This window comes from Notechis scutatus, chromosome 1, assembly GCF_049901735.1.
Source record: "Notechis scutatus isolate UNSWTSFEM ecotype Mainland chromosome 1, rNotScu1.2, whole genome shotgun sequence".
Lineage (NCBI taxonomy): Eukaryota > Metazoa > Chordata > Lepidosauria > Squamata > Elapidae > Notechis > Notechis scutatus.
The window spans coordinates 40584955-40657043 of NC_142009.1; the positions used below are offsets into that span (position 1 = coordinate 40584955).

The window sequence follows — 72089 nt, forward strand, 5'->3', positions numbered from 1 at the left end:
AACACATTAGACATTGCAGGGATTGTTAGAACTGCAGCATGAAAGGATCAACTCACCTCTGCTGCTAGAGTCATAGTGACAATAAATAACTATAGAGAAAAACATCAACTGATATCAACCAAGGCCTTTCTCTTACTAATAGCAGGGACAATGAATTGAAATAGCAGGAAAGAAAGGAAGGATTCCTGCCCTCCCTAGCTACTGCGGTCCTGATTTTTAAAGATGCATTTGATTATTTTGTCTAAAACTGAAATGGTTCACAGTAACGCTTGCAATAGAGCAAACGTTGTAGACACAGCATAATAGCCCATTGTGGAAGTGAAAAGTTACAGATATATATTCTTATATTTTATTCATACATAATTTAACAGAGCACTTAAATTATGGCATTAAGAAAGTTGGTCTACTGGCCAGTCTAGTTGATAGAATGTGTTTTTATAAGCACAGAATATATGTGAAAAGTCAAAATATTTTTGTTGTTGCTGTTTCTTTTTGGCATGTTCCATATATAAAAATAGACATTTGTACATATCCATATGGATATGAATTAAGTTAATATGCTGATAATTGGTTCATCTTTTCCTTGGCTGCATTAAAGGAAGAAATAAACCAGCTGTGTCCCTTGCCATTGGTTTGGTTCATATCATCTGTTATTGCACTCCTTGCTACTTCATTGTGATATATTTCCATTAATTGTGCAATCTTGTTTATTTTTATCTTTTCATTGTCTGCTGACTTTTCATTCCATAACTCAGATTAAAGCATTTCTGTAATTGAAGACTGTGTAATCTTATGATGTCAGCATTTGGGAAATACCCAGAATGGCTTGGATATTAAAAACTAGCTTTTGAGTTATATTTGCAGCAAAGCTGATAGGCAAAAATGTGACTCTCCTGCAGTTTGAAGCAGACATTATAATATGTATAATTTATTCAATTTTTGCTAAACTCCCCATTACATCTGATACAATTGAAACTGTTGACTGATGCAGTGAACAGTCCCAATTGTACTCAATTGGTAAATTATATGGATTCCCACTGAATCCAAAAAAACCTTCAAATAAAGAGGTTTAGATGGAAGCAAGCTATAAAACTGCCTTTGCTTGACTTTTAAACAATGTTGAGCATTGATGAAATTCCCCAGGGTAATAAAAAGACTAATGTTCTATTAATTATTCAAAGGAAGTAAATAGGATGACTAAGACAGTGGTTAAGATAAATCAAATACCGAACTGGAAAAGAATGTATGTTCTTGAAAAACAAGCTAATAGAGTCTAGTGATACCTGCAGAATATCATTTTGGTTTGATTCCAGATACAGTCTGGAAACAATTTACAGCTATGTACAAAGAATAAGGTCCTAAAATCAAATAGAACAAAGGATTTCGTTGTATTAAAAAGTTAATTAGCATATACAATGTGACCTAGTCTGGTACAGTATTCTCAATACTGTTACATGACCAGGTACATCTTGTTTTCTGAAAAAGATCATCACAAGGCTGTTTGTGCTTGACAAGTAAAAATTTAAAGAGAAATTCTAGCTTAACTATTCTATGTCGTTCTGTGCTACCTTTGTATTTACATCCACCTGAAATACATAAAACTTCATTCAGTCTGGATTTTGGATTTTTGTAAAAAGGATCACCTTGTAAGAGATATTTAGGATTATTTTTCAGATTATAGAGATTTTGGGTCTAGAATTTCATTGCACCATTTTAATGGAAGTCCTTGTCTATATGAAATACATCTATTCCTAAAACAACATTTGCTAAATGCAGTTTGACAATACAGTGAGGGCATAATTAAGCTCAAAAGAAATTTGATATCTCTGGAAAAATTCAGCTGCAAATTAGATAAGGAAGAAATTTAATATCTAAAGTTATTATTAAAGCTCCATTTTTAAAAATCTTAGTAAATTGACTTGATTTAATCCTGGACATTCCAGCAATTGGTGTAATAACTATGTGTTAATGCTGTCTTCTGTTACTTAACAGAAAATGAAGATTGGATTATTTCACTCTGCCTATATTGTCACATGAGCAAAATTTTCAGGCCAGGGTTCTCATTTGGTTTTGATATAAAAGATCTATGTTTCCCAAACCAAATTTATTTTAATGTGTGTGTGTGTGAGTGAGTGAGTGAGTGATGCCCCTGGTGGAGACTGACTGAGGGAGAGGAGGACCAGCCAACAGGGAGTGGAAGTGTGGCTCCGGAGGTGGTAAAGGAGGCTGGGGAAGGGCAGAGGCCGGCTGAGCAGTCAGAGGAGGACCTGGCCCATCCCCTATCCATCCTAGGGCACGCAGTGAGGAGAGAGAGGATAAGGGAGAGACATGGTCTACTTGGGAGGAATGGGCCTTGATCCTTTTCATGGGCTGCAACAGAACTGCATAAGAGTTTGGACCTGCGTTCTGGCAAATGTGCTGGAGACAAAGCATGTTTTATTTTGGTTTGAGGTTATCTTGGTTGGCGTCCTTTCAACAGACTGTACCTTGTTATCTCCTTGTATTTGGTAAATACTTATGTTCCGTTGTGGAAATTTCATCATTGTACTTTGATTTTTATTTTCACCTCTGCTCATTAAATTCAGACTGTATTGCTTTCTTTTGAAGACTATTTTTGAGTACGTTTTATCTCCAACTGAGAATTATTGAACAATGGGGCCAAGTTTGGAGGCATTAAAGAACATTTATTTATGTTTTGGATTTTGTTACATTCTGGGTCATCACAGTGTGAAGGCTTGGAGCGGAATGCAAGGCATTGGGGCCTCAGATTTTTCACATGCTAGAAGCCTATGAAATTGAAGGAAGGAAGTTCAAATGACCTTACATTTTAATAATTATGGCTAAGACTGCCCTTCCCTCATGGATGCTAGAGAGTAGATATAAAAAAAACTTGTCAGAATGATTGTCATTGTGGGGTTGGGAAGATACAAACAAATGAGAAGGCAATACTAGTTTGCCAAAATTAACAGCTATCTATATAGCACATATTTTAATATCCTTGTTGGTAGATTTTCCAGGTACTCCAGGCATATCAGAAACCACATCTATTGTCCTAAACAATAACAATGTAGCAACATTTTAAGGGGCAGTATGTAAAAGCTGGTGCCTGTAACAAGTTAACAATATATATCTTTTCTCATTTTTTATTTCATTTATGTTTAGTTTACTTTATTGTCATTGCACCTCATACAATGAAATCAAACACCACCTTCAGTACACATCATAACCATGAAAATAAACACAAACACACATCCTTCACATTCCACACATTGAATTGAAAACCTCGATACCACACCAACAATGCACTATACAATAGAATTCAAAAGAGCTACTGCCCTGGGATAGAAGCTGTTTTTCAGTCTGTTTGTCCTTGTTTTTATTATTCTGTACCATCTGCCAGATGGTAATAGTTCAAAAAAAGGGTGCCCAGGATGAGATGGATCTTTAAGAATGTTTTGAACTTTCTTAAGGCAGCAGGAGCTATAAAGCTCTTCCAAAGAGGGGAGAGGGCAACCCATGATCTTCTGGGCAATGACATTAACCCTCTGGAGTGCTTTTCTATCTGCCACTGTGCAATTGGCAAACCATGCAGAGGTGCAGTAAGTTAAGAATGTGTTTGCTTCCTTCTGCCTTCAGCAACTGCTTCTATACCTATTTGTTTTGTATATACTTTAATCTTAATTTGATTTATTCCCCATATAGAATCATTTCTTGCCTTTCATATTATAGTTTTATATTTTTATACCTTTTACAATATATATAGTATTGTTTTATGCTGGTTTTTGGCCATAGTAATTTTGTTTATCTGACCTGCCTGACTTAAAAATTCACCATAGCACATGTCCACTTCATTCCAATGCAGTTTTGGTTTCCATGTCCATTGGCTCCTTTAAGAAAGTTAGAAGTTGGAGGAAATGGACAGGAATCTATTCTTGATACATCAACTAACCTTTGTAGCTCCTGGTAAGGAAGATTGCTAAATTTATTTCTGAAATGCTTATTGCTGTGACAATAGAACTTTTTGTAAAAGCAGTTTTTTTCCTATTTTCATCTATATAATGGTCAGAACAAGGAGGTACACTCTCCCAAATCCTGGAAACGGCTAATTATTTTAATTCACTAATATTCTGAATGTATTATTTGCCAGTTGCACAAAATGCCCAGGACAGCTTGGGAAAAGTTTCCTTAGGGCAGATGGCATCCCAACCCTCTGTTTATTCAATTGTATTGCCTCCCCCCTTCTACAGACAAGTCTACACCCTTTCCATCAGACTGGTATTTGCTCCTGAAGCAGGGGTGATGCAGAGCAAAAATAAATGGTTCCTGATTCTAGTAAAACCAAATAAGTCTGCAGCTATTCCTCTGAATTTGGGGACAGGTAGTTTCCTACTGGTACCAGGATATCCGTGGAATATGAGCAAGTTTGGGAAGTTGTTGATACAGTATACAGATACCTCAGATTTGGGAGCTTGTAGATGCTTTATTGATTAACTTGTTTGGGTGTCACTCAAAATCATACATTGAGTAAGTGATCTATAAATTGAATTAATAAAGCAAACATTTCCAAACATCTGTCAGATAACTAAACTTCAGTTGATCACATATCACATGAGGCTAACAATTTGGCATGAACCACATCCACTTTAAATGGTACTCCATATGCTGACGCCTTAAAAACCACAAGTAATCTGTCATATGAGAGAGCATCAGACCGCTTGACAGATGAACTTTGTATTCTGTTAGCTCCAGTCATTTCTTTCAGCGGATTTAATGCAACTGGTAACTGAAGATGATGTGACATCAAGTCGTTTATGATTCCTAAGAACTACCGGGATAGATCTCTTCCTCACTTGTTTTTTCAGGTCTCCCAGCTGGGCATTCATAGCCTCTGTAACCGAATCCGTATAAGTCTCATAAGCGATAACTTTTTTGGCTACTTGTCTCAAAGGTGTTTTTTGTTTTTTTTTTTTTTTTTCAAGAGGCAACTGGACTTTCTGATTTTTCTTTGAATACGTTTCGCTTCTCATCCAAGAAGCTTCTTCAACTCTGACTGAAAATTAGATATTGAGCTACTTATTTTCCGTTCCCGCACAGAGCTTAACGTTCCCCTTCAGCCGGTTTAAGGCTAAGTGTCCTAAGGCAAGACATACATACACAGGACCAAATCCCTCGGAGTTCAGGCACCCATCGATCTCCAGCCCCGTTGCCGTAATCGGGGCGCTTAGCGCTGGTCTTCAGAGTGCGCATGTGCAGACGCTGCATCGCTCTTTGAGCTGCGCTTTGCAAAGGCGGGAGGGCCCGCTGCACGTTCGGTTGGGCGCCCGAGGGATGCCTTTCATCTGCGGGTGATCCGCTTCGCGCTTCCGCTCACCCGCTTCTGTCCGCTGCTGCTCTGCGCCTCTCGCCAGCATCGCGGGAAAATATCCCGGGACGATCCAGCGCAGAGAAGAAAAGGAGCAAAGAGAGGGAAGCGACACAAGCGCCACCGCCGCCGGCTGGTCTTGTTTTGAAAGTTGCTCCGGCTGCCTAGTCCCCACAGCGCAGGCGCTGCCGCAGCGAGGCCGGGCCAAGCTTTGCCAGAGCCGCCAGCAGGAGGAGAGGATCGAGGCTGCAGCTCTTTGCTCTCATCCCACCCCTCACCTCCGATGAACCTCGCATCCAGCTAACCGCCCAAGCGACTGCAGCCGGAGGAAGAGAGGGAGAGCAATCTATCCGAAACAGCCGCTCGCTCCGACGCCTGGGCCGTTCCAGACAGACGACCTTCCTGGGGCCGCCGCTTAAGTAGCCGGGATGGCCGTTCCGCTTAGCGACAGCGAAAAAAGGAAACAGATCAGCGTGCGGGGCATCGCCGGCCTGGGCGATGTGGCGGAGATTAGGAAGAGCTTCAATCGGCATCTCCACTTCACCCTGGTGAAAGACCGGAATGTGGCCACCCCGCGGGATTATTTTTTCGCCTTGGCGCACACTGTGCGCGATCACTTGGTGGGACGGTGGATCCGCACCCAGCAATATTATTACGAGAAGGACCCCAAGGTAAAAGATGCGGACCTGGCACTCCGAGCGTGCATGCATCTCTCCCCCCACCCTTCCCCAAGGATTCCCAGATTCACATAGGCACAGGAGGCCTTGCAGGTACAGAATGTGGAAATTTCCCCTCTGCCGGAGAACGTGTGTGGGTGTCTTTGCAGCGAAATTGTGCACCAGAGAGCAATTAGATCATGGCTAGGAAGAATCTTCTCAGCAGGCAACAAATTGGGAGGGTTTTGTCAAAGACAAGGAGAAGCTGCATTCATATTGAAATCAGCCTTCCTTAGATAGATCCCTTCTGGACTAGTTCCCATCAGCTGTTTTGAAGATGGGCTTGAGGTCCAGCACATCTAGAGGGTACCAGGCTTGGAAAGGTTTACTTATGCCAAGATAAGTATATTAGGCTTTAATGAACCGGTCAACTTGAATGGTTGCTGCAAAAGATTTTTAAAAGACTTCTCTGTTTTACCCCTGTATGCAGTGATCTCTCTGCAGCCATAAATCTTTTTCCACTTTTTCCACAACCATGGTAGGAATATTCCCTGATAACAGCTTTTTCTGCTTTTCCCCACGACACTCCCTTCCTCTTTTGCACAGTCTGCAATGAGACAAGGTCATTAGTTCCTTACAGCATCTTCTAGAGTCATCCAGCCATTGTTCTGCTAAAATCACACTAACACAGGCCAAGTTTAATATCATTTCAATCATTACAGAATGATGCTCTATATGTTAAAACAGCTTAGGTCATCCTTAAACAGTGGTGTTAAAGTAGCATTTTTTCCCTTTACCACAATACCCTCTTAGTCATGTAGCCAAAATGGATGCAAGATTGGGGTTGGCAACAGAGACAGCAAATTTCATATCAAGGCGTCAAAAACAGTTGGTACATAGCAATAACAACATTCTGTCAGTTTAAGAAAAGATGGAAAGCAATTCAGCCCAACAGTAACCAATTTGGATTTGTTGTAGTTTTTATAAGGAGGGTTTATTAGAAGATCTCTGCACTAAAATTAGAATAAAATCCAAGAAGTTGATTTGGAGAGATGGTTGCCTCAGGCTCACCACCAAATAGCTATAATTCAATGTTTTTAAGAAATGTAAGATTATTTCAGCGCCTGAACAGGAAAAATCCCAAAACTATTTCTCCCCTCCAAAAAATTATAATCATAATACAACTATAATTAATTTAATAGTCACCACTAGAGAGGCTTTGTTGTTAAAATATCATAGGCCTGATTCAGAAGGAAGAGTCTTTGAGAGAGAAAGATCAACTGCCTTGGAAGAATGAAGAAGCTATCTTCAAATATTGTAAACTACCTTTTTAAAATCTGTTTTTTTAGAAATCTGTTGATCTAATGACATGGTGGTTGTATAAGTTATGCTGTTTTGGGAATTCGGAGTGACCATTGGAACTTTGTTTTGTGTGGGTCTGGTTGACCAAGAAATACTTAATTCATAAAATGCAATTTTTTAAAATGAATACATGTCTAAACAATCAGTACCTTGAAGTTTCTGAAAGCATTTGAGAGGAATATAAAAGAAAAGCCAGAGCCTAAAATTATTTAATTACCCAATGGTTCAAAGTGTCAGCTGAAAAAAATTCGTTTGAAGAGCATGGAAGCTGTTTAGTGCAACCAGAACCCTTGAACAGCCACAAGGAAATTATATCGCTCCCCACATTAAGTATTCTGAGTTAATGATATTTACTGACTTAGAGCATAAACAAATTGCTAGCCACTGATTTACTTTTTCAGATATCATCTCATCTTCATTTATTTCAAACCATCTGTTTCAACAGCTACTATCACAATTGTGGGTAATCAAGGAATTATTTATGTTAAACTTGCTAGGCCAGGAGCTTAATTAGATAATACTAAATTCCAAATATTTGAAAGAATAATTTCTCACAATTCACTTTTTCCTCATATCATAGCGTTCTCTATTCTTTGTCAGTGCTGCTTAAATGTATAAATAAGTAGTGAAATTACAATTCACACACTGTGCTGGAGTAGCTTTCAAATTTTATTGCATTCGTGGAATGCAATGACAATAAAGGTATTCTATTTATTTTATTTATTTATATGACCACTCACAATAGTGATTTTGGACAGTGTACAAGCTAAAACCACAGTGGCTGCTTGATAGGATTGCAATGAATTCTACCATCTACAAGAACCACACAAGGGGTAATGGGATAGAATGTAAAACTTTAACTTTCAGTTAGGTATATTTCTGGCAATGTTGGGCAATCTATTAAAGTGGCAAATGTCTCATAGGAAACTGACAAAGGTGATATTTATATTTCCATAGTTTGTAATTGAATCTATATTAATTTAGATTCAATTCAATTCTAGTCTACCTGTTTATAGTACAAATTCTATTTCTTAATCCTTAATTTTTCAGTTAGCAGTTTTTGTATCCTTGAACTTCGAATGTTTACAAGGATTTCTTTTGTTTTTGTCTTCATATATTGTCTCTTGATTAAATCTGTTTATAATATCATTGTTAACTTGTTTATATATATAGATTTCTAACAACAACAACAACGATAGGAGACATATTTTTAGGTTTCATGGCATTGAAAATAACATTTTTGCAACATATAGAATGAAGCTATTACATTAGTAGATATAATAGCTTAGCCAATATGAATGTTTCCAGAAGTTTTGGGTTATGGTTCCATCACACCTTTGACGTTAGCCCTGCTGGATGTAGTAAATATATTATGAAAGCAAAAAAAATAAGTCTGTATTAGTCATTCAAATTAGAATGAATGATGTCCATGATATGTTAGCGACACAAATTTGGGCTGCAGATTTTATAGTGTACAAATGTAACAAAGGGAAGAGAAAAGTAGCAAGGGAAGTATAAATATGGATACAGTTCAATACGTGTTCCTTAATTAATATGACTTTCCTGATTGGGAATTAAAAATACTAAACTGCAGATTCATTAAAATGGTGGATTTCAAGGAGGAGTAATTCATTTCTGACTCAGGGACAATTCCAGCAGTGGTCAGAGTTGGAAAGATCTTGAAAAGGCACTGTAATAATAAAGCAGAAATAATCTCCAGCGAAATCCCCAGAGAAGACGAAGAAAGAGTGAAGGATGAATGCTGAAATGGACAAAGAAATTTGAGATAAATTGAAACTCTGGACTTTAGAGTTGAGAAGGAGGAGGAGTTTAAATAATACTACAGTATTATTTAAATACTGTCAGTATTCTGACCTCAATGAAGTGGCCAGTTGTATGATATTTGGAGGCCTGCCCCAATTCCTTTCCCTATAGCATTTCTGAGTTGATGGAACCACAATTTTTCAGGTTTCTGATCAATTACTAATTCCCTGTAGTCAACTTAGCTAGAGTGTAAAGGTCAGCAGAAACATTGGCTTTGCTCAGTGACTCAGTCCCTGTCAATTAAGATATAGGCAAAGGACTTCAGTTCTTCCTCTTTTCCTCCCTCCCCTCGTATGCAAAGCAGGAAAAGCTTTGGCAGTGTCCTCTAAACTCCTCAGCCAGAGGCAGCCAATCCCTACTTTTGTGTATGTGAGTGTCATTAGGGCAGCGGCCCTATTAAAGCCTCTCTTTGCTATTCACATTGCAAAATGTGAATAGGCCTTTGCCCCCTTTGCTTGCAATTCAGGTGAGAATATATAGATGCAATGCATCATTGGGTATACTTCAAGTGTGTGGACCAAGGATTAGAGGTTATGCTGTGGAGTTTAATTATAGATAGCCAGACCTTCTGTTGCTTAATCTAATGTAGGTCAAGTTGGCATATGCTTTCATTTATAATGCAGATGTCACCTGATTGAATGGGAGAGTATACCAGGTAGAAAAGATCTTATTTTTAAGTCTTTTTGCTCTAGGCCAAATATGCTCAGATAATAATTAGAATGACAGAAACTTGTCAGTATATTTCATTGGGAGAGAAATTATGCTTGATTTGATCCAGAATTGCATTGAAGAAAGCTTAGCGTGATCAGCGGAAAGGAAGAAAATAAAGATATCAGGGTTAGCCTGCAAGTGATGATTTGTAAAGTGTTGATTTCAAAGTAAGTGTCACAATTTTCCATTGGATTTGGTCCCAGTGAGTGTGAGTCCCAGTGAGAATTTAACTGAATCTTTATATAATTTGATACCATTCACATATCTAAAATCTACCTGTTGTGTATTTGCATACAAATGGAGGACTTCTTATTTGCCATGACCAGATTTCTTAGTAGGTGTGTGTTCTGTAGGTAACTTCTGGACATGCTTTGATGTGTATAATTAGCTCATCTTGGGCCACAGTCTTGCCCATTCTCAGCAAGTAGCATCCCTTGAACCCACAATGCCCCAAAGCAACATCTAGCATGAGAATTCAAGGTGCTTTCCACCTCTATTCTGATTCTAATTCTAATTTCCTGGTTATCAGGTAGACTCTTTCCTTGTCTATCAAAAATAATCTGGTTCACCTAAAAGGTCAAATTGTAAAGTACTTTGAGTTTAGATTAATGTATGTGAACCTACCCATTAAAACTTATATTTGAAACGAGTCACTATAGCTTAAAAACCTTACCTCTTCCTACATACAGAATTAGCCGAGTTAGAGTTAGAGAAAAGGAAGCTGCTACCGATTGAAGTAAGGGGCATTAAGGGATCCAGTGATGAGCCGCTCCTCAGATTTGTCCATACTGATAGCTCTGGTAGAGAATTGCCTCAAAAGTATTTGCAGTATACAAGAGTTCCTAGATTGGAAAAGGAATTGTGTTGAAAGGATGGCATTTTCTGTATTAAATCATTCCATTAAAAAGCTGTAAAATGGAACAAAATTCACTTAACAAATGTCTTACTTAGCAACAGAATTTTTGGGTTCAATTTTGGTCGTAAGTCAAGGACTACCTGTTATGCTTATGCTTACTTGTGTGTTTTTCTGATTGTTACTCTGGGGTTATATATATCAAAGGAAGGGGAACAAGAGAAGACATGTCAATAAGCAGAAACATTTGAGAGCTTTACTACTTTTCCTTGGAGTGAGGCATTGCTCTATTTAGAAGGACGTCTTCTCCTCTGCAGATGTTAGACATGACATTTATCTCAAACATACAGAAAATGCTAAGCTGGGGTTTTGGCAAAAGCTTAAGTGATTTCCAACTGTTTGTTTAAGCAGACCACTGCCTTATCACCACATTCTTCTGAGGAGCATCATATGGTATATGGCACAGTGGAACACGTAACCATTATCCAAATGTATTTGGATCCCCCAAATTGAGTAAGACACTGTATTAAAAAGCTGGCCCTGCATCATTTTCCTTATAAATATCCAGTTAATTACATTTTATCTTCTTTGAGATTCTGTTGTCTAGCTGCGTTTTTAGTCACTACTGGCTTAGATGTGACTTCCATCTTGGCCACATTTCTGCTGTTTAAAAAGGCAACCAGATACTGTCAGGAGCGCCAGAAGTATTCATTCTCTTAAGTGAATACCAGTTGTATATTCTGGGCAACTTGGAAACATTAAAACTAGTACACAATAAAATAATAACAACAATAAATACCATTAAAATGTGGGGGAGGGGAACACAAAGAGCACAGGGAAAAGTGGGGTATTTATACTGCCTTTATTACTTTATAAGTAATTAAAGGCAGTGAATGCACCTAATACTCCCTTCTCTTTCATTTTCCCCACAACAAAAACCCTGAGATTGGCTGGGCCGAGAGTGACTGGAGCAAGGTCACAGCCAGCCTTCAAGCTGAGTTGAACTAAAACTCACAGTCTCTTTGGTTTCTAGACCAGTACCTTAGTCACTATACCAAATTGGTTTTTGTGCATTTTCAAGGAAAAAAGCAAATATATGACAATTTCCCAGATTAATTCAACCAATATATAAAAATATAGGAGTTCTGAAAACTTTCCAGCAATATCCTAAAGCCATATATGTTACTATCATTTGTATAATCAAAACTAGCAAAGAGCTGGTGTGTATTGAATCAGAGTAATAGTCATTTCCTAGCCAAGTGGATCTTGTGTAAAAATAGCTCTCTAAAATCTTGGAATAGATTTCCTTTTCAGTTCTGCTACATAAGTTCCTTTAGCTAAATAATAGGGAATCTGCCATTTCTAGCTGAACAAGCCATAACTTTTATCTCTTCAGTGAACAACAGGGGAAATTGGAGTTTTAGTCCAGTAACACCTGGATTTGACATATTCTCCATCTGTTCTCTAACTAAAAACACTGGTTATCAATCTCAAGACCTCCTACTTCAGAAGTGAACAAGCATCAGACTTCATGTGATTTCCACATTTTCATTTTGCACCTTGAGATCAGGCTACCAAAAGTCAGTTGTACATTTTTCATGTTTTCAGGGGGGGGGGGAACAGTTGAAAATGGGTGTGCTAAACCTCTAAGAGACAAAACATATAAATTTCCACTGTGTACACCTCTCTACCAAAGGACCTGAATATTTCACCTGATAAACTCACACTGCTACTTGAATCCCCCCCACTGAAAAAGATGCCATTTGTTTGGCCTCTCTATAGATTTCAATCTATAGTACATTTACCTAGTCATTCATTTTTATATTTGTGTGTGTTTTGTGTATGTACAATCCAAGATTATGAGGACCCAGGATAGCTGATTGAAGTTTGTATAAATCCACTTCCTAGTATTTAGGAACAATTTTGAAATTATCACTGTGAAGAGATAGATGAGATTTATATCCCATTTGTTCTTATAAAACCCTTGCTCAGCAGTGGAGCTTTCTAGATGATCTTGGGAACTTAGTAGTCTCTTTCATCCAAATGTTGGGTGATTGAAAAATGCAAGAGGATGCACTCACTACTCTGATCTGCAATGGATTAATTGACTTTTTTGGGTTTGCATGAGGCTTTTTTCAGAGGAGTGCCCTTAGGCTTGGAAGAGGAATTAAACATTGGGCCTGCCCCAGTTTTGATCACAAATATTCAAGCAGGAATATTTGGAGCTTCAGCATTTAAAATGTCACCCTTTCTATACATGAAGATTTTGGGCTCTGGTTAGATTCACCGCCTCATAGATTTATGTGATCTGAAGAGTATCAGAGTATCCAATCACACTTGGCCAATAAAGAATTCTATTCTATTTATATTACAGGGATACGACACTTTTTTTTTAGTCAGACCTGAAATCCGAATGCCAATTATCACGACTATGCCAGTTTTTGGAAGAAAACAATTCATACAGCCATCATTTGGACAGAACTTACCAAATGTGCATTGTGCAAAAAAGAACTTGCTTAAGAAATTCTGCAATTAAGATGAACAACTTTTTAAAAACCAAAAACTGGACCTGCTCTTATACAACAGCCTAACAGGCACTTAGCATGAAAAATTAATGAAATGGTTCACTAAGCTCAAGCTACTATTAAAGGCAGAGGAGCTGGATCATCAAGAACTTAGTGTTCCTATTTGTCATTCCATCTCTTAATGTGAAATGATGCCTTTTAGACATGCAAATAAAATTACTTGAGCCTAGAGCTTTTGCTAGCCATTTAATACACACACACATGCACACAGACGTACAATGTAAAAGACTCAGTCAGAGGTTGGAACATCATGGAGCTGTTTCTGTGTACCAGGCGATGTGATGGAGGTGTTTTCCAAAATGCAGTTGGCTTTGTAGGAACATAACAAACTGTAGAACTGACTTGTTTTAGATTGAGAATGTGAACAGTAAGTGCTCACCTCATAATTGCAGAAGCAGTAAGTGGTATGGGATGGCCACTTGTTTGTGATGGTCCTGAATGCTGCAATGATATTTAGTCACTGTCATATATAATTAGCTTTTTTCATTCAACTTTTGGTATGCAAATACCCATAGCTTCCAGTCATCATTCATCTACTGTAAGCTTTGCACTGTTTGTAGTTTTTTTTTTTAAAGTACCAGTCTTTTCCTATCCACTCTTATGAGAAGCAAAAATCCTTCTTTCCTACCTTTTCTTTATCTTTCTTAACCTTGGCCACTTTAAAAATGTATGGATTTCAGCTCCCAGAATTCTGAGTTGAAATCCCCTCATCTTAAAAGTTGCTCGGATTGAGAAACACTGCCTTAAAACGTCCTAATTTCTTTCTGGGAAACTTAGAAAAATTTCAACACTTTCCAAGAGCATCTAAGAATTTTCCCATTGATTTAAATAGGCTTTTAGATTTCAGCGCTGAGGGTTATCAGCATGACCTTTGCTGGTGATTAATGTTTTTGACAGGAATAATAGACCAATGTAATAATTAATACCCTTCTGCAAAAATAAATAAATGTGGTTCATTTGGACAACCATTTAAATGAACCACAAAGCTGTGTTCAAAATCATTGAACTGAATAAGCCTTTCATTCCTTCTGTTCCTCAAACCTGCTGTAGTAATTAGAATTATCCTTTTATTTGTAGCTATCTATAGCCATTGCTCTTATCTTAGGCACTGAAATTTGCCACCATCCCATTTGGCCATTATTTCAGTGTTCACTGATCTATTGCCTTTCACATGTACTAAACCTTAGTTCCCATTTAAATAATCATCATCACATCAGATAGTTGATATATCCCCACTGAAGCATAGGATAAGTCTAGACTAGCCATTGTCTTTCAATCCCACTGACCTCAAAAGTGGATGTGAGGATGAAATAGGAGAGATGCAGATATCACAGATGGTATATATAATATAAATGGACTTGTCGCATACAGCATGGCTCAGGGTGCAAAACATATTAGACTATATAAACTCTATCTCTTTTCTCTGCTTTCCTAGCGTATTTATTACCTGTCTCTGGAATTCTACATGGGCCGAACGCTTCAGAACACAATGGTGAACCTGGGTCTGCAGAATGCCTGCGATGAAGCTATTTATCAGGTGTGTTCCACCTTTGAGGTTGGACTGGTGCTTTTCAGTTTGTGTACATAAGGAAGCAGGAGGTGCTTATAATATTTTTAAGGACAGTTCATAAATGATGTTAAAATTCAGAAAGTCTCAATTTTGTATTTTTTTAGAAAAGAGTCTTTCCTTCCTAGTTTTTCAGGAAAATATAAAATATAAAAATGTGTTTTCTTTTATAATGTTGCACGTATAATCTTGTGCCATGAGCCTTTAACATAGTGGGGCATGGAAAGCAGCAAACTGACAAAACAGCCTGGGTGAGCATTACATAGATAGTATTTAATTCTACAATATCACCCTTGAAGATTATATCTAGTTAATAATGTAATGCTATTTTTATGGAAAATAATTTCAATAATTTCACAACGAAAGGATGGTCTGTATATAGGAGCCAACATATTAGGTGAATATGAGTTCCTAAAAAGCTTTCTTCCTCTGGTTCGGGGGGGTAACAGAATAGAAATTAAATTCAGAATCTAAGTTACAGAATGAAACAAAGGAAATTAGCAAATCATTAGTAATCACATTTCTTTAAATTTGTACATAAAATCAAAGCTACAAACTTCTACACTGTGCACACAGCCCAGCTAACATTGCAGATATTTTACTGACATTACTGGGACCTGTTCAATATTTGCTCCTAATGTACTGATTCATAAATTGAAAAAAAAATGATAGATTTGAACATAATGCCAAGATATTTTTGTATTTTAAACTTCAGATCACATTTCCCTCCCCTTCCCCAAACTCACCAGGTAAACTTTATTTTGTTCAATTTCTTGTTATTCCATCCTTGAAAATCTTGAAGGATTAATCCATAGCCTTTGAGAGTAGAGCATTCTTCCGTACAAACCCTAACTTTTATGTGTTCAAAAGGAATGCCAAGCCATAGCTTATACAATAGTTTATGAGCTGTATGTACCTCAAAATGCAAATGCACCATTTCTCTTTCTCTCTCTTTTTTTTCACTCTCATCACAATAGTCTTTATCCGTTTGATATCTAGATACAAACTATATTAATAAAGAGCCTGATCATTTTTAGAGCCTTGTAAAGTTTCAGTGTAATCCGCCCACAGTACTTCTTTAAATGTTTCCTTCTGAACGACTCATGGATTCCAGGCCTTTTGGCAGAGCTGCTAATGTGATTTAGCCTGGACAGTTAGTTACCTTGCTATCAAATTCACGAAGATCCAGTTTTTCTTTCTGGGCAAAGAGAAGTTGTTTTGTTTGGAAAGAAATCAAGCTGAGAATGTTCACCATAGAAAATGAAAAAGCAAGGTACTATCAGCACCCCAAACTATAGACCAGGTCTGTCAAACTGGATTTCTTTGAGGGCCGAATCAGCATTGATTGCAGGCCGGGGATGGGGGTGGGGAGTGAGGTAGGGGAGATGGAACAGACGCCTCCTGCAGCAATTTGCCAACCAAAATGGGACGTGAGGGGGCACATGGGGCCCCTTCCATGCCTCATTTTTGGCCTTCCTGGCCTCCAGCAGTACTCTGCTGGCCAAAAATGGGCTGCACAGAGGCCCCGTGAGACCCCCATGTGGCCCGTTTTCGGCCTCCCCAGCCTTCAGCAACACTCTGCTGGCCAAAAACAGGTGGCCCGTTTTGACCAGCAGAAGGACTATTTTAAATAGTTCCAATAAAAATAATGCTAAAAAACCTATTTAGCTTTGGGGGGTGTATTTTTCCAGGAAATGTGTTAGAGGTTGAAAGACTGTGTCCTCTTTTTAAGAATCCTATCAGAAAAGGGTCAGAAACTGGAAGTGAGGTGATTATAAGGTATTTCACATAAACAGATATTCCATTCATGCAGTGATGTTAAATTTTTCAATGTTCATAAAAAGCATAGAGATCCAACCTAAATTATAGAATGTATAAATTAACTTTACTCCAAGATCAGAAAGAATCAGAATTGTTCTTCCTTTAACAGAAGGCTAAAATGAAAGAAATTGCAAATTCCAAGTATAAAACTATATACTTGATGGTATTTCCTGTCTTTTGCTTACTCCTCACATTAGCTTGGCCTTGACTTAGAAGAGTTGGAAGAGATTGAGGAAGATGCTGGCCTTGGCAATGGAGGACTGGGGCGTCTGGCAGGTGAGCAGTGACTGTTGATTAGAAGATGCCAGTACATTTCTAAGGAGGAAGACCATTTGTATTGCAATCAGGAATATAAGAGGATTCAGAGAAAATGAGGAGGTGGAGTGTAGCACTGATAAAATAGGATGCAGAGTTGAAAAGGCTCTCAGTCAACCAACTGCCTTGTTAAGCATCTTGCTGGGTGGGTGTGAGAAGCTGAATTATGCATTGTCAGACTTAGCATGGCTGCACTTAGATTGTTCTACATGTAACATGCTATGATGAAATGGAGAACTGTTTGCAATACTGATACAAAGACCTTTTTATGTAATTTATATTATATTATTATATTAAAAACTGTTGGTTTTTTTACCTAGTAATAATCTTTACATAACAACTCTGAGACCTGGTACTATAATCTTATTGCCTGAATAACATGGGGATTGGGGCTGAGAAAAGGTGCCTTTACTAAGGCCATTTTGTGAGATCATGGAAGAGCTGAAATAAAAGACCTTTATGTCTTTAGCTCAATCTCTTAGCCACTATTCCACTCTCATTTGTGGGAGGGGGGAACGACGTGGTGTGCAGTCTTCTAAACACAAACACACTGAGTTGCATCAGTAACAGCTGCTTGACTGGGTGTTTATTTCTGTTGGGCAGTAATGTGTGTTGGTTCTTTTCCATGACAGCTTGCTTTCTGGACTCTATGGCAACACTGGGGCTTGCAGCCTATGGCTATGGGATTCGCTATGAATTTGGCATTTTTAATCAAAAGATTGTCAATGGCTGGCAGGTGAGGGAAAGATCATTCCTTACTTCTATCTGTCTTGTCAGGTACTCTTAGTGATAATCAAGCTTGAGAGAGGACTGTGATGGTAGCTAAAGCTTGTCCAAAGCCTTAGGGAAAAACAGCAGGAAAGAATGTCAGTTGCATAAGTCTACTATTTGAGAATCTTTTAATCATAGATACCCAAAATTGAAGCCAAGTCTTATCTGTAGACAAAGGCTATACAGGTAATCCTTGTTTAACAACCACTGACAGTTCAAACTTGTGATGGTGCTGAACAAATGGTACTTGTGACTGATCTTTGTACTTGCAATGGTCACAGCATCCTGACCGTCACGTCATTGGGATCCAGGCGGTTGGTAATCAGTTTGCAATTATGCGCTGCCTTTTCCCCCAGTTGTGCAATTGCCTTTTGCAATCTTTGTTACCAGCTTCTAACAAACAACGTCAGTGTGAGGAAGCTGGCAGGGGCTCACAAACAGTGACCATGTGAGATCATGTTTAATGAGGGCACAGGATTTGCTTAATGACGGCAACTGGAAGTGCCAGAACTGCCATTGCCAAGCAGTGTAGTCACACAATGTCATGTTTTGTGACCACATCATTTAGCAACAGAAATCCTGATCCCAATTACTGTTACTAAGAAAGGACAGTCTATATTTTATTGTCAAGGAGGGGTCCTACCTCAGAAAAAAATGCAGTGCCAAATGAAGCCAGTGGAGACTTTTCAAGTGGTTCCTCATTGTGGAGCTGTTTTGGACCACTTCTTTTAATTAAAAAAGCTGAGGTTGCATTAATATATACCCATCACATTACCTCTAAGGATGGAGTAAGTAACTTGTGGGCATCCACTTGTTAGGCTGCAGCGCCTGTGAAGTGGCCATGCTGACTAAAAGTCATAAAATCATTGACTTTGGACAGAGTCACTTAGCTAGTCAAGTCCAGCCTTCAGCTCAGTGCAGGGTTATAGATTCAGCTTGAACACATCCAGTGAAGGTTGACCCATTACTCTGGAAAGTGGGTCTGCTGCCAAACTAATATAAACTGAAATTAACCTGTAGAGGCAGCTGTATGTTGACTCATCCTTACATAGGCCCACAAAACATATTTTACAACTAGCTCTTTAAGTAATTAGCATTGCCAGTTATAAGCACTAGATGCAGCAGCTGATGGCAGCTTGGTAAACACCAGTATCTTAGGTTAGGTATTGTCCATAAGGGCAACTTTGAGAAATCTTGTGGAAAAGCCTGGTGTGCCGCATATTTAACAGATTATCCTAATTGATTACTAGCATCATAAAATGCTACTGTCATGATGCCAGACTTTGAAGCTATATAGGTGAACTAAGGAACCATAATATAATAAAACTAATGCTGGCAGCATCTTCTAAGATTTTAGCCATAAAAAATTAAAATTGTCATAGTTCGTGCGCTGATAAATGTATAAGATACTTTCATTATAAGTGAGTTTGTTGGAGATGATGTTATGTGCAGCCATTTGATTTTTTCCCCCCATATTCATTCCTTACAACATGACTCATTTCTACCCACTACATTGCTACCAACATGTGCAGTTACTAAAATTTCTCCATTCATTTTTTTTCATCTTTTGTAAACTTCTACCAAGAAACATAAATATTCTTGTTTATATTTTGCCATTTATGCATAACTGGCAATTGTTCATTTCAATTTCCCTGTCAGACATATCTGCTGGAGTCAGATGCGCTGATTTTCAGGTGCATTCTGCTCATCGCATCTTAAAATCATCTCTAATGTTTGCTACAAATTATTCAGGTTCTCTGTCAACAACATGGCATACAAAGGTACACACACACATGTTCCCAACTGATCTACCTCTAACAACACCAGAAGCTTTCCTTTATACTGTACATTTATTCCAAGACATCACCTATCCTTGTCTTAATCCATGTGCAATGTTGAACCATTTGTTAAACCTTCTCATACATGCTTTATTTCTTATCACATGCTACTCTTACTGCACTTAGGAAACAACTTTCAACTCTGTATTTGTGCAAAGAATTCCTGCCGTGGTGGTGCAGTGGTTAGAATGTAGTTTTGCAGGCTAATTCTGCAGACTGCCAGTGGTTCGATCCTCACCGGCTCAAGGTTGACTTAGCCTTCCATCCTTCCGAGGTCGGTAAAATGAGGACCCAGATTGTTGGGGGCAATATTGTAAACTGTACACTGCTTACAGTGGGATGTAAAGCACTGTGAAGCAGTATATAAGTCTAAGTGCTATTGCTTTTGCTATTATAAGCAATTCAGTTAGGTTTATTATACATTCTTAAAATCAAGAAATGCATGATAAACTTTCTGTTTCATAATCATATATATCCCAATGCATTGATTATGACAATTAAAACAAAGATATATATTTAAAATTAAAGGCTGGAAAAATGAAAAGATCATTATTTGGACCAGAGTGACTGCAGTGCTGTATCAAGTGAACATATTTGGGGAGGGTACCCCCACTTTCATTCAGCTGTTAAAAAAGCTCTTGCTCATTAATCACAATTCATTGGCAAAGAAGACAATTTGTAAGTCATTTCTCCTTGTTTTAGGTGGAAGAAGCCGATGATTGGCTGCGCTATGGCAATCCTTGGGAAAAAGCCCGCCCGGAATACATGCTTCCTGTACATTTCTATGGTCGAGTAGTTCATACTCCTAATGAGGTTAAATGGGTTGATACTCAGGTACACCTTTTAAAGCTACATATGGAAAACCATTAATTACAAGAACAAAATAGCCAAAACAGATATATTATATGGCAATAGTTTTAGGTTTGGAGACTTTGACAATAGAAATGAGTACTTGTCTACCTATCCTCAATGTTACCAGGATAAAATCAATCAGTAGAATTTCCCCAGTTTGCTGGATTACAATTCACATAGAAGGGTTGGGTGAGAACAGCCATTTAGTAGGGTAATGATCAGAGGAAGCATCAAAGAAAGCAGAGGTAAGAGCAATAAATGCTGCCTGAATAGCTTTGACAACAAACAGACACTAGGAATGTGTCAATAATGCAGTTTGAATTATTCTAGTTTTTATGTTGATTTCATTCTAAATTATTTGGAAATCAGACAGTCAGTTTTGAGTAAAATTTAATTGTAGTTGTATATGAATGCTTCCACAAACATTGTATGAATTGATCCAAATCAGATCAATTTCCATGCAATTGATGCAAAGATTTTATTTTATTTGCTCCCATAATCTGGTACCTTCCAGATATGTTGAGAATACCATCTCCATAATCCCTAAGGAGTATAGGCAGCATATAAGAACAAATTAATAAAGCCGCACACCTGGGTCTTTAGCTTAAAAAAGAAAAAATTGAGAAAAACCATGTTATGTAGGTAGAAGAACAATGGTCTCAGTCTACTATAAACACAATGGCACAGTAAGGAATGGGAATTGGTTCTAGATTACAAGTCTTTAATTATCCAAATGTTTGGGTAATTCTTCAGTTCTCAAAAGAACAGATTCTGTCATATTTCTGAATGCTGTGTCAGTTCTAAAGGCAAATATCTTATAGCACTTTAGAAACAAATGGATTTATTGCAGCATGAGCTTTTGCAAACATTAAAAACCTTCAGAGCAATTTAAAACATAGGCTTCTGTGCTTGCAAACCTTATTTGGACCTGTTATGGCTTGAGCCTCTCTATGTTTTCTACATAGACCCTGGGCCACAGTGTTCCACATTTGTTGTTGAGCAGCATATAATTGGTTTAAACAGCAGCTCTCCTTGGACAGATTGACTAAACGAATGACTAGAGAGACATGCAAAACTGAAATTTGATATCATTTTTCAACTGTTTAGGAATACATGATTTTCCATGGATAGTTGTAATTACTCAATGTTTCATTTTTCACTTGTTAGGAGATACTTGACTAGCTCATAAACTTCCCATGGGTGTTTGGTTTTTTTTTAAATCAAGTCAATTTGGTGCTTGCTGATAGCCTATGCTATCATGAGGTAGATCAGAATTGGACAAAGCAGCTTGCCAAGCTTGTGACTAGATCCCAATTTAAATAGTCTTCCACAATTATTTACTTGTGTATTGCGAATAGATTTATGTCACTTGAGTCTAGCAAATCTACCGTCTGTGGCTTAAGTGCATATGAAGAGCCTGGTTGGATCAAGCCAGCAAACTACCATTCTGTATCACATAGATACCCTTTGATTAAAACATAAGCCTGTTTAAATCAAAACAATATCCTGGAATCATGCCATATTAAAATATAGTTTATTTTATTCTGGCTTAATGTGCTTTGTGATTTTAAACATTTAAGGTTGATTCAATAAACTAATAAAGCAATATATGGAATAATACCCAATGTTTGGTAACTACAAAGCTGCATTGGGCTTATGACGTATTTTGAAAGTCGTACTCTTAAAAGAGGCTGAGGGCACAAATTTATTTTTTTAATTGCATCTTATACTAGTTTTTGTTTTTATTTATTTTTTGTTTCTTTATTTTGAATTTATTTATTCTTTATTTTTTATATTTGATGTTATTCCTTTATATTCTAATATTTGTTCTTAAATTATATGACTAATTTTAGAAGAAATTATGAGGATTACACTAAAAAAAGAAGCTGCCACTTCAAAACTTTTCTACCGATGCAAAAAGCACACAACTTTTTTGTTTGCTTTGGAACAGATGAAAGAAGCAGCTCGCTTCTTCCTTCCAACCCAGAAAAAGGACGTGTTTTTGTTTTTATAAAATGTAAAGTAGAAGGGACTGTAAAACACAGTCTTGGTCTAATGGCCCACATTAAAGAAAAAAAATTACATTTTTCTCCTCCCATTTGGAAGGAACAAAGAACCTGCAGCCTATAAGCAAGTGAGTAAGTGAACATATCACAGGGAGGCTGGGGAAAAGCAGTGAAATAAGGTCAGTGAAGTTTTGCGTGTGTGTGTGTGCGCGTGCATTTTGTTTGTGCATGCTGGATAGATTGATTGGGCAGAGGGTAGAAAGAGCTGCAAGTGGCGGTTGGAGGAGAATGAATAGACTGGAAAGAATCAGGTCTGGTTGGCAGGAAAGGCTGGCTCATGCACGTCAGAAGGAATTTGGGTAGACAAGAAAGAGGACGTTAACAGGGAGAGCTAGATGGAAAAGCACAGGAAAGAAAACGATTGGGCACAATGGAAAGAAGAAAGAGTGGATGACCCAGACAGAGAGGCAAGAGGGCAGCATTTAGGGTAAACAAAGTCTGGTCAAAAGCAGATAGGAAATGCAACTCTAGATGAACAGAGGAGGGCAGAGAATGGGGAAGAGGGATCTGGGGATTGTGTTGTAGCTTACTCTGAACCACACAAGAGTAGCCCCGAGTTAGCGTATTGCATTGAACCTAGAGGTGGTTTTGTTCTTGATGTTGTTCTGCTAACAAAGACATTCTTCAGGAGATAATGGAGACTGTGAGAGAGGAAAGTTAGGGTTGCTAAACTGCCAAGAATGGAGAGAATTACATAATTACGTTCACTTCCAGCCCCTTCAAAGAACAGTCTTCTCTGAAAGGTTCATTTAATAACATCTGTGACTGAGTGCCAAGTTCCTTTGCAGATTAAAGAACATCAGATCCTTCTTTGTTCTGTCAAGTGCTTGCCTAGCAAGACCTGCGGAGCCCCAGTGCTGAATTTTTTGAAATGCCACCAAGTTAAAGAGAGGCGTGAATTATCTTCTTTTCTCCTTTGGTTTTTCTATTGGGAATGCTTTACTATTGAGGATACGAGGGTCTATTTTGCTGTGTAATATCAATGCTTTTTATTTGTCTCATGTTATTATTTGCAATACATTAAGTTAGGCTGTTTAGAATTGTAAATCACATTTTTAAACAAAATGAGCGTGATATACTTGAGTGAACAATTGCAGCGCCCTTTAATTACAGGTTACTATCATTTTTATGTCACTGTGTTAGCCCATCTTTATTTGATCTCTTGCTCCACCTTAGGTTGTTCTTGCCATGCCTTATGATACACCGGTTCCAGGATACAAGAACAATACAGTTAATACTATGAGACTGTGGTCAGCCAAGGCACCCAATGATTTCAACCTTGAAGAGTGTAAGTAGTCTTAATAATGATTAAGATCATTATATAAGTGTTTGTTTATTTTATCAGTTTTTTTAAATTCAAGTTTGCCCTGTTTGTTCCTTATATTTTGAGCATTAGTGTATAGGCATCTTTTATGGCTGCTCCTGCATTTCCCCGCCTCCCCCGGCCTCCTGTTTTATATCTAAGTTCCCCTTCCTTCTCATCACTACTCATCACTACCTACCTAATTATTTGATTGGTTGTCTTGGGGTTTATGTTTGGGATTGGGACCTAAAGATTGATTTCCCTCCCCTTCCAATTTTAGTTTAAAGCCCTTTAGAGCCCTTTAGATAAGCCAGGGTCTGCAACCTTAAACACTCAAAGAGCCATTTGACCCATTTGCTACAGAGAAGAAAATACCAGGAGCCAATAATTTAACAACCGATGTTACTGGGTGGGCGTGGCCAACTCAACATCACTCACTCCCACCCAGTCATCTCCTGCTCTGGAATATGGAGCGAGTCTCCATCCCCCATCATCAACGTTACCTTCTCAGGCCAGGTGAGGAGTGATGGGGAGGGGAGGGGCCAGCCAGTGGTGGGATCAGCTGACAGGGAGCTGCAGCAGAGGGCTGAAAGAGCTGCATGTGGCTCCAGAGCCACAGGTTGCAGACCCTTGAGATAAGCTGAGCCAATTATTTTCCAAACCATTCTTCCCAGTTCTTGTGAGATGCAGCTAATCCCCTTCCAGAAACCCTTCATGTAGGTAATGTAGACCATGATCTGTGAATCCAAAGTTGTCTCAGTGGCATCATCCTTCAAATCGGTAGTTTAAAATTCTCCTAAAATTCTAAAATTCTCCATTCTCTCATTGGATGTTGACCTTATGTTGAAAGTACATCTGTACTCCTACTTCTTTTGTTTTCATGCCTAGCTGCTCATAATCTCTTGTTATTTCAGGTTCTTTGTCCCCACATGAAACAGGAGAAAGGGATCATTTGTGGGCTTGATTATGGCTTGATTACTTCCAACTCTGTTATTCTATGTTATTCTATTCAATGTTAAAAGTTTTTCATACAGTTTACAGAGTCAGCATATTGCCCCCCAACAATCTGGGTCTTCATTTTACCCACCTTTGACATTACCTTTTTAGAATCTAAGCATGTAGCAAAGAAAGTCTCTGTATACTTTCTAAGTATGTTCAAGGGACGTCTAAATAATCCAAATGACACAACCCTCTTCTCTTCAGTAGCTGCTATACAAAAGGAAATGTAAATAGAACATATAGTTGGAGCCAGTTTATCTATTTCCATTCTTATAGAATAGAATGTATGCATGTATATGCAAAACTATTTTTATCTCAACTGAAGTCATGAGAAAAATCACAAAGAGAAATCTGGCTCATCATTCTTTACCCCTTGTTTGATAAAAATCTGCTTCCCAAATCTGTTATCCACAAAAGAAGGGAATCGGGTTATTGCCACTAAAAGCAGCTTCTTTTCTACATCAGAGTGGTTTGGAGGGAGGTAATTTAAAAGGGGCAATGAAGGCAGAAGTGTAAAATTCCAGTCACCAAGGGCCAAACTTCTACTCCTAGTCCTACTTAAGAAACAAAAATTACATGTCCAGTAAATTTACAAAATATGTGCAAGGCAAACATTTGGCAGCTGGTGTTCCTTTTCTTTTCTTTTTCCTGAGAACACATCATAGTAAATAAACCCAATGAAGAAAGCTTCATTTAACCTCTAAAACCAAGCCCCATTAATTACCTGATATACTGAAAACCGAGACGGTCTTTTGCACATCTCCTTAGAAATGTATATCCATTATTTTTTCCAAAATAATAAAGATGGTGAAATCCAATTCCAGAGTAAAACTCTTGAGAGCTAGACAGACAGTTAGGCAACGAATCCATACATTTATTTCACATTTAAAATAAATTCAACTTGGAATTTTTTCCTGTTGAATTTGTAAACAATATGAGTTACAAGTTGAAACTTTTGAAAACTTCAGTGAACAAAGGTAAAGTAAGGAAATGTTATGAAATGACTGCTGTGTCGTGATAAACACGTATAGCTCTTGGAGTATTCCATTTCATTGATGTAACTACTCTGAGCTATATCTTCATTCTCCTTCATAGTTAATGTTGGTGATTATATCGAAGCTGTGTTGGATAGAAACCTAGCAGAAAACATATCCAGAGTGTTGTATCCCAATGATAATGTAAGTATCTGCTGCATTGTGCAGTGTAAGTACAGTTTAAATGCTTCGTTAAATCTATTTTAGTGAATTGTGGATTGTGGATTTGGCTGCTTTTCTGCTGACTGTCTTAGAAAAAACTATTTGCTTGTGTGTTTTGAGTGTGATCCTCCAGTTTCCACTTCTCCGATGAACCTCTCACCATTTTCATAAAACAACTCCTGATGGGAAGGAGAAATGCAGAAGCTATAATAGGAGACTAAAATTTATGAAAATTATGTGAAAGGCACAAGTGATGTTTGGCTTGCATGCATTTACTCTGTATAGTTTTCCTTAGTTCCATCTTCCTGCATTCTGTCCTCTGTTCTGAATAAATCTCTGTTCAGGAGCATACCACTCCGTAGCAAACTTTTCCTCTGCTCAGACTTTTACATTTACTGCACTATATCCAAGTCAACTCCACTGGGTATACAATACAGGGAGAATTAAGCGTCCTTAAAGTCCCATTTATTTTCAGAAGAAACTAAGAGTTTCCATGTTCTTGGGATCAGTGCTGATCCACAAATGTGAATGTGAATGTTTGTAAAAACTTATTAAAAGAAGGCTGCCTTTTATATACAATATGGACCTGAGATAGGAAAACCACTGAGGATTAAACCTGATTAGCAAAGTCCATCTCATCTCTTTCTTTCGCTGTGGAAAGGAGCTTGATTTTTACAATCCCTCAGATCATTTCCATTATTAGCCTGCTTTCTTTTGGTAGCTTCATAGTGCTGCTTCTGACATAGACTAATATAACCTCCTTTCCCGTCTGTGTTGCTAAGTTTTTTGAAGGAAAGGAATTGCGTCTGAAACAGGAGTACTTTGTGGTAGCTGCCACTCTCCAGGACATCATACGACGATTCAAGTCTTCCAAATTTGGATGCCGTGACCCAGTGAGGACCTGTTTTGAAACCTTCCCCGACAAGGTGAACATTTCACATGAGGGCTTGTACAAATCTTGAAATAAATCATTTTAATTTTAAAGAATACCTTTATCTCTCTTTCAGACAATGTTTGGTAGTCTTTTGATCTTAAGAAAAGTAAAACCAAAATGTTGCTTAACACTAGAATCTCCTGAAGTCCTGTTGGGCTGATCTTTGCAGTACTATTAGTGGTGTGCATAGACTTATGCCATTATTTTTGTTTTTGTTGTTATTTAATACCATGATGTTTACATTATTTAGTGACAACAAATTTTTAATAAATTTTATATTAGCAAATGCTTCCAGAATTTTTTATGGATTTATTCAGATTTTATAAATTTTACCAATCATCTTTGTCTAGAACCTTGTAAGTTGGATATCCTGAATAATGATGGGTTTCTGAAACTGTTTGCAATACAGTATCAAATTCACAAAACAAATTCAGCAATAAGCACCAGTAATGAAAATTACAGCCCGAAATACTTCTTTAGCGTATTTTCTGGGTTTTTTAAACTTTTAATAGGGATTAAAAGTTTATTTTTTAAAACTTGATTAAATATCAAGTTCAAGACATGGTTACTGGCCAGATTATGTATGACTAAACCCTGTAGTTCCTCCAGAGTCCTTAATATTTTTTTTCCTCTTTATATTTAGGAATTGAGCTGGTCTGGGGTCACCAAGTTGCCATCAACATAAAATGAAATCAGATTTTCCATTGTGTTCCATGGACTCATTGGGCTCTTTCTGGATGGAAATAATAGAGATTTTCATATTAAAGTTTATGTTATCCATTTTACAGGTTGCCATTCAGCTAAATGACACTCATCCTGCTCTCTCCATTCCTGAGCTCATAAGGATCTTTGTTGATGTTGAACATATGGATTGGGATAAGGTAAGAGTTGAGTGGGAGGCAGGAAAGACACAATTTTTGATCCCCAACAAGTTTTTTTCAGAAACTACCAAGAGATTCTCCTTCTTCAACTTGATTTCCCCCAGATATCAGGGGATTGCATTTTCTAGAATTTCTAGCCAGGATGGTGAAAAACTAGATTCTTAAAGTTAATGACGACACAACAGTCATTGGTTTCATTTGAGATGATGATAAATTTGCATGAAGACAGGACGTTGAACAATTGGTCCTGTAGTACAGCTGGAACAATCTGGAGTGAACATGCTTGAAATTGTAGAGATGAGAGTGGATTTTAGGAACCGGTCTCCTATTCTACCATCTCTTACTATATTAGACAGTGCAGTATCAGCAGTAGAGACCTTCAAGTTTCTGGGTTCTATAATCTCCCAGAATTTGAAATGGACACTTAACATTAGAACCATCATTTAAAAGGAACAACGAAGAATATTCTTCGTGTGTCAGCTCAAAAAATGCAGTCTGCCCCAGGAGCTATTAATACAGTTCTACAGAGGAATTATTGAGCCTGTCCTTTGTGCTTCTACAGCTGTCTGGTTTGGTGCCGCAACCAAACAGAACAAGCACAGATTTCAGCTGAAAGTTAGGAATGCAGAAAAAAATAATTACAACCAGCCTGCCTTCAGTTGAGGACCTGAATATTGCATGGGTCACAAGGAGGACTGAGAAAATATCTATGGACCTCTCACATTCTGGACATAAACTGTTCAACCCCTCCCCTGGGGTTGCCTCCACAGGGCATTGCATACCAAAACAACTAGACACAGAGACAGGTTTTGATTCTGTATGCGATGACTACCGTACTCCTATGATACTTCAAGCTCTTTACTTAGCTCTAGAACCATCGTCAATGGAATTTCAGTTTCATTAATGTGTGGCTTTTTCATTAATAATGAGGCTGCAACCAATAAGTTACAGCTCAGCATCAGGGTAATCTCCATGGCAAGTATCAGAAATTAATGCCATTTGAAGTTACAACCATTTATTTTCAGCCCATAGAATTTGCTTCTAATCACATTAATTCATTTGTGTCTTTGGTTCTAGGCCTGGGAAATCACAAAACGAACCTGTGCATACACTAATCATACAGTGCTGCCTGAGGCCCTAGAGCGCTGGCCGGTGTCTATGTTTGAGAAGCTCCTGCCAAGGCACCTGGAGATCATTTATGCTATCAACCAAAAACATTTGGATGTAAGTCATCTAAATGAGAAAAAAAAGGACTTGGGAGAGGCAGAGAGAGGATACCAGAGGTTGGCAATTATATACTCTCATGATCTCACACGGTGGCCCACAGAAAGGAAGGGGAGGCTCAAGATATTGCAAGTCTTAGTGCTCTCATAAGATTTCACTAACCTCATGTGAAGACAAGAAAATCCTCAAAGTTTTGATGATCTTGTAAGAATTTGGCAATTTTAAAGTGTTTATTTTTTTCATTTTGTGTGGTTTTGAACATTATTTTGCAGGTAAATGCTTAATGTATGTGACCCTACATTGCTAGCATCAGATGAAGCTCAGTGAGACATCTAATGGCAAACCAGAAGAAACTTAATTTGTCATTTGTAGTTGAATGATAACATGTACATCAGACATAGCAGTTTTATTGAATTAGTTTAGCTATCTTTTTTATGCCATGTTGAACATTCTCTGGCCACCTTGCTGCATAGCAAAGAGCTCTAGAGCTATTCAGCTCTAGCAAGTGGATAGAATAATAGCATGGGTAGAATCAGTCATATTTAGGCTTCAGATTATTGTGGTCTTGCTACAATCAGTAAAACAACATCAGTCATCCACCTGCTACCTACATATTTCTTGTGTTACAGTGTCCACAATTCACTACTGCTGACAGTACCAACCTCTGGGAAGCAGCAGTCTACATAGTCTTGCTAAAACTATCAGGCTTAGAAGCTGATGAGTTGACCATGTTTAAGGATATCTTTGTTAGTATGGCCTAGCTAGCATGTCTTTTTCAGTGTCATTGATATCATCCTTGAATAGATCTTGATGTCTTTTGTTAGAAGGTACAGTATTCAAATTCTGCATTTGCAATAGTTCAAGAGTGCGAAATGGTGGTGTCAAAACTCTGATTGAGCTGGCTTCTCTGGGGGATGGTGATATTCTTTTTAAAAATGTAAAATAGTTTTACCTCTCCTGAACTTTGGAGGATTTGTTCATGTTTTTCAGTTTAAGTGAATTCATTGTGAGATATGATTTAGCTTGTTGTCCTAACATTCCCATTATTTTGTACATTCTATCAGTATGTGGCTTCCCTCTTTCCTGGAGATGTTGACCGCCTCCGAAGGATGTCTGTAATTGAGGAAGGAGATTGCAAGAGGATCAATATGGCCCACCTGTGTGTCATTGGTTCTCATGCAGTCAATGGAGTGGCTCAGATTCACTCTGAGATTGTGAAGAATTCTGTGTGAGTCCTGCTTGTTTCTCTTTTACTTAGTTATAAGTAAGATGTCTATCCTGGTGTTCTTCATAGACTTGTCACTGATCTAAGAAGCAGGCATTGTTTTTTCTTCTCATACATATCTGCTGTCTTACAAATATTGATTTATTTTTTATTAAAATAAATGATTTTATTCATTTTACACATAGCCTGGAAAACAGAAGTGCTTAGTAGTGAGAGGACAAAATATACACGTTGAGATTTAACAAATTATGAATGAATGAATGAATGAATGAATAAATGAATGAATGAATGAATGAATGGCTAGTTTGTGTTTCCTGAATTTGCATTTCGGGTACAAATTTACATAATAGAAGATTCCCCACACATAGAAAACTAACAAGTCTAGAAACTGGATTTAATATAGTCCTTCTCTGTTATTCTTAAGTATATGCAGCTTGAATTATTTTAGTCCAGACAGCATTCCCCATTTTTTGAGACATGGAATTTTAAAAGGATGTTAAAGTTCATCTCATTCTTCCTTTTGCTATGTACATAGAACATGTCTGCTTCATCCAATGGTTATCATGTCTGATCTTAAACTTCTTGTTTCCATCACCTGCAACTTTTTGCTTATAACCTGTTTCCCAGATATTTCTTCATCTTGATACATTTCCTAGGCATAATCCATTTTCAGCGGCAGATAATCATTAACTATATTAGATTACAATCTAGTAACTTCCAGATGGTTTGCATTTCAATTTCTATCAATCAGTGCTCTGTTGAAAAGTATTTTGGGAGTTTTAGTCCTGAGTATCTGAAGATATTAAATTGCTTTCACTTTATCAGTGTTCTTCAAACAGAACAGAAGTACTTTGGTATATGTGGAACAGAGCAGAATTAGCACTGTTCAAGATCTGGATTACGCTTTTCATAAATGTATCCTATGACTATTCTCTTTTTTAAAGGAGCTGCTAAAGAGTTAATGATGCCAACTGGCACCAAATAATGTATATGACATTGTTCCTTTTAAAACTACAGTATCTCACTCATATACATTGTAGATTCAAAGATTTCTACGAAATAGAGCCAGAAAAATTTCAAAACAAAACCAATGGTATCACTCCCAGGCGATGGCTTCTACTGTGTAACCCAGGACTCTCTGAAGTTATTGTGGAGGTAAGATACAAGACATATCAGACAATAGGAAATGCTTGTAGAAATACTTGGTTAGGTTTGAGCTAGAGTCTGATGAAGCGCCTTCAAAAAGAGGGGAGAAAGAAGAGACAGACTATCTGGTCCCTTACCTAGGATGATTCTAGAACACTGCATAACAATATGGTGACTGACAAAAGTATGATTTTGAATCTATAAACAACTGTAGATAGATAGTAAGTCTGCATTCAGATTTGCAGAAAGTCATGTTCAACTTTGTATCAGGTAGACTATATGTCAACTTCTCCTTACTTAAGATTTCCTTTGAAACATAAAATTTAAGCAGAGTGCCTGCTTAAATTCAGGCTATGTTGGCTGATCATGAAAATAACTATAATTAATATTATTATGAGCATTTATTCACCTTAATATTAGAAAAAGTCAGCTAGTTAGCTTTGTTACTCCAAATATTGGCAATTGCCTTCTGCCAAATAGACTTCTCCAAATACTGCATTTGCCAGTGGATCCTCTTAGTTGAGCCACATCAGATGGATATTTATTTGACATCAAAGGAGAAGCAGTTTTATACCAAGGCAGATGTTGCTTTTTTCTTTCTCTCTCTCTCCATTTTTGCACAATCATCTTGTATTATACCCAGTATCCATTTCAGCGGTTAGTCCTAAACAAGCTTATTCATTGTCAACAAGACCTATAAGAGTGAACCAGATTTCATCTCAATATCAAAACACTGCTACTTATCTGACAGCAATGGGAAATGAACATAGTAATAGAAGCATTCAGCTGTGAAAAATATCAGTTCTATTAATTATAATTTTTATTTTCTTAATATACAGAGAATTGGAGAAGATTTCCTCACTGATCTTAACCAGCTAAAGAAGCTGCTGGATTTTGTCGATGATGAAGCCTTTATTAGGGATGTAGCTAAGGTTAAACAGGTAATAACTGCAACACACACGTTTCTCTATCTATCATCTGTATGTCTGTCTCTGCCTGCCTGCCTGCCTGCCAGCCACCCAGCCACCTGTCTCTATCTATCTATCTATCTATCTATCTATCTATCTATCTATCTATCTATCTATCTATCTATCTATCTATCTATCTATCTATCTTATCTATGTATCTATCCTCACAACCATTTGTTTAACAACTGTTAAAAGATTTATTTATTTAGTAAACAAATTTATATTACCTCTCAGCTCACAATGAAGTTACAATAGCCTCAGAAAAAGTGATTTATGACCTATAATCACAGTTACAACCATCATACTACCCCTGTAGTCACATGATTGGTGATTGTAATTTGGGCACTTAGCATTTGGCTCGCATTTGCAACCAGTTGCAGAATTCGGCAATCATATGATTAAGATTTGCAACCTTTTATGCTAATTTGTGACAAAAAAATACCATTAGAGAGGTGCAATTAGTTTAATGATCTTAACAACCATAGTGATTTGCTTAACAGCTGCCATAAAAATTGTCATAAAATCATGTCCAATTATAACTTCAGCAATTCAGGATGGAAATTCCAATCCCAATTGTACTAAATCAAGGACCACCTGTATTTACCTCTTATTTATTATATTCATTTGCGTGCTACCTCCTAGCAAAACTATATTTATATTATAAGTAGATAGTATTTTTTTTAATTCCATTTAGGCCAGGCACTTGAGTTGAATGTCTGTTTAAATTTTCCGAGATCAACTTAAAATGTCTTTTTGGTAGGAGAATAAACAGAAGTTCTCTGCATACTTGGAAGAACAGTACAAAGTCAAAATTAATGCATCCTCTATGTTTGATGTGCATGTCAAGAGAATTCATGAATACAAGAGGCAGCTCCTCAATTGCCTACATATAATCACTCTCTATAACCGTGAGTTTTTTGCCAGCATCAATTTTTTTAAACTCTTCTAGATAACATTAACAATAATATTGTTACATCAGTATGGAAAAAATATGTCATACGAAAAGATCTGGGAAGCAAGCAGAAAGTAATCTGAAAAGATAATGGGAGTGTGTGTCTGTGTGTGTGCATGCACACGCCTGCGGATATATGTTTGTAGAGCAGCCATTTCCTTTAATCCTGAATATAATGCTCCAGCAAGCTTGAACTTGAGATTCCTGGAAACTAGTCTTTGTTAAGAATGAAGAAGCATATTCAGGAAGCTGAGCCGAATTGCATACGTATAATTGAAGGCTTGATGAGATCAAAATCTTAACAGTGAAGCTTGTCATAAACAAGCAGACAAAAAAGATCATGTAATATTTCAACAAAAGGAAATTGGTATGATTGACATTTAATGCTAGGAATGTGATAAAATAGAATGGAATATTTTTTATTGGCCAAGTGTGTTTGGACACACAAGGAATTCGTCTCCAGTTCAAAAGCTCTCAGTATGCATACAAGTAACAGAGTGATAAAATATAAATCACAAGATATTATTATAAGTCATAAGATAAAACCAACAAGTGATAGCCATGAGATACCACTAGGAGTAGGTAAAAGGAAAGGTGAGAAGAATAATAGTAATACAGTCCTACTACATGATTAGATATTAGGCATAAGAAGAATACATGATTACATGTTAGGCATAACAGTACTGTGAGAATTACGTGTTTAGCAGAGTGATGGCAGGGGAGGGGGGGCTGTCTGTGTCTATAATGGTGTCCTGAGGGGAGAAGTTGAAACAGTTTATGTCCAGGATGTGAGGCCCTCTTTCTGGCTCATGCAGTGTACAGGTCCTCAATGGAAGGCAGGGTGGTTGAATTTTTTTCTCCAGTCCTAATTATCCATTGAAATCTGAACCTGTCCCATTTGGTTGCTATACCAAATCAAACAGTTATAGAAGTACAAATGACAGTCTTGATAATAGGAGCTTAGTTGCCAAGAGTTCTGCCTTAGTTTTGGAATATTCTTTGCCAGGTATTTTTAACCTAACATTAAAACAAGTCTGTTCACTCAGACATGATACAAAGCTGAGAAATTACAATGAGAATGAGACATCCTTGCTTATAATCTCACAGCAACTTAGGTTATTATTGATAAAGTATGTACTCCGTTTGCCAAGAGTTGGGAATAACTTTTAGGAAGATTTTTTCCCCAATGTGAATGGTTACCTGAAGGACTTCCAAAGTTGAGGTCCCTACCAGCAGATGCAGAAATGTATTTCCACTTGAAAGCCCAAAGGTCTCCTTGAAAGTGTAAGGTTATGATATATGCAGAACCTGTTCAACAAGCAGAGTGATTTACTTTTCTGAACCCAAGTGCTAGACTGGATAACTTAGCTTTTCATTTCCTAAATTTGGATTCTTCCTGTTACACTTTATGATAATAAAATCCAAAAACAATTGCACAGCATTAATTTGATCTTTGTATAAATATTGCTATCCACAGAAATTGTTCATTGATGTTAATACTGTATCCATGCAACAAAAGGGAGACTATTATTCCTGGCCAATTAATAAGTTTTTTTCAAAACTACAAATTCTCCCTTATTGGTCTATGGAAACAAGTATAAATTTGTCCTAAATTTTAAATTTTACATCATTTTATTGCTTTTTTCTCCTCAGTGATTTCTTACCTTGAAATAGGAGTTACAGATATCACAGAAAGCAATTTTGTGGAATTATTATTATTATTTTATTAATCATCCATTTTAAAAATCATTTTCCTCCATCTTAATTTTCTTGCTTTTTTTCAGGCATCAGAAAAGACCCTAAAAAATCCTATGTGCCAAGAACAGTTATGATTGGAGGAAAGGTAAAGAATTCCAATGTGAAGCTAAGTTTACTTCTAGTATTTAAGACTGCACATATATTTCTTCCTTCCACCCAATTACTGCCTGCCTACACACTTCACATTTATGTTAAAATTTGAGTTATTTAAGGATGCAAAAGAACTACTCATGCCCAATATTTTTAGTCTCTTTGTTTCCTTGTGTGATTCAAACATCCTATTTATCTGGAAACTCAGCATATTGAAATAAGAACTCAGGGAGATTGACAATTCCTATTGTGGTATGGATTTATTTAAGGTATCTACAAGTTGCAAACCTCAGCAAAGATTAAGAACAAAAAGGCAGATATATACAGCAGGGAGCCTTTTCTGGGATAGATAAAGGCTTCCTTTGATTTTATATATAGAAGTCTTCATATATATCAATTTGTGACACTCTCTTCAGGAATTAGGTATTTCAGCTGAAAAATTCAAAAAATGGCTTCCTACTTCTTCTTCTTCATCATCATCATCATATAATAATAACAGAATAGTAACAGAATAAGAGACTTGGAGGGGACCTCCAAGCAGGAGACCCTATACCAGGGGTGTCAAACTCAAGGCTTGCAGACCGGATCAGGCCCACAGGGTGTTTAGATCTGGCCTGCGGGACCAGTCTGGAAATAGCAAAGGACCAGCCCACTGTGCCTCTGCTAGCAAAAATGGGGTGTGGGGACGGGGTCCCCCGCAACCAGTTTTGGCTGCCAGAGTGCTGCAAGAGGCTTTCCAGGCCCAAAATGGGGCCTCCGGAGTGCTGCAGGAAGCTGCCTTTATCTCAGAAGGTTATAAAAGGGAGGAAAGGTAAAATATTTTACCTTTCAGGCTTGCAGGATTCTGCTACTATAGCCTATGTCAATAATTTATAGTTCTAGTCTTCCTATGGAGTCAGTTTCTTGATCTGGTCTCTCATAAGGTGATCAAGTAGATCAAATAAGTATTAAAAAAACAAAATCACAGAAATGTACGCCTCTCTATTTTTATAAGTATATAAAACCATGTGTGTGGAAGTATGGTCCCGTGTCACATCTACTATGGCCACGCCCAACATGGCCAACCCCACCAACCTCTTTGGCACTTGGAGGTCAAACACAACCCTGATATAGCCCTCCATGAAATTGAGTTTGACATCCCTGCCCTGTACCATTCCAGGCAAGTGGCTGTCCAGTCTCTTCTTAAAAACCACCAGTGATGGAGGCTTTTAAATAAATTCTGAGCAGTAGTTTCTTATTAAGAAATCCAGATGCTATATTTTGGTATTCATTTGCCTTGTGAATTTCATTACTCCTTTTTCTTTTTTTAACTCTTAAAATGTTTTTCCTTTTCATCCTCCAGGCAGCTCCAGGCTACCACATGGCAAAAAAGATTATCAGATTGATCACGGCCATTGGAGAAATTATTAATAATGACCCCTACATAGGAGATAGACTCAGAGTCATATTCTTGGAGAACTACAGAGTGTCTCTTGCTGAAAAAGGTAAGTCAGTTTTGGAAGCAGGTTGGCTTCGGTAGTGCACAATTTGTACCTTTCCAGATTCTGCTGATCTCCCTTTTCATGCTTACCTTGTTTATGGCTGTGCTGACTGAGATTGTTGAAAGTTGCATCTAAAGAGTTGCATACTGTGATCCATGGCTGACTGGCTCTTGTGCAAGAAAATATATCCCTTCCAAATGCAGAGGTATATGTGCAGCCCTTTATGACATACTGCTGCATCAATGAAGCAAACACTTAGGATGTTGAATTGCTTGGTCTACTCAGAACAGTAAAATTAGACCACACAAGGCTTGCTCGTGTTAGGTGCAGATACAAATGGTTTGTTTACAGAAGAAGAAAAAATACAGTCTTACCTATTTCTCTTTTTTCAATCCATCCCAGTGATTCCTGCCGCAGATCTATCAGAACAGATATCTACAGCTGGGACCGAAGCTTCAGGGACAGGAAACATGAAATTCATGCTGAATGGAGCCCTCACCATTGGGACCATGGATGGGGCCAATGTAGAAATGGCTGAAGAAGCTGGAGAGGATAATCTGTTCATTTTTGGCATGCGGGTAGATGATGTTGAAGCAATGGATAAGAAAGGGTTTGTAAATAAACTTTTCACCATGAACAGGCCATAAAAACAGGCTATGGGCATGTGATTGATTCTTTGGACCAGCAGGAAACTTCTCCTGAGCTTCCTCTGCTTCACCTTAGAGCAGAGGTATCAAACTCAATCCCATCGCGGGCTGTATCAGGATTTTGTTTGCCCTTGGGGGACTGCGTTGGGTGTGGCCTGGTCATCACAGCCGACTGGGTGTGCGGGTTAGGGCAACATAGGCTTAACATAGTGTAGAGATAGCATTGCCATCTCTGGGTCTTACCCGTAGGACAACTCTGGGCCTATCGTGGGCTGGATTTGGCCCACGGGCTGCATGTTTGACATCCCTACTTTATGGGAATTAGTCAGAGTTCAGTTTCTATTTTGACAAGGAGATCTCTATCTCACGTCTAGCAAGCAGAGCAGTCAGGATAGACCTGAGCACCTTAAGAGGCCATTTTTCTTCTCTGAATTCTCTCCTATGTTAATTAGAGTTTACTTATGGTCAATATCTCCGATAATGAGGAAAGCTTATGAGAAAATTCAATCATTGAAAACTGCTGTTGGAAATTGAGTAACCTTGTCATGGGAAGATTGGGGTATACATTGTGACAAAACTCTCCTTATCCATTTATATTAACATAAGAAGAACTTGCTACAGCATGAACAGAGTTTACATGCTCATCAAAAATAGGAACATTTTTGAAATAACTTGCAATTTCCACAAATTACTTTTCATAAACTGTATAAGATCCAATACTGATCATACCTTTATTAAGAATTAATATGCACCAATAGCCTTTTAATTTGGCATCAAGTCTGCCTTCTGTATTATTTCCAAGTCACCTATAATGTAGGCTGCTTGGGTGAGTATTGCCCGCGTGATCTTTTTTTTTTTTTTTTTTTTTTTTTTTTTTTTTTTGTGGGTTTTTTTTTTGGGGTGTTTTTTTTTTTTTTTTTTTTTTTTTTTTTTTTTTTTTTTTGGTTTTTTTTTTTTTTTTATTTGGTGGGTTGTTTGTGGTTTTTTTTTTTTTTGTTTTTTTTTTTGTTTATTTTTTGGTGGTTTTTTTTTTGGGGTTTTTTTTTTTTTTTTGTTGGGGTTACTTTTTAATTTTCGCAAAGTTTAATTTTTTATTTTAAAAAGGGCGGGCAACCACCCACAACTGGTGGGGGGTGGGGCGTGCACCCGGGCCGTTGGGGCCGGGGGGGGGTGGGTGGCCCCGCCCCCAGCCTATATGATGTAGTGGCTAAAGTGTTGAATTAATGTCCCCCTTGATGATGGAGCAGTCTATTTAACCACCTGGCACTCACTTTCAGCTAGTCTTAATTCACTGTGGAAACCTTTGTGTATGTCACCTTCTATTCCAAGAAAAAAGGTGGGATGTAAATGCAAGAAATAAATAATAATAGAAGCAGAAAAGGTTAAGGGTGTCCCTATTTTTCTGGTTCAGGTACTCTGCTAAGGAATACTATGACAGGATTCCAGAGCTCAAGCAAGTTATTGATCAAATAAACAGTGGCTTCTTCTCACCAAATGATCCTAGTTGTTTCCAAGATGTTGTCAACATGTTGATGTACCATGACAGGTAAGAGGCAGCAATGGTGTGCTTTTACTATGAACTTTCTTTTAATGTCCTCAGCGTGGGTTTAAATATAACTTCCAACATCTCCAGCCATAACATTGATCACCATACTTGCTGAAAGGTAGAAAAACTGCAGTTCTTCCTCTGAGGCATACCATATTGGGGAAGACTACTATATATTGCAAACCCAGGTGGGGTATGACATACTCTCTATTGATAACATACAGACTCAGGCTTATTCCCTTTTGCTGTGAATTGGGTTCAGAAACAAGCAGCAGCCAATGCAGAAACTTGAAGATAGGTGTAATTTTACTCTCAAAGAGTTAGCTGGTCAAGAGCCTTGCTGCACATTTTGAATCAGCTTTCAAGACACTCCCAAAGGCAACCCCAAATACAGCACATTACTATAGTCTAACCAAGTGGTGATCAGTGCATAGGCCATTTATTTTTAAAAGGTACCTGAAATTTAGAAAAAGAAAATGCTGTGGAATTAGTCAGCTAATGAAATAAAAAGATTATCTTAGCCAATCCTGATTTAAGGCTTTCTCAGAGAGGGAACTACCACAGAAAAAGTCCTTTGAAATTATGTTACATAGAAGAGAGCCTCACTTAAACTACTCAAAGGGAAAAGAAAAGCACATTCAAACTTGCCTTATTTAAAGCACAGCTACAACAATGATTCTTTATGACTCTGACTTAACAAAATAAATGGAATTCATGGTTGCATTTATACTGTACTTTGTTTAGGTTTAAAGTATTTGCTGATTATGAAGCCTACATCAAATGTCAAGGGCAAGTGGACCAACTATACATGGTAAGATAGAGACTTTCCTCATAATTTGAACTAATTGCAAATTGATAAGAAAAGTTTCTTCATGAAATAACTGGAAATTATAACTAGAGCTCCTTGTATCTAAGAGTGAGCCCAATGCTGGAAATGGGCAGTCAGAATGTACATAAGTTTCATACATACAAAAGCATAACCACCTTATCTTATTACAGCACTTAGGGAAACAGCCAGCTCTTTCTGGCCTTCCAAAAATTAAAGAGGGCTGCCAGATCCTGGGTGGAAAGGTGCCCCACAGGATAGGGGCCTTAGAGAAGGGGCATATTTCTTGTTCCCACTAGATAGCAACATTAATGGGAAGGGACTTGGAACCCGGTCTGTCTGGCTTGGTGGGAAACAAACCCCTTGGAAAGAAGTGATCTACAAATAATCTTGCTCTCTGCCATGTAACCAGCATCTTGAATTGTACCTGGAAAGAAACTGGGAGCCAATGAATCTCACATGACAATGTATAATGTAGACAATCAAGAGATGCCCAGCATTGCCTCTTCTGCTACATTATGGACCATTTGTAATTTCCAAGCACTCTTCAAGGCATCCCCATGTAAGGCATTTTTCAGTGGTCTAGCTGTATCAAAGATAACACAGCAAAATTCAATTGAGTCCAATGCTTTGTTTACTTCCACCTAATGGAGAGGATCTTGCCTAATTAAAGCTATCCAATATAACCTATTAGATATATCCTGAGAAATTCTAGAGTGTGGTTACTTCGAACCTCTCCCTACCCCACCACTATCCAGCTTTGGACTGTGCAGACTCTTAACTGAGCCTCTCTCTGGGAAAGCTCTGAGTTGCCAAAATTCCTATCCACTAATACTCCAGGTGCATATTCCATCACATCTGGAAAGTTCCCAAAACATGAGTGAGCAAGGCCTCCCTGGTGGCATATACCACATTAGAGGAAGAGTGTACCAAGGTGCCTTTATCCTTGAGTGGGATGCTGTTGGGCCCTGAGTTCCGAAAGATACCTAACTATATGAAATGTAAGAAATAAAAAACCATTTTGAAAGCGGTAAAATGTAGATTGAAAGGCAGTAATGAAGATCATTTATCTGGAATGGGGAACTCCAATTCCCAATCAATTAAAACAGGTTGGAGGAGAGTAGGCACAAGGATAAGAAGAGAACAACTTCCGGTTTGAAGGGCTTCGGCGACAGACAGAAATCCGCGATCGTGTGCGGTTTCGCTGGAGCGCCCCGAGCCGGCTGGTTTCGGGACTAAGCCACCCCGTAGAGGTGGTGAAGAGCGGGGGGACAGCCAGCAGGGTCGAGGAGAGCTGCATCTCTCCTCCTCAGCTGGCCATTACTCCCTTTCCCGAAGACGGTTGCAGCGGTGGTCAGAAATGGCCACCTCAAAGAAGAACTCGACCGGAAAAGAATATGCAGGAGGAAGATAAGAAGTGAAAGTTTTGGCTGACCGGGTTAAATTGTAAAAGCAACAACTAAGGTACCCTGGAATTTAAACTTACAAAAAATAACATCGCTCCCAAAGAAGAGTCGGAAGCAGCGAAGGAAAGTGAAAAGGGAAAGGTTTGGCTTTTTTCTTCTTCTCTCTCCTTCCCTATACTGACAACTAAGAGACTTAAATAAGAAATCGGAAAAATCCGCTTTGACATCAATAGGCAATTAAGCTGAAAATAAAACAAAATGCCAAAGGGATAATAAAGATTTCTGGACATTAAAAATTTTCTTTTTCATAAGCAGGAAGGGAGAGAAAAAGAATAAGGGCAGGATCTGGAAGAGGGAGGAGACTACCTGGAATTAAAAAGAATCTAAAGTAAAACTTCAACAAGACTTCTAAAAGATACATTTTAACTGAAACTTTGCAACTAAATAGTAACCCCAGGAAGAGAAAGTGAAAAAAAAGAGCAAAAAAAGAAACAGCTTGCGTGTATTTGGATTATTTGGTGATCTTTGGATTCTTGGTTATTATATTTGAATGACTAAAATCAATCGGGTGGTTGTTTAAAAATTTATACAATGGCACCACTTCTGGATGAATTGAAAATAGAACTTAAAAAGTACAAAGAAGATGCACAAGAAGGGAAGGGTTCTTTTGGCTTCGTTTTTCAATTTTTAGAAGTGGAGATTTGGAACTATGAGAAACAACAAGAAACAACTGCAAAACAAGAAGACTGGGACAAAGAGGAAGCCATCTTTAATGAACAAGCAATTTTATGTAGGAAAGAAAAAGGAAAGGGGGGAAAAAGAATGGAGAATTTAAGACTTAAAAAAACAACCAAAGAAAAGAAAAATAATTCGAAAAATAAGTATAATACTGGAAAGCAACAGAAAAGGGGAATACAGAAGAGAGAAATAGAGGTAGAGAAACAAGAGGGTAAAAAGGGGAGAGAGAAGAAGAGAGGGAAGAAGGAAAGGAAAATAAGTTACAAAGGACCGGAGCAAGATATAGAGAAACAGGACCTATTTAGAGATAATGGGTGAAAATCTAACTGAAAAAGGGATTCTGTAAAGGTACATAAGATTGTATTGTTATATTAGTAATAGAAATAACTTTAGAAAATTGGAAACAACGTATGATTAAAATGAGGGATAAAATAGTTGGTGTAATTTAGTGAAATGTTTGTGAATAAAATAAGTGAAATAAAATAAATGAGAAAATTGAATTAGGAAGGAACAGGAACATTTTAATTAGTTAATGTTTTATAAAATATAAGTGAAGAGCGGGGGGGGAATTAACTATGGAAAGCTTATAATTGTTCCCATAGAAGTATGCTATTTAATTGAAAAGTAATGTTAAAGATGTTAAGACTTTAATGAATATTAATATTAATGATAGAATTGAATTGGAATGGAATGTTTTAATTATATACATTTATAATTTTTTCTTTTTTTTAAGAATACAGTGTGTATTTTAAGAATGTACCAAGCAGAATCCGAATGGAAGTTATGTATTATATTGAATGTTACAACTTTAGGGAAAAGATATAAAGGCATCATACTCCAATCAGTAACTACAGGAGAAATTTTGTTTAATGAGAAAAGATAATAGATAATTGAAACAGGACAGACAAAAAATATAAAAACAATGATTCGAATTAAGATGAGATAATTCAAATAAAATTGAGAAAATTAGAAGAGGGGAGAAGCTATGCAGAAAATGTAAAATAGTAATAAGATATGGAATAGAATATAAAAATGAGCATGAACCTGAATTTGTGTCTGTACAAAGAAATGTAACCTGGGATTACGCTACTTTCAAAAAAGATGTTTTGTATTTTTGTATTTTTTTTCTCTTTGTGAAAACTCAAATAAAATTTACACACAAAAAAAAGGATAAGAAGAGAACAAACAGGAGAAACCACAGATAAAGTTTATTACAGCTCCAAGACTGAAAGTTATTAATTCTGGCTCTGAATTCATCACTTCTGGAAGAACTAGTTGTCCAATAAATAACAAATGATCTTTCCACTATTAAAGGTCTGAAGATATCAACCTAATAATCTCTTTCTTATTTCTTAGAATCCTAGGAAATGGACTAAAATGGTAATTAAGAACATTGCATGCTCCGGCAAGTTTTCCAGTGACAGGACAATTACTGAATATGCCAGAGAGATCTGGGGAGTGGAACCTTCTGCTGTGAAAATTCCTCCTCCAAACATACCTAGAGAGTAAATCTGCCATTAGAAGGTGCATGCAATTACCCTGATGGGCTTCCTGCTGCTGCTGCTAAGGTATACCTGCTTCCCTGTGACTTTTCTGCAGATAAATTCAATCATGTATTTTACCACACTTTGACTTGTTTCATCTTTATAAGCATATAGCGGAAATGAGAGCAGCTGGTGCTTCAGATAGTTAGAAATAGTTGACCAAAACGTATAGGCTGTAATAAGATTCAAGATCTGAAACAGAAAGTTTAACACCCCCGCCCCCCAAAAAAAAGATGTTATAATCTTGCCTTCTTTTAAAAATCCAGTATACCAATGTTGTTTATATGTATCCATGCATTATATGCTGAGGGGCTCCTCAAGTCCCCAAACTTGTTAATTCCTATGGCAGTTCCCAATTGGTCAGTCAGAAGTGCCTACAAAGTCCAGAACTGAATGGAAAACATGATTCCACAGGGATAATAAGTGTTGCCTTCTGGAATGGAAGCTAGACTGGAACCCTTCTATAACCAAGGAGAATGCTTTTTCCACATAACTCATCTTGAAGTCACTTCTCTGTCTTAATTGCAGTGGTGTCTGCAACAAATTGAGGTTGCATCAAAATGACACATATATGGTAGCATCATGACATAAATGTTGCTCTTAGGTACTTGTATTCTGATGACTAACACAAATGTCCAGTTGTGGGTTTAGCATTCTGACACACGTTTCATTCCTTGTCCCTCTACCCCCTCCCCTCCACACCTGTGCTCATTAGGAGAATCATTGCTGATCCCCAGGACAGTTCTTTTTAATCCAGAATCATTTTAAGTGACCCGTTATCAGAAATGGAAAAAATCAGGATACTTTTTCCTATAGGGCCATGGAGTTCAAGGGGGTGGGGAGGTTAAAGGCACCAAAGAACTGTTTGCTTTCTTCTAAAATGAGGATTCTTGAATGCCTTTTTGTGATTCATAAAGTTAGCATCCAGTCTAGTGCCCTCAAGATGCATTGGGACTGCCCAGTCAGCCCAAATTAAATCAAATTATCGCCCATATTTTATGATCTGCTAGATTCTGGATAATTTTCAGAGCAAGTGGCAGTAAATTAAAAAAATGAGACATTTGCTTAGTCTCATGGTAGATTGCTAGGCCTTGTTTTAGGAACTAGACCAGGGGTGCCCAACCTTGGCAATTTTAAGACTTGTGGACTTCAACTCCCAGAGTTCCTCAGCCAGCAAAGCTGGCTGAGGAACTCTGGGAGTTGAAGTCCACAAGTCTTAAAGTTGCCAAGGTTGGACACCCCTGAACTAGACTTTCTTTATCTGTGCATGTTTCAAATTGTGCAGTTATATGACTTATTTAAAACAACCTTATGTAAAGAGCAGACACTGAAATATCTGTCACTTCTCATAGTGAAACCACTACCATCCAGAGTTTTTCTTGAGTTAGTGTTGTCTCTAGATGTCACATTTTTAGTATTTTAAAAGTATATTGGGAAATCCCATTTTAATTTCAGGCAATAGCATCACATTTTTGGGATTTATCAGGTGTTCTAGCCTGGGTTGCTAAATAAATTTTTTCTTTTTTGCAAATGCTGAGGAAATTGACTATGTTTTAGAGCCCAATAAATCCTTAAATGGCAACTTTATTTGTAAATGACCAGAATGGAAATGAATGTATGTCCTATAAGCTTCCAGAACAAAAACATTAAACAAACATGCTGTTTTCCTTTTTTAGACTTCTTAGTAGAGGCATTATCAATCTAATACCAGGTCAAAGAAATAATGAATATAATCTACAAAGTATTCCTTCTCTAAGCTCATGCCCTCCAAATACCCTGTAGTAGCAACTCCTTACTGGCAGGAAGTTATATAGGAGCAGGAGGCCAGAAACAGCTGCCTAATCTCTGCCTTTCCCTATATTAATTTTTGGGATTGCCCCATACGGATGAGAATACAACTTTATCAAATGTAGGAAACAGTGACCACAGTTTTCTGAATAGACTGAATAGCAAATAGGCAAGCAATAATAGCACCCCTCACTTTACAGGAGAAAGACTTTGTCAAAAACAGGTGACAGTATTGTCAGAGCTGATACTGTGATTAACTTTTGAGAAGTTAGTACACAGAGCTGATGCAGATAAGAGATCCTTTCTGCTATCCAGGACTAGTCAATACCCATATCAATCTATTTGAATGGCATGAAACAATAATTTCATAAATTTCAAAAGCCATAAAGTAACAAAATTTCAATGCTTGCATTATTCCAGAAAACAAATTGTGAAAACAAAACTGATATTCATTTTATATCAATCTGCTGTATTTTGCTCTAACCAAAGTGGATGAAATTGAAGTAAAATATATGGTTTTCTATTTTGTGTAGGCCATCATTCACTAAATAACTACTAAAAGTTCTGTTCTTCCAAGTTTATGCAACATTTAAGAATATTATAGAATATATTGATATGTTTACAGGTTTTTTTTATTTGCTGTTTGTGGTATAGCTGTACCTATACAATTGTAATTTCCAGGCCCATACAAACTACAAAACTATGAATTTGCTTAAATCTTTGGTTCTTGCACATTTTTCTCATGCTGACAAACAAAAGTTCAAATATTTATATAGCCTTTTAGATTCTTCCTTTATCATTTAGGGACCTAATATATGACTTTTATAGCATTGAAAATACAGAATTAAGCAGGGGCTACTTTAAGAGATGAGATTCCCTCACCAGTTTACTAAAATAATACTACATCAGTATCGCAAATTCATCGTAATAGTTCTTTAGCTAGCCTGGTCCTAATCCAACCAATGTTACTCTTTAATAAGCAAAGTGATATATATGTCCTACTAAAGATGAAAGGAATGCAGTTAACTGTAATTGGATTGAGCAATTTCTTGGCCAGTCACAGAAATTAGGAATCAGCAAATTCAGGGGAAAGCTTTAAAATTCTGATAATTAAGAGTTAGCCTTTAACAAGTTGAAGGTTTGAATCAACAATTTCACTTCTCACTAAACACTTAAGTATGTTTATATAAGCTCAAAAAGTATCCTTTACTTGCTGGCTGATAGCTTCCATCAAAAGTGGTGTCACAATTGTTTTAAAAAGTATAATTGTGCAGTTAGTAGGTTCACAACTAAGAAGTAGTTGAATATGAAAGCTGTGTTGAAAAAGCATTGAGAAATTCATTATATGTTGTCATCAGGCTGAACATGAAAGCTGTCCTTAAGTGCATTTAAGACAAGGGCTAATCTCTCCACAAAACATTGTACCTATTATAATTATTCAGTTGTTGCTCTTAGTAAATAACCATACTAGTTGCCTTCCATTGCATCGTCAATTTATTCCCATATTGAAGAAAATAGATTGACCATTCCTGGTTTAAAGCTCATAGATTCTGGATATTGGCTGGCTACAAATCCTTTTACTATGTTTTTGTCAAAGGCAGAATATATATAATGGAGGAATTCCAGGGAACACAATATTGTGTTAAAGGAATTCTGCTAAAGTGTTTCTTCGATATGAATTGTTTTTAAGCTGATGACTGCTTGGTGTTCCCATGATTCATTTTAATGCCATGAAATGCTTCAAATATGGAAAGTTGATTCACTCTTTTAAGCACATACAGAACATTTCCCCCTAAATAGTGAGGACTGTGTTGTTATTATTTAAACCTAAGTAAAGTATCACAGGTTTCTGCTGAGGAAGTCTTATCATGTCTTGAAATTTGTGCATAAAATATTGCATGTTCGCAAGCATTCCCATCTCACATATATTTTTCATTACAACAAGAATGTGTTGTCTTATTCCTGGTTATTTTTCTTCATGATCTGTAAAACTATCGTAACACTTACTTCAGAGAGGATATCTCTTCAAGCAACAACTATCCAGGCAGGAGGCTGAAGCAAGCAAATTAGCAAATTTACTGTGCTTGCTAAATAAATGTATTTGTCACAATCATGTCATTTACAAAACTAATTTTTGAGTTTGTTTTGATGTCTGTGGTGTGCTTATGATATAGTACTGTTATTCTCCCGTGTTTTCGAAACATTAAACTTCCATGAACACTGCACTTGATTTACCTTTTATTTTGGAATGGAACGACAAAATTGCTTATATTAAAGTCAGTGTAATGAGTATGATGTGATAGCTACAAGAGTGAGGTCCAAAGCAAAGTAAAAATTCCATTATAAGGCTTGGCTTGACTAAATAACTCATGGTCTCAGTCAGTTTGGAATGGTGGGAGCTCTCTTATTTACTGAAAGTACTAGAGCTGCACTGTCCATGGATGATCTTTTAACACTTGGTCCCTTAAATAGTTCTTTCTAAACTTCTCTCTCCACAGTAAATAGCAGGCATAGGAAAAGTGGTCTGCAAATGAAGGCAAATATGCATGTCTCAGGATAATGTTTCAAAATCCAATCTGGGTCGGTCACCGGGACCAGAAGTTTAGTCTTCCTAGCTTTTGAACTTGTGCTGGAGCTTCTCTCTACTACACATTCTGGTGAAGTTCCCTGAGGATGGGCTCCAGCATGAATCCAAAAGCTTGGAAGACTAAACCTTCCAAGGGGTTGGATGAGGGGTTGAAACCATCTTTGATGCCACAATCCCAACTGAAGTTGGGCTCCCAACTGCCAGTCTCTAAAATATCTAATATAGTATTTATGTCCTGTTTGACTGAGATGTAACTGAAAAGTCCCAACATTTTCACCATGGACTTCTTGTTAAATGACCATTCTTAGGTTCAATATTCACAACAGTGGAATGGGGAAGATAGTCAAAGGTACCCCTACAAAGGAATGCAAGTTGGTTTACTTAGTTGAACACACAATAACTCTGGAATTTTATATTATATGGTTAGGTATAGGTATCTTATGAGTCACAAAAATGCAGAATATTTTAAAGTTAGTATAACTATTCCGCTCACTCTATTTTGTTATCAAAATTATTCTGTGAAGTAGATTATCCTGTGAGAATATGATTGAACAAAGTTTGTCTTGTTAGTTTTACAAACAGAATGAGAATCCTGGACAACTAAGAATGAAACCTCTGATTTCTATTTATACAAACTGGATGCACGCCACATATTTTAAGCCACTCATGAGAAGAATTGGTTTTGAGGAACAATAAAATTAGTTTGGGTTTTAAAGGTAGTGTGATGAAAATGTGAAGTTACTTACTCCTTAAAAGTTATATGAAATATGGCTAGCTTTATCCACATATTTTGATTAGTTTACTTGAAGCAAAGTTGCATTTTATATCAACTGGCCACTTCTAAATCTCCTGGAAGGCACTTGTCATTTTAGGATGATACTCCCCTGGGTTTAGTTGACAAGACTCAAATTTCTTATTTTGAATTCAGGGAGAGCCTGTGTTTCAATCCCCAGAGCTGTCTTGTGACTGGATTAGTGATTGATGTTCCTTAACTCAGTTTATTTTAAATTATCACTATTTCCCATTTCTTTGAATTATATGGCCAGCCCAAAACAGTAAAAACAATAAAGTATAAATAAAATAGCAGCTGAGCAACAATAAATTCAATTATTTCAGCCAAGAAACCATCAGGTGGACTCCATTCTTTTTTCAGATTTTCAAATGAAAGTAGGGGATGGATAAGATTTCTTCCAGGTCCTACATTTTGTGCTTCTGTTCACCATCACAAGGAAGTTCATGAGAGATTTGAGCAAACTCCCTTTCTTTGTCTCCTGTGGCCTCAGAAGCCTGAAGCAGTGGTTCTGGGTAGTGGTGCCTTTTCATAACTGGTGGAGCCAGACAGATAATTGCAAAGTAGTTTTGTTTTTCTTAAGACCTTAGTGGTCTTAAGAAAATTCATGGAATGGTGTAAAAATTACACAATAGTTCTTAAAAACTGAAACAATATATACACAACAATGTGAAGTCAGAGCTGCCTGTACTTCAGCTGGTGTAGGTTTTCATATACTGTACATCAAGTTGTTTCCAAGAACGTAGGATGTACGCATGTATTGGTATAGTATACAAATACATGTGGACCCAAGCAGTGAGACTTTTTGTAACTAACAGATGGAAATTTGTCAATACCAGATTTTCTAAGTGTCTAACATTTTTGCTATGACATCCAGTATAGCTATAACCACTGGGACCACCATGAAAGTTTATGCCATAAACTTTCAACTTCAAATATCAGATCTTGATTCATTGTGATCTTCTCCAATTCTTTGTATTCTATTTTACTATCCCTGCATTGTCACATCAATTATCCACTTTTCTCTTCTCAACCACAGTTAAATCTGGCATGTATGTGTTATGTGCCAAGACCTTATCAGTTTGTATTCAGAAATCCCATAATCTCACAACCTTCTCATTTTCAACTATTTTTCAATTTTAAGTTCCCACCAATTTTACATTAGTGATAAGTAATTTTTTATGGATGTTCAACGGAATCATTTTGGCAATTACCAAATTATGTCATCATTTATAATCAGTTATCAGTTGATCTTCTTGCACAGAGTGTTGTATTGTTTCTTCTGCTTCTTTGCACAATTTTTACTTTAAATCATTTGATATTTTTTCAATTCTGGCCTTAATTGCTTAAGTTTGAATAGCTTGCTCTTGAGCAACCAAAATCAGTCTTTTTTAATGTTCTAGTTGTAAGCCACTGCCAAGATTTTATCTTAATCCACTTTTCCTTCAATCTTTTGTAGAAATTAACCATGTAATGTTTTTGCTTGCCAGCATTGTGTTTTTGTTAATGTTATTTCAATATTCATGTTTTGTTTCCTGTACATTCAGTAATTTCCAATTTTTAACTTGCATTAATGCTTGTTCTTGGCTGTCTTTTATATAACCAACATCCAAAATTTTCTGGAAGAGCTCATGACAAATATCATGAAAATTCTACACAGGTTTATAGAGAATATTTATAGAACACCTGAGAGACATGTACAGCAATCTAAAGAATTCAAGATCTCAAAGCATACAGAAATCTCTATTCAATTCATATTGGGAATTCAATTTTTTAAAAGTCCCCTGAACTCAAGCAAATATTCAGACCCAAATGTAATCTTACTGAATGTGCAAAATTGGTCGCAGAAAAATTGTCAAGTTGCTGGCCACAATGTAACTAAAAAATTACATAGTAGATTTCCTCTGACAAAAAATAATGAAATATACATTCCTACATTAGCCCAGAGCACTTCACAACATACAGAATTCTGTGAGTAGCAGAAGATATGTACTCATATGCACATATCTCTAGTTGTTTGGACCCCAATCAATATGTCACTATTTTAAATTATTTCTGACAATTTATTGGATATGAGCATAAACGCCAGCAGTCCATGATTTATACTGAACAAAACAAAGCTACCTCCAAAAGAAGTCAAAATCATTTTTTATTAAAACTACATACTGTTTTAGATAAACATTTCCATTTCAGTGGATTTTACTGGCCTAAACAATTGAAACATATGTGTCAGAACAAATAGCACTGTGCATGCTTTGGAATATAGTTTTTGTTGCACTGGCAGAGTTGACATTGCCACATTAGTCTGTACTTTTATCAATACTAAAGTAGTGACAGCAGGAGCAGTGCTACACAGAACATTATCCTGGTTTTTTCAAAAGAGCTGAAACAACATTTTTGCCTTTCTTAAATGCAATAATCCTAAACTTGAGAAGGGGAGAAAAGATGACATTTTATGTGGCACAATTTGCAAGTTATTGTGAATCAAAACTAATAGATTACTTAATTGCAGGAAGTCTTAATGCAAAGAACAAGCTAATGTTTGCAGAATGAATCTGTAAGTTGTCTGATACATGCCAAAGAAAATATACAGACATTATTAATACCTGCCTATATCTTTCAGACTAAAAAACTTTTCTGAACTAGAATAAAAAACTATTGTGCCTAATATTGAATGCTTAAGCCCATCAGCCACACTGGCTCATAATTCATTTGCTCTAATTGCTCACCATGCCATGCCTGCATTGAATTTGGTTAGCAAAACGAAGTATGTGCAAATAGCAAAATATCAACCTTCTCTAGTCTCCTCCCTAATATGCAGCCTCTTCCAGTCTTAGTTAATTTAATGAATGGAAGATTCCCAAGTTGAAGACGACTGGCCTAAATGAACATCCATGCTATACTTTTTGTCATAAGACACATAGATTTTTCAAATCTCAAAAAATGGATTTTGGTAATCACATGGCAGTGTTTGGATGATCATGTCCCAGGTTAATAAATAAAGTTACACTGGAATGTTGTGCACTCATGAACAATCACTTTGTTCCTCCTTCATGAGATCAAATGAACAAGTCTCAGTAAATCACAGCCTTTTACAACATCCCAATTGGGAATCAGTGTTAATGGTGTCTAACAAGCTAGAATATAGAATTCATCTTTAAACAATGGCTTCATAATTCATCTCGTTTGAAACATACTAGCTATAGTTTCTCAACCCAAACTATAGTTCACGGACATTTCTGGCTTGTTTCATCAAATATAAAAAGCAAAACACTTATGTACATGTGGGAGGATTATACATATCTCTATTTATTAAAGCCATGAAATACTTCAGATTTTATTTGGAAGAAGTGGTATGGAATGTGTAGCATTGCAAATGTAGCCCGTCTTCAACTCAGTCAAGAAGCCATGTCTGCTTCCAGGATCATATGGTGACAACAGAAACCTCCCTTGCAAAACTCAGAGGCTTGAACAGGTTATCTCTTTCCAACCAAAATAGAAGCAATGCACAGTGTTGCTGTTGATTAAGCCATAACTGGGATAAGGGACTAGATTTTCATAAAATATAAGGTTTGGTCAGTCTCAAAAGCAGTACATGAAAACCAGATTCTGTATCTGTTAAAATTAGTTATTACATTGTCTGCTCAATTCAGTATAGGTAGTATAATTTTATTATAATAAAAGAAAAAAAATCTTTATTCATACGTTATGTTAACTGAAGGGAACATTTAAAGCCAGTAAGGTAGATTTCATACATCACAGGTTTTAATAATATACATAGCAAACTAAAACTAACCTTCATTTTTATAGTAGAAAGTAATTACTTTAATGATCAGGGATGAAGTACTGTTAACATAAGAATGTGTCACTTTCAATACCTTTGGTTGACCTGGCTGATATTTCAGCATTCCATGTGAAACTGAAAAATTTAACTGCTGAGAATTCAGAATGAGTTTTATTCCCAAAGAAAATGCACATCAAAAAATAATAATCAAAAGGCTAATTTCTTTCCCTTGTATTTAAAAAAAAACTTTTGATCACCTCTAGTGTACCTGAGCATTTTGAAGGAAATGATTAGGCTGGGATGTCTGAAGAATCACAATTATTTAAAATGGCATAATTTATTTTTCACTCCCAAAGTGCTTATATTTCTCTCTATAATTAGAAGAGCCTGGAAGACATATTTACCACAGTGAAAACACACATTTTCCCACAAGTCTAAACTTAAAGATGTATGTTAACAGAAAAGTTACTTCGAACAACTTCCAATGATAATTTTTAATTAATATGATGTACTTCACTTAAGGGATATGTACATCAAAAGAAAATGGCTTGAAAAGTAGAGGCAAAATTTCAAAGGAGATGCATGTTTGTAGATGGATTGTAATTATATTTTGTGTGTATTTCTTGTCTGGGAGAATTGAAAGCAAAGCAATAAGGGGAAAATTGACCACTATTAAATTATAATAGTTAAACAGACACCTTTTTAAAAAAGTGAGTCATCCTTCAATTCATTCTAAAATGTCCTGTGTCTCTGGTTTCTAAAATTAATTTAAAATCCACATTATCTTCTGCAATCTACATAAGAAAAATATCCCTTACCAAACTAAATTCTAGAAGGAAACCTGCAGCTCAAAAAAAATAAATAGATAGCACTGAAAAGTTGTAAGAATTATATTTTTGCAGATAACTATAGTCCAGCTATGTTTTAGAGTGCAAGTTCTTTAGTCTTGTAACAATCCGGCACAATATTGTGAGAATGTTTATAATTTATGGGAAAAAGCAGGGGTGGCAGCCAGGGTGGGGTGCGGATTACAAAGTCTTTATTGTGCTTGAAGTTAATTGTTCCAAAATTTTGCTCCCTCATTCTTTGGGGGTAGGGGTGGGGAGACACAGAAGCCAATTACATTCATTCTTCATATCTACTGTCCCAAAACTTGAGATTTCAAGGTATCTTTTAGAACTGCAGCCAGAATCAATGGCATATCCGGTGCTTGGGTTTCAATAATAGCAGACTTTTTTTTCTCTTTTTCAAAGATGTTATGATTTTTAAGTGTAACATGTTAAAGTCTTCAGTGATGATGATGATGATGATGTGCAGATTTTCCCAGGAATTCCCTGAGGAGAAAAAAATCCAGTGATTTATTGTGTCAAATATTTTGCTATTTTAGGTTCATCCATTTCCTCTTCTCCCCATATCTGTCAGCATACTACTGCATTGTATTATTCCTTTCCTGGATGGCTCAACGGTAGATTTTTTTTAATGCTGCGAGAACGGCTTATCTGAAGCACAAATGGCTTATCAAATCTGTGACCTGATCATTTTAACAGTAAACTCTTGTAGTCGTTTGCCTTTACATAGCTGGGAAGAACCTGCAACATAAAGAATGCAGTCTGGGGGGAAAAACAGGAATCTACATCTAACAATATTAAAAATAAAAAACTAGGTACTTCATCTTGACACTAAAGGTTAAGGGATAATTCCCAAGAGTTTGACTTGCTCTAAGACAAAAATACGATATAAACTGACAGGTCAAAAGAAGGGAAGCAGATACACAAACTATTCTACTCCTTCTGCTAAACATTAATGTCATAAAAACAATGTCAAAATATTCCACTGTATCTCCCCCTTATATCCCTGTAATACAAATTCTAATATCATTGCAAAAATGACCCTTCAGATGAGATGGACTACATCTGTTATAACTGCCAACCAGCTCACCCCAGTACATATGAATTACCCCTTTAATTACCGTAATATTCGAGGTAGTTCTGGGCTCTTGTAGATGTATTTATGCCTGTATCCTAGCTCTTTGTGAAATGGAACAAACTGTACTTTGTAATCACGAAAGTTCCGAGATGGGGCAGCAATGTTGTATAGCTGTGAAGATATTTAAAAGCAAATGGTTTCACCATATTAAAATTCAATACAAGATAGTACAGATAGTCCCAGTTTAAGAACAAGATCCATTTCCAAGGTCTATTCAACTATTAAGTTGACTTTATAGGTAAACTGGAACAGTACTATTGTATAATACTTATACATAGTATTGTGTAATTAAATTAAACCATTTTGTATTTAGCTTGAAGTTTGCTACCATAGACCCCACTCTTAATTATGGGTCACCCTAAAAGCAGTCTGTTCCTAGCCTGGGGACTTGCTGTAATGTACAAGTCTTTGGACCTAAGAAGTTAAATAAAAGTGGTAATTACAGAAAAAGGGTCCCTTAGCATTAATCAAAATGGTACTAATGCACTTAAAGTGAAAATATATTTTGATTATGTTTTAATGGTTCAACTTTTAATTGTTAGTTCTTTATTATCTTTTCTTTACTGTATATGCCACTCAGAGTCACAAATTTGTGAGATCAGTGGCTATATAAATATGATAAACAAACAAACTAGTCATTCTGGCCAAAGGCCATGGAATGATGAAAATTACTCTCTAATACATATGACAGGCACTTAATTTAAACTAAAGTTCAATTTTTCTCTTGTATACATTTTCCTGACTTTTCATTCTGTAGTACACAAAGAGGGGACCCCCTTTGATTGCACAGACTTAACTGTTTCTTTCTTTAAATACAGGACAGCTGTCAGCTCCCATTTCACCAATTCCAACAATGACTAAAACCAAGTTATGGAGATAACTCCAGATTACATGAGAATATAAAACCATGCACATGTCACACTATATTTTACATTCTTCTCTGATAACCCCTCAGTAGAAGATACTATACCATCTCATTCTCAGCACTTTTAAAGGCTACTGTGCAGAGATGGAAAGAACGATAGAGAAAAAGATTGCTTTGGGATTGTACAATGACAGATAAGATTGCAGTTTTGGGTCTTGGAATAAGAAGGAGCAGAAGGAGGAGCACACAGATCTGGTCCAAGCTTTTCTAATTCATCTAGGTCTAGGATAACTGATACTTGAATGAAAACACATTTTAGAAGTAGCTTCCTTGACAATATAAAAGGCGAGTAAGACAAATTATTTGTCTCCACCTCCATTTGTCTCTCTGAAAATGCATTTCTTCCAATAGCAGCAGTCAAGTTTTGATGTATTATCAGTGATTTGCCCCACAGAAATTAAATTGCAATCATTCAAGCCCTGTTACTAATCTAGCTCTTTCAGGGTATTTATAAAGTTATGGCAGGGGCAAGAGTTAAAAAATGAAGCTGCACCTTTTTTCCAAGATGAAATGGAACCACAGGATCATCTTCAGCATGAAGAACAAGCAGAGAGCATGAAATGTGCTTCACACTGTAAAGAAACCACACACCAAACAATTAATCAGGTATATTTTAAACCTATGAAAAAATATGAATACCTATGACTTTCTTCAAGGTTAATTGTTGGAAAGTTCAGAATCACAGAATTTTATGCTTCTGCACATTATTTTATTTTACTTTTTTGAGGATTTGAAAAAATAAGTAGCTTTGCAAGTCTCCCAATGCAGATTATTTGCATTTGTGCAATTACATTCATGAAAAAATGGTTAAAATAAAATACACTGCAATTAAAAATGAAATAGCATGAAAAAAATACAAATCTTAATTTTCCAAAGAAACAACTACCCAGAAGGCTGTATCTCTGCTAGATAGAATGTTTTTCTTTGTACAATGAACGGCTGGCTTTTTCTGAAAAATGTACAGAAACGTACATTTCCAGAGCCAAGGTAGCTTACCTGGAAAAGCAGAGGTGGGTTTATTCATAGCACAATAATTCTGTGTCAACCTTTCAGAATAACAGGTTTTTTTTCCCTGTCACTGAAAACCTTAACCAGCAAGTGGTGGAGGAGTAAATAGATATTTTATTTACTTACTTCTCATCATTGGCAAACTTTATTCCACTTGATGTGATAGGGTCAAGGAAAAACCAGTCAAATCCTGGGAAATATCTATATATCTGGAAAAAGTTTGAAGATGTCACAGGAAACCCCTCTCTTTATGATACAGGCATACAGGAGTATAAGAAGTGTAATTTAAGAATTCATAAATACAACATTGTTCTGGTCACAAATTTTTCATGCCTTGTTTGTATCCCAATTTCACCCTAGGTAATCATTATTCATTGGCCCTAAATTGGGACCAGAATTTCTGCTGCTAAATGAAAAAGCTGTTAGATAAAACATCATATGACTGTACCACTTAAACTATGGTAGTCCTGATAATCTGCAGTCATGCTTCTCCTATCTCACTGCCTCCTCCCTGGTGTGGTCCACAAGCTTGCCCTGCCCTGCTCACCTCAGCTTCTAATTCCTGCCACCTCAGTCTTTCTGTGTGCCCAGGACTCCACCACCACCACTATGCCCCTAGCTGACCTCTGCCATCTTCTTTCTCCCTGCTGCTGACAAGGTGTGCCTAGCTGCGGGGTGTCACAGTAGCCTTGCAAGGAAGAAGATGGCAAAGATCAGTTAGGGGTAGCAGGAGGCTGCAGGGATAGCAGAGTGCAGGACAAAGGAGTGCAAGGAGGAGTGTAAAGTGATGAGGGCAGCAGGGACAGTGGAGTGCAAGGCAGCCAATTAGGCAGATCAGAAAAATAGGGAGGTTGGGGGGGAGTTGAAGCACATGCTGCAATCATAAATGTGGTGACTTGCCAAGTGTCCAAATTTTGATCACATGAACACGAGGGTGTTGCAATGATTGCAACTTGGATAACTGGTCATAAGTACCATTCATTCAGTGCTCTTGTAAATATGAACAGTCACTGAATGAATGGTTATTAAGTAAGGATTACCTGTACTGCAGTACACTCTACATAGGCTCACTTCGCAAAGTGCCTGGAAGCTAAATGAGTAAAATATGGCTATTAGTTTGCTAACTTATGCTATTGGTAACTAATGCACAACAATTAGTTCACTTGATAGCAATATTTAACTCTTTAAACTGATAATTTAATTTAACGTGGTGCTAATATATTGGCTAAAAGATTTAGGGCCTGATAATGTGATGGGGCCCATCTGTCCCATTATAAACCTGTACAAATATTTTAAGATCTACAGTACAGTCCCTTCTGAAGATACCCACACTTGCTGAGACCTATCTATTAGGCCGAAATGATTCTTTACATTTGGACCCTATTCTTCCACCTTTAGAAAAATGGTTAAGGTATATTCCTTTAGCAACAGCTTGGCACCTAAATTGAATTATAGTAATACCAAAACAAAAAAAGCATAATAATGTATCTTATTGTAGGAAACTTGGTGCTCTTTAAGCTTACTTGTTTTCTTGCAGATGTTTCATTACCCAACTGGGTTACATTATCATGCAAGTAAGTATCTTACTGATATAAGTATATAGCTGCCCTTTCAAATAATTCAGGATAGTAATATAATTTTTTTTTAAAGTACAAAAATGTCATATGATATGAAAATATTTTCAAAAGCCTATATCAAAATTTTGCTTTTATATTATTTCATTAGACAGGCCCATATTTCTTGAGATTACGTAGCCTTACGGGAGGGGCAGGAATTTGTACTTGTGTAGCAAGTGGTAGCTTGGCAGAGTCAAGCCTATTTACTACTTGGACATAAGCTTCCAAGAAATATCAGGGCTGTAGGCTAGACTGGGACATTTAAACACACACACACACACATTCTGAAAGATGGTAATGGCAAACCACTGCCTTAGTACTACAGGAAAACTAAATGGACATATCCATGAAATTACTAGGAGTTAAACTGGATTTGAAAATGATTTTACTTTCTTGTAGCAGTGAAAGAAATATTTCTTGAGGTCATATTGGATCCTTCAATGCAACAGGCGGAGGAAAAAGGGAGGAAAGATTACAACTCTTTCTTCTAAGGTTAAGATTAAATACATTATCTTTATTGGGGATTCATTCTGTTTGTAATATGCCTTTTGATAAAAGAAAAACTATACTTTTTGAAAATTGACCAGTGTGATAAGAGGCAGATTTCTCTTCCATGCTTTAGTTCTACTCTGTCTGATCACCGTTATACTTTCATAGTACTCTGTTTTCACACTTTCATTAGCATAGAGCAGTAATTCATTATAAATGGAAAAATAACGTTTAAGTAGAAACATGTACTTCCTCCAACTAGTCCAGAGATGGAACTCTTAGTGATTACATCAGAGAGGGTTTTTAAATAGCACCAGTTATTCCAAGGATGTTAGCATTGATCTTGGCAGCCTCTCTATTTTCAGCAGAGTCCTTCTTACAAGGTGCTCCAGTAGAAGATGCATTTTAGTTTCTGGAGAACTACAAGGTTAGGAGTTCATTAGGACTAACATTAGGAGGTTAGTTATTGCTTCAAAGTCTATTCAAAATATATTCAAAGTACACAGTAACGCTCACTTATAAGTTCCAGTATGTACATACAGAATGTATCTGCAACTCCTTCAATGCATATTCCTTCTGGCTATGAATTTGAAAAATGTAGAAATATTGAAGCATATCTCCAGAATGTTAATTTTATCATATATTCTTACACTCCTATCCAAATGACTTCATTCTAAAGAAAGCCAATTACCTGAAACTATATTATCAGAAATCTCAAGAGATCTTTTTTTTTTTTTTTTTTGGCTGAATATACCCACTTCATACATGGAACTATTTCAATCTTTCTGGGCTGGGAAAGCAAAAGGCAGAGGAAACAATACTTTGCATGTATGGGGAAAAATAAAACAAAAAATCTTGATACATGTTCCTTATTGGATATGTTTAGAATTCTCAAGTAAACCTAAATATCACAATAGAATGAGAATTTTAGCATGTAAATTTGTACTTACCACTGAAAAGGGGTGACTTTTTGCTTCTTCGCGTATGTTTGTAAAAGGTGATTCTAATATCAAGGCATCTGGGGGAGTTTCTGAAAAATAAAGAGGATTATCCATTTCAGCCAAACTATTGATGCATTCCTACAAAAGCATGTTTTGCATCCACCTGGAAGGGCATCTTGAGTAGTGCAGAGAAATGCAAATCCAGACATGAAACTATACATAGAGACATGATTGCAAGAACACTTTCCAGTATTCAAAAATTTGCCATTATTTTCAATTTCTGTACGGATGAAGCAGTATGTATTATTACATTATTTTTAAGCCACTTGGACAAACTACCAAGGCAGTCATCTGAAATGAACATGCTCCGACTTAAAAAGAATTCAGGAGAGTGTGACATAGTGAACTTTGATAGCATTAAAAATGTTTAAAATAAAATATCACAGGCTCAACTGGACTTATTTTTTGAATATACAAATGCAGTTATGTTAACTTTTCCCCCAGAATTGAAAAGTGTTAGGCAAATCCATCCATTACAGAAGAGCTGAGTAAAGAGGCTTTTTGTAGCTGCTAAAAACTGGAGGCAAGTACAACCTCCAGAGAACTTTGAACATTACATATGAGAGAAGAAAACTATGAAACATATAACAGAACATAACTATGCTCGTTAATCAAATTTAAATAAAACATTCTTTTTTCTGGCCTTCTCTTCTAATTGGTCCTACCACGCCTATCAACAGTTAAGTGTGAAACCTGGCCTGCAAAACATTGCACACCATGATGGAATCATTATCTCACTCTGATATTATTTTTAAAAAGGCAGTTTTACTGCCTGACCTATTTAAACTCTTCTCAAAATCAAGAGAAAATACGGAGGATATCAAATGCTCTTTGATAACATCATGTAGAAAAAGGCATCTTACCTCTTTCACAAAGACGTCTTACTAGATTGGTTGAAACTCTAGAAGCAAAACAGAGTTACGTGTTGGTTACAGAGAGCTCTCACTTAGTTCTCTTCTTAAACCTTCTTTACAACTCTACCCCATTTATCTTATCTCCTACTTTAAAAAACATCTTATAAAACATTAAGATTTGATACCTCTCTTGACCATAAGAAAGCAGCAATGTGTAAAATTCCAGAAGCATATGGAATTGTGGAACTTTTAATAGGAGGCCATGACATAAATAACAGCTCTATATCTCTAATCTAAATTAAAGAAAGTATAAAGAGCATTCATAGACTGTTAATAAAACTGATCATCATATCAGTTTCATACATTGCTCCAGTAGAAATTAAAGTAGTAAACAGTAAATTATTGCCCAACATTTGTACTGCAAACTTCATCAAATAATATATAATCAATTCTAAGGTGCCTGGATGATATTCATCTTTTATATTTTAAAGAAGCATTTGTATAAATCTGAATGCTTATGACTTCTTCTTATCTTCCAACAAAAATGCTTTGGATTCCAAGTTCTTCACAGTGGACCCATACTGAATATGGGATATTTATATTGTCAAAGTAATTTTGATAAATTCCCTGGAGTTCTGTTTTGCAACCCCACCTTACTTCTCTGGATAACTTATGGATTCCACTAATAGGAGTGAAGAGGAGAGGAGAGGAGAGAAAAAGAACCCTTTAATTGGAGTCTTTTTGTGAATGGAAGGGTCTTTCTATACATTGAAAGCAACAAGTCCAACTCCCCCTGGCCCGGGGAAGGGAAACCCAACACATTTATCATTAAATGACACAAGAAACCACTACATATGGGATGTTTAACCTAAAACCTAAAAGAATCTAAATCTTTAAAAAGGGTATTTACTGGTTACATTTCTTATTTCTATTTTTTAATGAGCATAGTTCCATCAGAAGTGGCTCTATCTCCTCTTTTTAAAATGAAAAAAAAGCATTTGCATATTTTTCCATTTAAACTCTGCAAAATCAATTTCCTCCAGCTCTTTGGCCTCTTTTGACTACTAACAATAACAATGAAGTTTTGAATTTACCGATGTCTTTGGCAGCATCTGCACTGAGAATGGAGTTCAAGCATGTATAGTAATAGAAAAGGAACTACAGAGACAATAGCCACAGCACATGCAAATCTAAGCGTGTTAAGAAAAGTAATAGCCATAGCACTTAGCAATAGCAATAACACTTAGACTTATATATCGCTTCACAGTGCTTTACAGAAGTCTCTAAGTGGTTTACAGAGTCAGCATATTGCCCCCACCAATATGGGTCCTAATTTTACTAAACCTTGGAAAGATGGAAGGCTGAATAAGCAAAAGGTTCCTGATATCAGCAAAGACATAGCTTTCATTAATGTCTTTGAAGCAAAGACATTAATGGGAAGATCAATCTATGGAAGTTCAAAATATTCCAAAAATATTCAGTTGACTCTGCATCATCCACTTTCCTGTGGCAGGAACATTTTGTGTGGAGTCTTGGGGATACTTCTGCCAGCAGAATGTAAACCTTAAATGATGCCATTAATATTATTCTAAAATTTTGCTTAGATCATCTGGAAAATAAATAAATAAATTTACCCAGTGCCCAAGGAGTGTCCCCATATATAAACTGGATTGTCTCCACTTCTTGCTTTTATCCAGTCAAATACATGAAGAGCATCATAGGTCATCCCACTTTCTGAGGGAGTGCCTATAGAGTCTCCCCACCCTGAAGGAGATAAAAATAAATATTCCAAGAATCATACTGCTGCTAATCAAAATATAAGGTTTGGCTTCATGTTTCAACTCAGACCAAAGACCACAATGTGTCAGGACATTGGAAATGAATAGGTAAATTTTCAATTACCTTTCATTTACTCGGAACAGGCTAAAATACACAATAAAATAAAATGGAGTTGGCATAAAGCAAGAACTAAAGTTGTACCAGGCCTATTCAACTAGATTCCAATATGACTTGAACTTTTCAAGGAGACCTTGAAAAGACAGTTTTTGCTAATAGAATTGGGTGGAACAATTTCTTTTACAACATATCAAAGCTACAGCAAAAACTTTTTGAGAGATTTCCCTAATACCTCCAAACAAATTTTAAGAATTCTAGGGGATGGATGTGTGTGCCATTACAGAATAAAATTTCTGCATTTAAAAATCTTATGAAAACAAACTCAGTTACCTGCCAACTGCTTCTACTTCCATTGGACCTAAAGCATCTTGGAATTCTTAGGATCCCAATTCCCTACAATTCCCCCCCCCCCTGCTGCCCAACACACACACTCCCAGCTAAGAATGCTGAATAGGAATTGTGGGAATTGTCATCTTAACACATCTAAAAAGTGTCAGTTGAGGGAGGGGGAGTCACACTAAAAATATGACTTTCAATTGCAGCAAAATTTCTGGGAATATCTGCTTTTCAATCATTTGAGTATGAGAATAACTATTTGAAAACAAAGTATGTACAAGCAAAAATGTCATTTTTATGTGTTTGCAAGCATGAAACTTTGCAGAATTCTATAGAACAATCTGTAGAGTGTGAAACTGCTGCTATGCTACTAAATGGACTGTTTCAATCACTCTGGAGTGTTTTGAGCTGGGAGCAGAACTTTTCTGAGTTCAAAAAGTTGTTTAGGGCTCAGAATTTCCTGTTTCATATTCAAAATAGCAGCTTAAAAACAGGTTATTTTGTGAAGTTTTTCATTTGAGATCCAACATTTTGCATACTCCTGAATCAACTAAATAATTCATTTGTAAACATTCTGTAATACATTTATAATTTATTTACAATTTAATTTATAAAAATGGGAAATGACTGAGTATTAACAGACCACGCACCATAATTTGGGGGATAAATAAAACACACAAACTCCTGCAAATTATGTGGTTAATGAAATTCAAGAAATAGCCAATAGGTTGGTTAAAACAAAACAGCCACCCATATTTGGACATTTCAGAACAAAATCTTACCTCTATAATCAAATGTGACTACATGGTAACCAAGAAAACTTAAAACCTGTAAGGGAAGATAAGCAACTCTAAATAAGTTTAAGAAAATATTAAAATGATAATCACTACATCTTAACAAATCCCTTCACTTTGACATGGCAATATACAAGGTTCTCATTTTTAATGGAGAGTAGGAACTATTCAAGATGCACCCCTTCATTGCATTGTGGAATGGAACAGATCATAAAAGGTTTACAATATGATTTGACACTGTTCGGTAATGCAGTTTTTGAGTATCTTTCTGCTTATATTTCTTACTCTTATTTATTTCACCTTATCAGGGAAATGAATGGCATACAAATGAAATAAATAAATGTTTCCCCTCATATAAAATATGGAAAACAAATACAGGTACATGTTACTGTTAATAATATTAAATACTGAATTCAGAACATATAAGTAACAACACTGCAATTCCTACCTTGTAGAGTTCCACACGATGATCCCCTCCTCTGTTAAGAGATGTTGGGAAAGCAAAGTTAAAATTAACATAAAACATTGTGTTACATAATTTTCTAGTGTCAGCATAAAAATGAGCTGGCTTTTAATGAAAAACTAATTTGTTAGTAGTAGTTTAAGAGCCACTGATTTCAATAAACCCTTACAAAAGACTGTAGTCTTGGCCACTTGCTAGGGGAGAAGCACTGTTAACTGGAATTTACATGATAATTCTATTCATGTCTATTCAGAAGTCAGCCATTTCCTTAGAAATCAAATTCTGAACTGCAGATATTGAGCTAAATTGTGTCCAACTATAAATACAGTGCTTCACTCATATAGCCAGCCAAAATGCTTTCTATTCTTCCATTTGGAATGGCCTTAATGGTGCCCAGACTTCAGACCCAAAATACTGAAAATCAGTAAGATGATCTCAGATAAAACATGTACAGAAACCAATGCATATTTCTGAGCTAGAAGAGCTCTGCAAGGAAGTGTTTTTTTAAAAGTAAGAATAGAAGGCCTTTTAGTTGGCTATAAGAAACTTAAAAGCTATTACTCATGCCAAAGCAGATGTTACTAAGAAGAGTGAATATAGTTTCTGCATTTATCATATTGAATGCTTCCTTATTTGGAATCTGTAAACAACTGCGCAATAAATATGCATTCAAATTTGTGGAACAATGCACAGTAATATTGAGATCCAAAACATTCATCAGGTTAGCCAGCAAACATATCAGGCCGCTGTCCCTTGCCCTAACAGAACCCAAGCCGGAAAGGTTGATTAAAATCTATTTAAGATATTTTATTTAAGTAAGGAAAGATGCCTCACTCAAAAGAGGAGAGGAGCACTTTACAAAGGCAGAAAATCATTTTAGATACAGTTCAAGCATATTGAGTTTGGAATGAGTTTTTTCATTTGACACAATTCCGATGCAGCACGCATACTCGTAACTAATATATAGCATGTAACATTCAATGGCATCCTATAATATTCTTAGTATGATCTTGTTAATGCTCATCTTCACATTCAGGAGATGTGTGTCTCACATTTTGAATTTGCAGGTAACTAAATTCCAAGTCAGTGCCTTTCAACGGTTTAAACCAGTTCTCTTATCAGGTTGTACATAGCTTTCTTTGTTCCTCCAAGAATTAGAAACATTAATCAAAGGAACTCCTAGTTACTGAAAACATTAATCAAAGAGGCCCGCTCTGCTGCTGACATCAACCACGTCTACTCTTTGGATCTAAACTGTGGTACAATACCATGGAATCAGATCTGATTAAAAGACAGTAAGAGAAATGTATTTAAAAATAAACTAAGTAAACAAAACATATACTGGCTTCAAGCATAAACATTCTAAACCTCCTGCGTACTTGGCCTGTTTGATGAAGAATGAGCCTTGAATAAATTTAAATTATGGGCAATATTTTTATTTTTGTGTTTTGCTTACCTAGTCCCTGCATTTCCATGCAAATAAAGGATTACAGGGTTATTGGAACCCAAAATATCCTCATACCACAGTTGGTCCTTCCCTTGAGCATCTTTCCATAAAATTGTGGGAACTGTGTGCCTAAAAGAAATGGTAACAAGAATTTCATTGTTTCCTTGCATATTTTCATCTCTCTTAGTAACTTCCCTGCTTCAGAAGCCTACAAATGTGCAGTAAGTTATATACAATATTTAGAATTAGTATACAAACTATTAACAACTGATTGTGTGCTGAATCTTAAGCAATTCCAGAATTTCTAGAGTTTTAATTTAGCTATTCTCAACTGAAAACCATAGGATATTTCAAGGGAGTTACAAGTAAAAAATATGTAAAGGGGTGGCACAGAAATCGTACAGTAATACAACTACTGTCTTATTGATGCTAGGTTCCCAGCATCCCAGTTAAAAGTTAAGAAGTTTGGTCTGCAAATTGGTGAAACATGTTTTCCAGATAACACAACAATACGCTGGCCTATGTAAGATATTTGGTCAATGACAAATTCAGATAAGAAACGCTTTTCATTTGAAAGTCTAAAACAGATACTAAAGGGAAAACGTTTTTTGAAGAAAAGTTACTTCAATAAGAATGATCTCTCTCTCTTGACAATATTATAGCTTCCATGACAGGTACACAGAAAATGTATTGCATTTTTTAAACATGCTGTGCTAGAAGTATTTTGTTTTTGCTGCATAATTCACCACCACCATTTGATTTCAAAAAGTTTGGGAAAACTGGATATTCTGGCCTGGACAGTGAATCCATTTGCAATGGTTACTGCTAACATTGACATTACATTGCAAGAAGTGCTCATCAAACTACAGAACAATATAGAAGTTGAAAATGAAAGGCAGTTAACTACATAAAATTAAATGCATGTCAAGATTTTCTGTTTCAACAGCCTTGCAATGACAGTGATTTAAATACTTATCCATTAGCTACCACATATATTTTAATTTTACACTAAATAACTTAATTAGCTGTGACCAAAGCTGCCGATATATGAACAATATTTGAAAGTACATTAGAAGCCTCCTTAGTTTACGCTAGCATAACTAATTCAGTTTTGTTTTGGAAAAAGAGTGCAAGCAATCTAACAAAGAAGGATAAGAACAATTCTCTGCTTCCTTTCTTGCCATACTTGGGAAAAGAAATGACTGATATTCAGTATTTTCTATCCTATTTAATTATATTAATTAAGTATGGCTTTTAAAATCTAAATTATGGTTCAGAATAAATTAAGTGTGTAACCAATACCACAGATACATGAAGATGAATGCCAAAGATTTAGCAAGGGAACAGCAATACGAATTTGAAAATAACTTTTGAAATTAAAGAATTTGGAAACACTGTTTTATTATAATTTATTTCCAGCCCCGTTTTCAAGCAAATCTATTTCTATTCCAAACACTAAAAGAGATCAATAAAGAAAAAAATACACATACCAAGAACTTGCTTTACATCCAATTCATAAATTCAGAATCAGCATGTATGGTAACTCCTTCTTACTTTCCCTGGGGATATATCCTGTCTTCCAACCCTAGCAGTACAACCTTCTAAAAATGAGTTAAATTTATTTCTGATGTCTATTGGGATCCTGTTAATTATCAGCATTATTCCTACCAAGCTGATGCAATAGAAAATTTGTAAATTGTTACTATAACACTGAAGTTTCTCAGTATTTCACCAAACTGGCTCTTATTTCTACAAGTTGAAAACAAAGGAATATTAAACAAGAGTTTTAATACTTTTAAAGCAGTGGTTAGGCATAAAAGTGAAAGTGAACACTACTCATTTTAAAATACTTTTAGTTTCATGTCTGTCTAATCAGTACTTTAAAATCATTGTTCTATGAAAATCACTTTTATATAAGTAGATCAAGAGACATGAAGGTGGGGCTGGGAGTAAAATACAGAACAATGCAATCCTGGATATCTGTAAACACTGTCTATCATGAGCAGCAGCACATGAGTCATTTTAGGATAAAGTATCCCATTCCAGTTCTTCAACAATCTTAAATATTCAAACAATGGGGTAGATTTAGATATAACTGCTACAGAGAGGATTCTCATGCTGGCAATGCATCTAAAAACCATTATATACAGAAAAATTAAGAGCTTTTGGTTTACTTCTCAAAGGAATTGGCATTTTCTTTGTTATGCTAAAAGTACAAGAAGAAACCCAGAAATTAATGGTTCTGAATAGTTTTTAAACAGGTTCCATGTCTAAAAGCAAATTATTTGCCACAATTCTTTTATTATCATTTCAATCTTTTTAAAAATAAATCTTATTAATCCAAAACTCAAAGAGAATTGCTTTTTTGCTGTGCTTTTCCAGTCTGGACTTTTATTAAAGAAAGCTAACAAGCGGTTAAATACATATAAATAGACTAAAACAGAAACAGGAAGTTCCAAATCAGTTTTGGAACACACTTTATTTCTACCAGTAGAATGCTGAATTAGCATTATGAGTTGCTACTCAGTTCTACATAATGCTTAGACTTTCAAAAATCTTTTAAGTGCATAAAAACAATGCAAATTAGGTGAAAGGCCACAGCAAAATACTTCCCAACAGCTAGTCCCGAGGAACATATTACCACAAAAATTGGAATTAATTAAATAAAACCTGAGCATTCGTATTTTTTAATCTCCCTTTGAAACTCCTCAGATCTTGAATTACCAATTTCAGTTGCTAATTCAACTATGGGAAAAAAGGTACTTTTAAAAAAATTCTCAATTTCATATTTTTAATCTTAAATGAAGGATCCTGATCTAGCCTGTTAAGAAAGTTAAATACATTTTCTCCCTATGCACAAAAATAATTTCATATACCGTTATCATGTCATTCCATCTTCTTACTTATCTTTTTTCTAAGATAAAAAGCCCAATACAATTTCCTCATATGAGGGTCCCTGAGCATTTTATTAACTTATATATAAAGTGGAGCATCAGTGTGCACTTGCCTATCATTGTTCTTTTAGACTATATTGTTCAAGAGATGTAAAAATTAGATATAATAACAATCCTACTTTTCCTTTAAATTGTAAGAGTCTCAGCCCATTGCTCATCAAAATTGTAGATTTATTGTTAGAACATGATTAATTGTGGCAAAGGATGAATATTTTTATCACATCATTAACTTTTATTTTATTGTTTGTATTTTATAGTCATATGTTTAAACAAACTGGCGGTTCTCCTATTGCTTTATTGTCTTTTGACTCATTGCTCTGAGCAGTATGAAATTATGAGAGCTATTTAGTGAAAAAGTCAGACTGAATCCGTCAAACATAACAATTAAAAAAATACTATTGGAAAAGCAAAACTATTTATCCAAACTAGATAGCAATATAATTGAAAAAAAATGAAGTAACTACAGAAGAATAAAACTGCTTTAGAAGAAAAAAGGTAAAACAATAAGGAGGTGAAGGCAAGAAAAATATAAATATGAGTCTAAACAGATGAAAGGAAACGATGAAAAATTAGGCTGGTTCGGGGTGGGATTCCACCGGTATAACAACCAGTTTGGTGATCATGCGCTTTACGTGAGTTGTGTTGAGAACCTCTGCAGCAACACAAATGTTCATTGCATGTATCCAGCCCAGGGCGGTAGTTTGAGGACCCCTGATTTAGTGCACTATTAAAAATGCAAATAAATTTTCTGTAGACCACCAAAATTTTCTTGCGAACCAGCAGTGGTCCATGGACCACCAGTTGGTGACCGCTGGTCTAAAGCATAACCTTCAGCATAATACTGCACACAGTTGCAATGTACATCACATTGATTGATTTTTTTTCCTAAATTCACAAAAAAAACAAAGCTTTTGTTCTAATTATAAAAGGACACCAATATATAATGAGAAGCATAAAGTATTCCTTACCAAACTCCAATAGTTACATCTTCCTCTGGCTGCAGATAGAAGTTACAGGTATGGTTTAACCCTTGGTCCTGGGGTCTTTTCAAATCAATGAAATAAGGCACTCTTACTGAAATAGAAGGATAACATTCCTTTTACATTTTATTTATCTGATGACTGCAATAATCAACCTCTGTAATTAAAACCAATAATCATAAGCTTGCACAATAATACTTATGAAATATGCATCCCAATGCATAATTAAATTTGGTATAAATTACTAGACATGTTTAAATGTCAATAAGGAGGGGAGGAGTCTTTAAAATTATTTCCATTAGTCAGAGATACAGGAAAAAAAAAACTCTTTTGGCACCTTAAAGACTCACAAATTTATTATGGCTTATGTCTGCATGAATTGCAATGCATTTCATCAGAGGTATGTAAATATACACTGCCATTTGGGAGGAAACGCATGAACAGTAAATAGAGAAGCCAGAAAGAAACGAATTGTATTTTTAATATGTCATTTCCCACTGACATCATTGTTCATTATTCCCAAATATGCTCCCAAACGTGAGTTTGTACAGTATATTCTCAGTTAATGTTAAAAGGCTCCAATAAAGACATTAGGCTAGATTAAATGTGTGCACTTTTAAGGTACAATTACACTCTTTGCTGTTTTTTTCTGGCTACTCATCTGGGAAAAGATTAGAAGTTACCCTTCTTTGGATTGTAATTTGTTTTCCAACTTCTACCGCCATGTTTCAAAACATACTTATTAAATCATAATTGTTAACTGTCAATACAGTTACTGTTTCTCCCAGTTCCAAGAGTCAATTATAGATTGTATCTTTAAAACTAATTTAGGAAATCCTAGAATTAAATTTGTAGGGCAGTTTCAGCTCATTGGTTTTCTATCCCATCTTTGTAAAACATTTGCAAGGTCAGCAGCAAATTCTACATAACCTGCAAACAAGTTAATTAGAATACAGTCATACCAAGCACAGCAAGGATGATATTTTTGAGGAGTGCTGAAAGGAAACAATTGCTTGTTCACTGTCTGGTATTAGAACATTCTCTGCAGATGCCAACAGTAACAAAATTGCAAGCAGCTGTATCAAGCCTCTCCTTCATCAGCACTTCACAAAGAAATAATGAAATATAATCAGATACCAAGAAACTGAGATCTCACTCACATGCTTTAAATCTGAACTGACTGAACAGTGTGACACAAGATTTAATATATGAAGGAACAATTGAAAAAAGTCAAATCCGACTTCAAATTAAGTATCTGTACCAATATACTATTGTAGCCAAGGCAGCTTGATGGCAGCAGTTTCCAAGATTCTTGTGGGATACTGACATTGACTTTTAAGTAACTAAACAGAAACCAGTCTTTAAAGAAAGGGTAGGCTGACCAAGGTATGAACACTTATTAATCCTGAATTAAAATATTAGCATAGAGTCAAGATAAAATAAATATTAAATGAAGCATTATTCTTACCAAAATTTAGGAAGACAAGCTTTGCCTGAATAGCTGGACAAATTTTAACTAGAAACGGAATCGCTAAGTATATTCCCAACAACCAGATCACTACTTTCCGCAATCGAACCCACATTCCATGTCTCCTGAAAAAAAGGGTAGGGGAGGAAATGTAAGTTCATTTTACGGACAAAATTCTTGTGAATTCTTGTGAACACATTTTGCTATAGGTTTAATTAAGATAACCATGGTGGATAATAAACACTACCAAAATGTAGGCCATTTATTTGTGGATATTGTCTCAATTATTACATAATCACAGTAATAGCTTCCTGTTTTTAATAGTCTCCTCTAGATCAAGTTCAACGCATAAACTCTTTATGTAGAATTTTTTTGAAAATAATATGCATGTATTTTCCCCCTCCATATTTTTGAGAAGATTTATAAATTGCTACATTATTATCATTTATATATTACCAACACTTGACATTCTGCTTTGTAAAGTAACATGCAAAAGTCCTGTCCCCTGCACTTAGGAAATATAAAAAAATGCACTTTCATTCCCAAAGGAAGGGACAGAGGAGAAGGACAATAATTAATATCAACAAAACATTTACAGCGATTCCCTCAACTTAATGTTTAAAAATCCCTAGAATTAATTTTCTCAAAAGTTTTTTTAAACAGATTGGAATAATGTAACAAAAATAGAAGGATCTCTTATCCAAATAACATATCTAATAATATACTGTATGTTTTCTCTTACCATTACTATGATTAATAATGCTGAAAATGAGTATGATAAAACTCATATAACTAAAGAGGACAAATGTCATACAAAATGTTAAAAATATGATAATAACAAATGAATGAAATAACAGGTAATATCTGAATGCTCAGACTGCCACTCAGGGACTTTCCGCCGGCATTATTGCCCCTGTTCCTTTGATGTGCAGTTTGCAGTGCAATACTGCAACTACTTTATAATTAAATTCCTGCTGCAATAAGAAAGAAAAATAACATCCTTTTTTTCTCATTTGGAAGTAATTACTTTCTTCTTTGGCTACAAATTTAATGTGGAAAGGTGCTATTAGTGTTGAATTGATCCTCAGTAGACTTTTATTAACCCTCAGAATTCTTGTAGAACTTTTTAAGAAAGGAATACTTTATTAGCCCAATTGTTAATGCTTTGATGAGCATTAAATCTACAATAGATTTCCAATCTCACTATTGTAATATCCTTGTGCCACAGTAATCTATATGACAGGGTTTCTTAAGCTTTGCTGTGCCCTGGCAAAGAGCTTTTCCTGGGGGGAAAAACTGTGGAGAACATGGCAGCTTTTTTTGCCTAAATTTGGCACCAAGATTCTGGGCAATGATAATGAATGAGGATGGGTGTTGGTATTCCTGTTTCTGCATTTTGAGCAGGGAAACCACTCCACTTTATAGCTTGCTTGTTACCTGGCCCCATTGCAGGGGGTTTATCAAGAGAGGCTGCTC

The 72089-nt window shown here is 36.3% G+C and overlaps 2 protein-coding genes across 2 annotated transcripts in view; one reads left to right on the forward strand and one right to left on the reverse strand.

The window, feature by feature from the left end:
- The first annotated feature begins 5265 nt into the window (after positions 1-5265).
- On the forward strand, positions 5266-44248 carry PYGB (glycogen phosphorylase B). The gene is made up of 20 exons (XM_026684555.2): positions 5266-6033; positions 14789-14890; positions 16939-17017; positions 17689-17792; positions 20368-20499; positions 23760-23871; positions 25981-26063; positions 26864-27007; positions 27804-27896; positions 28974-29120; positions 30185-30348; positions 31386-31500; positions 32331-32432; positions 33220-33367; positions 35196-35254; positions 36602-36743; positions 37143-37350; positions 38799-38933; positions 39678-39744; positions 43260-44248. Exons 1-20 carry the CDS (start codon positions 5791-5793, stop codon positions 43410-43412), a joined length of 2532 nt encoding a protein of 843 aa, XP_026540340.1. The 5' UTR covers positions 5266-5790; the 3' UTR covers positions 43413-44248.
- Positions 44249-50744: 6496 nt separating this feature from the next.
- The window catches only part of ABHD12 (abhydrolase domain containing 12, lysophospholipase), a 32296-nt gene continuing 10951 nt past the window's right edge, over positions 50745-72089 (reverse strand). The window contains exons 2-13 of the mRNA XM_087961530.1: positions 70614-70738; positions 69134-69239; positions 65221-65340; positions 63750-63780; positions 63290-63335; positions 61910-62039; positions 60285-60322; positions 59371-59450; positions 56442-56524; positions 55801-55879; positions 54366-54493; positions 50745-53730 (exon numbers count right to left, since the gene is read on the reverse strand). Coding sequence (XP_087817656.1) covers positions 53685-53730; positions 54366-54493; positions 55801-55879; positions 56442-56524; positions 59371-59450; positions 60285-60322; positions 61910-62039; positions 63290-63335; positions 63750-63780; positions 65221-65340; positions 69134-69239; positions 70614-70738 — 1012 coding nt within the window. The 3' untranslated portion in view covers positions 50745-53684. The remainder of the gene's footprint in view (positions 53731-54365; positions 54494-55800; positions 55880-56441; positions 56525-59370; positions 59451-60284; positions 60323-61909; positions 62040-63289; positions 63336-63749; positions 63781-65220; positions 65341-69133; positions 69240-70613; positions 70739-72089) is intronic.

Coding starts and splice junctions, on each gene's coding strand:
- PYGB (XM_026684555.2), top strand. CDS start 5,791: ATGGCCGTTCCGCTTAGCGACAGCGAAAAAAGGAAACAGATCAGCGTG. Junction 23,872..25,980: donor TGATTTCAACCTTGAAGAGT/GTAAGTAGTCTT, acceptor TCTCCTTCATAG/TTAATGTTGGTGATTATATC. Junction 27,008..27,803: donor TTGAAACCTTCCCCGACAAG/GTGAACATTTCA, acceptor TCCATTTTACAG/GTTGCCATTCAGCTAAATGA.